A 72,089-nucleotide genomic window follows, 5' to 3' on the forward strand; every position below is an offset into this window, starting at 1 on the left:
AATTAACAAGTTGTAGCTCAGTTTCCCCTGATATGCACTGGGAAAAGGCTAACCCCATCCCCCATAAGCCTACATGTCTAAGGACATGGCACTTTCCCATAGGTTAAACAAAGAAACCACATAGAGATGGGAGTAAAGGGAAAGGGAAACCTTCCCTACCTGCATATTAGAGGGAGGTAAAGAAACCCTTTTATCCCTACAGATGACAGAAACATCTGCTCCTGCAGCATTCTAAGAAACCATAACTCCCTAACCTACTATCCTCTAGTCACTATCAGGGAACATTTTTTCACCTGTAGGGCTTCCTATTAGACCCTGCCCCTCACTTGGACCCTCAACCCCCTCCCATCAACAATCATTTCCCTCTTAGGAAAGTGCTGTATAAATTCAAATCCCCCCCTTCCAGGAGTGGGCTGAAGTCCCCCTCCATTGGGAGAGCTTCTCAATAAATTCTTTCTCTGCCTGTGGTCATATCAGTTTCTGTTTCCCAGTAAATGCTGTTTTTCTCCAACAAGGAGCAAAATCAGAAATTAAAAAAAGAGGCCCTCCTAGTTGATTAGTTTCTTTTTAAGTATCCTTACCAGAAGCTCCACACTACAATTTTAATTACATGTCATTCGTTAAAATTTGGACACATGGACACAACTAATTGCAAATGAGGCCGAGAAATGTAGGCTCTTATTCTAGATGGCCAAGTCCTTACTTAAAATTTGGATTCCTATTACTGGGAAGATAGAGGAATTGGATATTGTAGTAGGCAATTGGCAATCTCTGCCACAGAATATTTCATTTACCCTCTCAGAAAAAAAGGGAGAGTGGAGGAAAGAATTTCTTTAAATGACTAGAGTCTATAGCATAAAGGCATTATAATTACAATACTTGTCAGCATCAGTAACATTATGAAGCAAAAGTTTTCTATTGTGTCTAGTGCATTTCTCAGGTTACACCATCCCGGAGGGGCATAACCAAATTGATTTCCACTCAGTGACACTGATAGGCCCCTACCTCGTAAATCCTGCCCTTCCTATTTGCAGAGCACCAGGAAAGATTTCTTTAAGGAGACTATTGCAAGCTTAATTTTCATTGCCATGTGGATAATTTGTGTTGAAAAGTACAGAAATGGACTTCTTGGTCTCTTGTAGCTCCCATAGTGACAAAATACTTTGAGAATAAAATAGGTTCCTTGTTCTTTCAGTTTATAACAGACCTTATTTCCATAACACCCCCCTCTACCCACCAAATTGTAGCATATCAACACACAGAGGTATTAGCTGGCAGTGAGGTGGAGTCAGTTTGGGGGACAGAACTCTGGTTGCCTCAAAATGCAGTAGTAGTGATAGTCGGAAACCGATCTCTAGTCTCCTGATCCTTGGGATTCCTATCAGTGATTAGCTGCGCCCACGAAGAAAGCATTGTGCACCTTCATGGAACAGAATCAGGGAAGCCTCGGGAAGTCCTGGCTAAGTCTCTGGCTGTGACTTGCAAAGACTTTTGTCACTCGTTTGAGATGGCTTCCTTTCTGGGACCAGGTTCACTAACCTCAGGGGCTGGACAGGCTCAGGAAGAGAAGGGCAAGTTTGCATGGGAAGATAATTCACACTGGACATTTCACTTGGGCATCTCAGAAAGCTGCACCTTTTCTATTCTTCAAAGCTGAAGGTTCTAGGGTTGATTTATGGGGAGTTATTTTGTCCCTAGCATGACATTCAGGTGCTGTATCATTTCTTCATTTACAGGTTGTTAAGTCACCAAACTGGTTGTGGTCCTCAGTTGAAGCAAGAAGAAGCATGAATGAGAGAAGAAATATAAAGGACATATTGTCAAGAAGAGTAGGACGTTAAGAAGTGGAAAGAAGAGCATTAAGAAAGACTCACATGGGCAGTTACATCAGCTTCTGCAACAGTACATGACTTTCATGCAAACCTATACCTATTCTAATTTCAAAAGAAAAAAATTACAATTACAATATTAAAAAAAAATGCAGTGTGTAAAATCCCTGTGAGCAGAGCACTACCACAGATAGATCTGGGGTACCTGTTTGAGATACAGTTAAACAGTGAATCTGTTTGCAACACTTTTTTGGAACAACTCTTGACCAGAGCTAAGAAGATCTCTCTTGAGCCTTTAGCATCCTTAAGATCAGTACCAAATTGATATAAGAATGTTAAACTGAGCAAGATGCCAACTTATGATTACTAAGGATGGGTAAACCCAGTCCAGGAGAGGTTTAGAGACTACATCAAAACCAACTGTAATCTTTATGCTATGTGTGAATCAGGGCAGACATAGCAGCAAGAGAATAGGTCTCATGCAATTTTGGTTGTTGATCCTAAGAATGAGGAGAGGATGATTTGGACATTCTTGGGGAGTTATGACTAAACAAAAAGTCTTCTAAACCAGAAAATCTTTCCACCAAGGTAAAAGAGAAATAAAAGCAATTTGATTACTGAATATACATTAAGCCAGAATATGAGGCATCACAGGCAATCTGCTGAGGGTATTGCACGGAAAGAAAGAAATTTCAACTTTTTATATGCCCATGCAGGTACAACCCTTTTATCTGTGTTCTCAAGATAAATGAAAAGTAGACTTCAAGCAAGAGAACTTGACAGAATTTTCACATATACTTCATCTTTTTTTAAAAGTTCTCCCTGCCTTGTCATTTGCGTTTGCTGTCTGTTCTGCTCTTTGTGTCCATTTGCTGTGTGTTCTGTGTCTGCTTGTCTTCTCTTTAGATAGCACCGGGAACCAATCCCAGGACCTTCCAGAGTGGAAGAGAGGTGCTCAACTGCCTGCGCCGCCTCAGCTCCCTGGTCTTCTGCGTCTCTTATTGTATCTCCTCTGTATCTCTTTTTGTTGCATCATCTTGCTGTGCCAGCTTTCCATGCAGGCCAGCACTCCTGCATGGGCCCCAATTCTTTGCTCAGGTCAGCTTGCTGTGTGGACCAGCCTGCCTTTACCTGGAGGCCCTGGGAACCAAACCCTGGACCTCCCATATGGCAGATGGGAACCCAATTGCTTGAGTCACATCTGTTTCCCTATACTTCATCTTAAAGTGCCCTGGCTACTGGGGTGGTCTTTGTGTTTGCTAATTGCCTCTATCTAAAGGAATAAGAAAACTGATATCTCTATGAGAGGAATAAAGTTACAATGTGGAGCCTATAGAGACGGGGATGCTAACATCCTTGATCTCACATTTCAAAGAGATGGCATCCAGATGTTTGAGAAAGACATTCCTGTGTTGCAAAGCTGGAAAAAGGATTATTTACCTTTTTGTAAGATTTACATACAACTCAAAGGGGCAGAGAAAAATATTATAATTACAGGTTTTCTAAACAATGCTCTAAAAAAGAAGGGAAGGTGGAGGAGTGGGAGTAGGTCTCTTGACCTTTTTGCACCAGGGAAAATTTATATATAATTTGTATTTACCCATAAAAAAGTTATCCACTAGCCTGTGTTCCAAGATGTAGATTCTTAAAAAGAGTATGGTTTCACACTTGAGTGAGAAGGTCTAACTTGGGATGACTTGCTCACACTGGAAGTCCAAGAGTAGATCTGGCCACCATGCCAGAAATTACTCTCTAATTAACAAAGAAACTGTTTTGAAGAAAACAGACACAATCTGTGGGCAATGCTACTTTAGCACCTAGTGAAGAGTGAGATATTGCTTAAGTAACAAGTATAATAATATGAAAAATGCCTTGGGCATTTGAAAATCTAAAGCTTGGAAGCAGATGTGGCTCCAGTGATTGAGCTCCCACCTACTACATGGGAGGTCCCAGGTTAGGTTCCTCATGCCTCCTGGAGAAGACAAGCAAGACACTGAGCTGGAGTGATGGACAGGCACAGAGAGCTGACTCAACAAGATGATGCAACAAGGAAATATAAAGAGGAAAGAGAATGAAAGACACAACAAAGCAGGGAGCTGAAATGGCTCAAGCAATTGAGCACCTTTCTCCCACATGGGAGGTCTTGGGTTCAGTTCCCAGAACCTGCTAAAGAGAAGATGAGCATACAGCAAATGGGCACAGAGAGCAGACAGTGAGTGCAAACAACAAGGGGGTCGGGGTGGGGGAATAAATAAATAAATAAAATAAATCTTTAAAGCTTGGGACTCTTAGATCATGAGTGCCCCTCCAGCAAGGTACCTGTTAGTGACTGGGGCAGGATGTCCAGTTGCCCCATGCAGGCTTTAGGAGAGTGTCTTGGCTGAAAGTGGAGTATGGGGGGTGAGGAAAGCTCTGGTTGGAAAAAGTGCCTACCTGCTTTCAAGTTAGAGACCTTGAAAGAGAAAGCACTGTTTCCAGGGCTCTGAAATTTAGGTGTATTAGTCAGCCAAAGGGGTGCTGATGCAAAATACCAGAAATTGGTTGGTTTTTATAAAGGGTATTTATTTGGGGTAGGAGCTTACAGATACCAGGCCATAAGCATAAGTTACTTCCTTCACCAAAGTCTATTTTCACATGTTGGAGCAAGATGGCTGCTGACATCTGTGAGGGTTCAGGCTTCCTGGGTTCCTCTCTTTTTGGGGCTTGCTTCTGTTTACTCTGTGAGCTTACTTCCTGAGGTTCCAGCTTAAGGCTTCAGCATCAGACTCCAACATCAAAAACCCTTAACTCTGTCTTTGCCATACCTTTTATCTGTGAGTCCCCACCCACCAAAGGTTAGGGACTCTACTCCCTACTGGCACAAAAGGTTGACATAATTACTTAATCAAATAAACCTCAGTATCCAATATAATCTAATATGTTCAGAGGAAAAGGTCAGGTTACAAACATAATCCAATATTTCTTTTTGGAATGCATCAAACTGCTTGCGTAGGCCAATATCTTTTGGATGAAAGCTCAGGATAGCTGTAGTTACTTGAAGTGAATACCTTAAAGCAGAGTTGATATGGGGAATTGCAAACACTGATTGGATCTTTGATGATATTGAGGAATTATTATTTTTTAAGGTATGATAATGGTGTCATAATTACTATTTCTTAAGTCATTTCCTTTTAGATATATTTTCTGAACATTTATGAACCAAATGATATGATTCTGGGATTTGCTTCTAAATAATCCAATAGTGAGGGTTTATTTATTTATTTATATGCCTTTATTTCAAATTCAAAAAATAAAATAGGAAAAGGCAGCTCAACAAGTTATGGAAACATTACTCCTAAAAATTTCTGTCCTGGCATTTTAATCTCATCTCATTCCAACTACTAACTCAATTATTCTTCTACTATTCAGAAAGATACACAGATGAATGCAGATTATATTAATGACATAGTCAATGTCTCCTTATTAATGAAGAAATGAAGAAGAGAAAAAAATGCTTAATCATGTTCATATCTCACAAAGCAAAACCTATATTCTCTTTTTTAACCTTTAGGATTAATAAAGTACCAACCTTGCTACAAAAGCATTACAATGTTGTTGTTAACTATAGTCTATAAATGACATTAGTTATAGTTTCCCCATGGATCACCACATTCTTAACACCTGTAGTAGAATATTCCTGTATTTATATTATTAGCCTTAATTTTCATCTACAGCCAAACTCATAGTTACGCTTTCCCTATATTATCTTCCAGCTGTCTTCCAACTAGCATTAATCTCCCTAGACTACTTGTTTCAGCCACAATGACATCCATAAATCAAAAGTGTTTTTGACATTCATCAAGTCTAATCATTACCACATATTTACAATTGCCTTATTAAACATTCTACATACATCCAGCATTGTTTTCCTCTTTTCTTCTTACATTCCATCTTCCACCAACCTATACTTCATAATCCAACTCTGTAAGTCTGCTCATTGTATTTAGTTCATATCAGTGAAACCATGCAATATTTGTCCTTTTGTGTTTGGCTTATTTCACTCATCATAATATCTTCCCTTTTCCTCCATGTTGTTTTGTGCTTTCTACTTACAATTGATTTCTACTTACAGGTGAATAATAATAATATATGCATATACCACACTTTGTTCATCTATTCATCAGTTGATGGACACTTAAGTTGTTTCATCTTTTAGCAATTGTGAATAATGCTGCTATGAGCATCAGTGTGCAAATGGCTGTTTGCACGCCTTCTGTGTGTATTCCTAGTAGCGGGATTGCTGGATCATATGGCAGTTCTATATTTAGTTTCCTGAGGAACCACCAAATTGTCTTCCACAGAGGTTGTACCATTGTAGTTTTCTGGTTTTTTTTTTTTTTTAATAATGGTCATTCTATACAGTGTGAGATGATATCTCACTGTAGTTTGATCTGCATTTCCCTAGCAGCTAGTGATGTTGAACATCTTTTCATGTGTTTTGGCCATTTGTACTTCCACTTTAGAAAAGTGTCTATTCAATTACTTTCCACATTTTAAAAATTGGGTTGCTTGTCATTTTGTCATTAAGTTGTGTGATCTCTTTATTTAACATGTAGACCTGTCCCTTATCAGATATATGGTTTCTGAAGGTTTTATCCCATTGAGTTGGCTGTTTCTTCACATTCTTAACAAAATTGTTTGAAATATAAAAGTGAGTCGGGAGGTCATTCCAGAGGTAACACTTAATGCGTGTCTCAGGAGGATCTCATTGACTGCTACAGTAAATAGTGTCTCAAACAGTGGGACTCCTGAGGGCTCTAGAGACATCTAGATACTATTAGCAGGGCAGACAGGCACTGGAATTTGGCACCCTGGTCAGTGGGCATTACTTTGGAATTTATGCTCCCCGGTATAACAGTGTTAGACTTGTTTATATTTTCCCTACACATGGCTCCTCTACCCCTTTTATTTGAACTTATAAATAGCAGTATATTTGTTAAATATATGTCCCAGAGACTTAAATCTTTCATCTGTTCAAATTGCAATTGATCCCTGAATCTCAGCAAAGTTGCAACATATATGCTCCAGTTCACTGGACTCACCCAGGACAACTAACAAGGGGATGATGATGGAAAACACGCATCCCAAGGAACATAGAGTGTCTGCAACTGCAAGTAAGATAGTTCCATCCATCTGCCCCATGGGATCTAAATCCCCTTTCAGTTAGAAACAGAGTGGACTTCACCATCTCAAAATCCTCAAGATTGGGAATGAACAATGGACTAAAGTAGACATAATTATTCTATTATAGATTTATTATTATTCTAGCAATGGAAAAGCTTATATAATTGATATAAAGACTGTGTTGACCAGAAGTTCTGAGGGGAGGAAGAAGGAAGAATAGGTGTAACATGGGACATTTTCGAAACATTGGAATTTTCCTGCATGACATTGCAGTGAAGGATACAGACCCTTATACATTTTGTCAAAACCTATAAAATTGTGCAGGGCAGAGTGTAAACTATAAACAATATTCCATAATTAGTGGTAATGCTTCAATATGTACTCATCAATTGTAACTAATGTACCACACTAATGAAAGATGTTGTTAATGTGGGAAAGTGTGGGAGGGGATGGGGATGAAATATATGGGAATCCCCTCTATTTTCAATGTAGCATTTATGTAATCTAAGGCTTTTTCTAAAATAAAAAAAAATATTAAAAAAAAATAAAAAATAGTGTTTAATTTAGAGGCCTTCCCCTTTGTCTATTTTTTCTTTTGTTACTCTTGTTTGGGTATAAGGTCCAAGAAACCATCACCAACCATGAGATCTTGAATATGTTTCCCTACATCTTCTTCCGGCAGTTTTGCAGTTCTAGTTTTATATTTAGGTCCTTGATCCATTTTGAATTAATTTTTGTATGAGGTGTGTGATTAGAGTCCTCTTTCTTTCTTTTATTTTTATTTTTAATTATTTATTTATATTTTAGGGTGTACTGGGGATTGAACATAGGACCTTCTATATGTGAAGCAGGTGCTCAACCACTGAGTTACACTTGCTCTGCCTTTCTTTCTTTTAGATATGGATAGCCAGTTTTCCAAACACCATTTGTTGAATAGGCTGTTGACCCAGCAGAGTGGGCTTGACAACTTTGTCAAAAATCACTTGACAATAGATATGAGGGTCTATTTCTGTATACTTGATTCAATTCCATTAGTTAATCTGTCTATTTTTATGCCAGTACCATGGTGTTTTTACCACTGTAGATAGATAATATATTTTAATGTCTGGAAATGAGAGTTCTTCAACTTCTTTCTTTGTTTTTAAGATATTTTTGGCTATTTGGAGATCTTTACCCTTCTAGATAAATTTGATAATTGGCTTTTCTAGTTCTCAATAAAGGATATTGGAATTTTTATAGGGATTGCATTAAATCTGTAGATCAGTTTGGGTAAAATTGACATCTTTTTTTTTATACTATCTTTTTTTTAAAGATTTATGTATGTGTGTATGTATTTCTCTCCCCTCCCCCCCGCCCCAGTTGTCTCTGTGTCTATTGGCTGCGTGTTCTTCTTTGTCTGCTTCTGTTGTCAGCGGCACGGGAATCTGTGTCTCTTTGTTGTTGCATCATCTTGCTGTGTCAGCTCTCCATGTGTGTGGCACCCTTCTTGGGCAGGCTGCACTTTCTTTCGTGCTGGGCAGCTCTCCTTACGGGGCACACTCCTTGCGTGTAGGGCTCCCCTATGCGAGGGACACCCCTGCGTGGCAGGGCACTCCTTGCGCGCATCAGTACTGCGCATGGGCCAGCTCCACATGGGTCAAGGAGGCCTGGGTTTTGAACTGCGGACCTCCCATGTGGTAGATGGATGCCCTAAACACTGGGCCAAGTCCGCTTCCCAAAAATTGACATCTTAATGATATTTAATGTTCCAATACTTCAGCATGGAATATCCTTCCATTTATTTAGGCCATATTTGGTTTATTTTAGCAATGTTTAATAGTTTTCTGAACAAAGGTCCTTTATGTCCCTGGTTAAATTTGTTCCTAATATTTGATTCTTTTAGTTGCTATTGAAAATGGATTTCTTTCTGACTTCCTTTTCAGTTTCTTCATTACTAGTATATAGAAACGCTAGTGATTTTTGCATAGTAATCTTATATCCTGCCACTTTGCTGAGGTCATATATAAATTCTAATAGTATTGTTGTGGAATTTGGGGGATTTTCTAAGTATAGGATCATATCATCAGAGAAAAATGAAAGTTTTACTTCTTCTTTTCTTATTTAGGTGCCTTTTATTTCTTTTTCTTGCCTAATTGTTCTAGAGAGAACTTTTAGCACCACTTTGAATAATAGTGAGGAGAGTGGGCATCCTTGTCTTATTCCTAATCTCAGTGGAAAAGTTTTCAGTCTTTCTCCATTGAGTGCAATGTTAGCTGTAGTTTTTACATATATGTGCTTTATCATACTGAGAAAGTTTCCTTCCATTTCTATCTTTCAGAGAGTTTTTATCTAGAAAGTGTGCTGTATTTTGTCAAATGCCTTTTCTGCCTCTATTTAAATGATCATGTGACTTTTCTACTTCAATGTATTAATGTGGTGTATTATACTGATTGATTTTCTTATGTTGAGCCTCGCTTGCATACCTGGCAAAAAGGCTATTTCATTGTTATGCATAATTTTTGTAATGTGTTCTTTGATTCATTTGGCAAGTATTTTATTGAGGATTTCTGCATTTATGTTCATTAAAGACATTGGCCTGTAATTTTCTTTTTTCATAATATCTTTATTTGGCTTTGGTATCAAGGCAATGTGAGCTTCATAGAATGAGTTTGCTAGCATTCCTTCCTGTTCAGGTTTTAAAAAAGTTCGAGGAGGATTGATATTAGATCTTCTTTAAATGATTGGTAGATTTCTCCTGTGAAGGCTTCTCGTCCTTGACTTTTCATTTTGAAGAGGTTTTTGATGACTGTCAGTTTATTTAACTGTGATTGGTTTGTTGAAGTCTTCTATTTCTTTTAGGTTCAGTGTGGTTTGTTCATATATTTCCAGAAATTTGTCCATTTAATCAACATTTTCCAGTTTGTGGGCATAGAGCTGTTCATAGTATTCTCTTATGATCTCTTTTATTTCTGCTGGGGTCAGCAGGTAAGTTCACTTTTCTCATTTCTGATTTTATTTATTTGCATTTTTTCTCTTTTTCTCTTTGTTAATCTAGCAAAGGGCTTATCAATTTTGTTTGTCTTCTCGAAGAACCAACACTTAGTTCTACTGGTGCTCTCTATTGTTGTTTTATTCTCCATTTCATTTATTTCTGCTCTACTCTTTATTATTTCTTTCCTTCTGCTTGCTTTGGTATTGGTTTGATGTTCTTTTTCTAGTTCCTCCAGGTATGCAGTTAGGTCTTTGATTTTAGCTCTTTCTTCTTTTCAAATGTAAGCACTGACAGCTAGAAATTTCCCTCTTAGCACTGCCTTTGCTTTATTCCATAGGTTTTATATGTTGTGCTCTAGTTTTCATTCCCCTAGATTTACTGATTTCTCCTGCAATTACTCCTTTTACCCACTGATTATTTATGATTGTGTTGTTTAATTTCCACATGTTTGTGAATTTTCCCTCTTCCCATCCATTATTTTTTTTTTTAAGATTTATTTTTCTCCCCCTCCACCCATTGTCTGCTCTCTGTGTCCATTTGCTGTGTGTTCTTCTGTGTCCACTTGTATTCTCATCAGATGGCACTGGGGAATCTGTGTCTCTTTTTGTTCTGTCATCTTGCTGTGTCAGCTCTCCATATGTGTAGCACCACTCCTGGGCTGGCTGCAGTTTCCTGCAGGGTGGCTTTCCTTACACAGAACCACTCCTTGTGCAGGGGGAACCCTTACTGGGGGTATCCCTGCATGGACTGGCACTCCTTGTGTGCAGCAGCACTGTGTATGGGCCAGCTCACCACATGAGCCAGGATGTCCTGGGTATCAAACTCTTGAACCTCTTATATGGTAGGCAGACACTATTTGTTGAACCACATCCACTTCCCATCCATTATTGATTTACAGCTTCATTTAATTATGATCGGAGAAAGGGCTTTGTATAATTTCAATCTCTTTAAATTTATTGAGACCTGTTTTGTGACCCAACATATGGTCTATCCTGGAAAAGGATCCATGAACACTTGAAAAGAATGTATATCCTGCTGTTTTGGGGTGTAATGCTCTATAAATATCTGTTAGGTCTAGTTCATTTATCATATTATTCAAGCTGTCTGTTTCCTTATTTATTCTCTGTCCAGATGTTCTATCCAATGCTGAGAGTAGCATATTGAAGTTTCCAACTATTATTTTTGCAGAGACATCTATTTTTCCCTCCAGTTTTGCCAGTGCATGTCTCATGTATCTTGTGTCAACTGGATTAGGTGCATAAGTATCTATTATAGTTATTTCTTCTTGATGAAGTTTCCCTTTTATTTATATATAATGACTTTCTTCATCCCTTATAATAGTTTTGCATTTAAAATCTACTTTGTTCAATATTAGTATCACTACTCCAGGTATTTTTTGGTTACTATTGCATGGAATATCTTTTTCAAACCTTTCACTTTGAAGCTGATTTTGTCTTTATTTCTGAAGTGAGTCTCTTCTAGACAGCCTTTAGATAGCTCATAATTTTTTATCCATTCTGTCAGTCTATATCTTTGATGGGGGAGTTCAATCCATTAATGTTCAATGTTATTACTGTAAAGGCATTATTTATTTCATCCATTTTATCCTTTGGCTTTCTGTTGTCATATCTTTTTATGTGTCTGTCGTTTTCCCTTTAAGTTACCTTTACTAATTACCTTCATTTTTACACTCTTCTCCAAGTCTCTCATTGTCTTTTCCTTTTAGGCTTTAGCACTCTCTTTAATATTTCTTGCAAATCCAGTCTTTTGGTAACATACTTTCTCAGGTTTTGCTTATCTATGAAGACTTTAAACTCACTCTCATTTTTGAAGGACAGTTTTTCCAGGTAAAGAATTCTTGGCTAGTAGTGTTTCTCTTTCAATAACTTAAATATCTCATACCACTTTTTCTCTCCTCCATGGTTTCTGGTGAGAGATCAGCACTTAGTTTTATTGAAGTTCCTTTGTAGAATTGCTTTTCTCCTGCTGCCTTAAGAATCCTTTTCATTATCTCTGGTATTTGTCATTCTAATAATAGGTGTCTCAGGGTATATCTATTCATATTTAATCTGTTTGGTGTCAGTTATCCTTGGATACTTATATTTATGTCTTTCATAATGGTTGGGAAGATGTTGGTCATTGTTTCTTCAAATATTCTTTCTGCCCCTTTTCTGTTCTTTTCTTCTTTTGGGACATTGATAACATGTATGTGTGTTTCATATTGTCATTCAGTTCCCTGAGAACCTGTTCCATTTTTTCTATTCTTTTCTCTTTCTGTTCTTCTGTCTTTTCAACTTCACATGTTTGGTCCTTCAATTCTAATTCTGCCCTCTACTAATTCAAATCTGGTCTTACATACCTCTAATGTATTTTTAATCTTATCCATTGTATTTTTCATTCCCATAAGCTCTGTTACTTTTCTTTCAGGCTTTCAAATTGTTCTTTATGCTCACTCAGTGTCTTTTTAATGTCTTTTATCTTTTTAGTCATATTTTCCTTCAAGTATTTGAATTGACTTAGGGAATTTGTGTTTTTTTATTGATTAGTTGGATTAAATCCTGTGTGTCATCAGGGTTTTTGGTTTGTTCCTTTGACTGGGCCATATTTTCCTATTTCTCAGTATGGGTTGTTATCTTTTATTGATACCTAGGCATCTGTTTATGTTGGTGAATTTATTCTGATGATCAATTTCTTTTGTTCCTAGTATATTTGTTTTATGGTTCTTCAGTTACTTTTAGTTTAATTTTTTCTAAAACATTAATATTGCCCTGTTTAAGTAGTCAAAACAGGGGCAGGGAGCTGCTAATAAGGCCTGACCAGGTCTCCCTGTCTGGGAAAGAATTGAGAGAGATCATCCTATTTTCCTTCATTTTCCCAGCTGGTCAGCAAATAGTACTTCTCAGCAAATCCTTCCTCAGAGATGAATCATTAAATATCCACTGGCTCTTCTAATCCAGTGAATTATATAATTATATCCACTAGAGAAAAACCACACTCAGCGCTCGGCGTTTCCCTGCCTCTTCTCAGGGAGGAATTTGTCTTTCCTCTTCTCTGTTGCCTGCTCAGCTACAAATTTTACTAAGGCTGTTCCCCTGGTCGGGGGTAGGAGATGGGCAGCATTCTCACCAACTCACAATTTTCCCTTTTGACTCTCTCTTTCTCTGTCCACAGTCCTTCCCAGATAATGTGTGCAGCAGTCTCCCGGTCTGAAGTCTTCCCCAAAGTGACTACCTTGGATGACTTCTATGCCTTCTTCCCTATTTGCAAGCCAATAGGGAGAATTGACCCTAGTTGATAATTGTTGACGCTAATGTGACATGTACATAAGGATTCATTATCCTATTCTCTATTTGCATCTATGTTTGAAATTTTCTATTAAACAATGGCTGAACTACAGTCTTCTCATCCTATTTCAGTTCTTGAAGCTGGTCATAGAAAGGAAGAAGCAAGCTGACGGTAGGCTTGTGAGAGTGCAAAATCCTGGAAGACACCCATCAAAGTTCTAATGGCCAGAACTGATGAGAGCAAGGCAAAATAAGTGAGAGCATTACATGCTGCTCTAAATGCCTGCAGAAGGGTACAGGTGGAAGGGAATCGTCCACAGAACCCACAAGAATCAATCACCAGGTTGCAGAAATCTTGGTATAACTGAATATGAGTTTGAAATAGATTTGACTACACATAAAACACAAAATCAAAATACAAGTGGCTTAAACTAGAACGCTCTTTACATCTGTATCACATCAGCAATGTTTGAGGTGAGTATTCTAGGCTGGGACTAATGGCTCTTTTGCTCTCAGAAATCCAGGTTCTTTCCAGTGCAATTCTGCCAAGCTCTCATGCTCATGGTCCAAGAGAGTGGGCTCTGAATTCCAGGCAACAGGATGGAGGAGGAGACCACAATGTAGGCAGAGAGGGAGAGCAACTCTTCATTTAGGAAGGATATTAGAAGCCATCACTTGAAAGGCTGTGACGAGACCATATGTGGCAGCACCAAGCTTTTCTCTGCCAATATACACATTATAGAGCCATGACAAAATCTTTCAGCTTTGAAAAACACAGCATTACACCAAACTCTAAGCCAGTATTTATAGGTTGTACAAGGTACAAGAAGCAGAACATTTCAGTTTCATTTCCTAATTGTCTCCCATGAAAAAAATTTGACCTAGCAAGGTCTTTTTCTTACAGAAAATTCTAAAACCCAAAATTAATGAGAAGACACTTGGTTTATTTTCACTAACATCTCTTTTATATACACTTTTGGGTATTATCAGGGTATCATAATGGATAATGCAATCTTGTGACTTCCTGTGCGGTTGGCAGTTAGTAAGCAAGAATGACCTTATCAAGAATTTTGTTGACATGTTGATCTAAGCCCAGCTAACCCCCCCCCCCCATTCCTTCTTCCCTTTTTCTCTTCAATTTGCCAGTTATTTTAAAGGTGGGAATTGGACTAAAAATTGAGCAAGGGCAGGAGAGAAAAAGTTTGTTTAATTGAAATTAAGAAGTGTGTGGTCAGATCTCGCAAGGAAAAGTTGTTTTTATTTTAAACACTCAGTTTTAAGCTTATAATTTTTATAAAATTACTTCTGATGTAAGCCTAAATTCGGCAGTGGGGGTTCATTGTGTCCTCTAGTCCACTGGTTCTCAAAGGGTAGACCTTCCTATCCCCCAGCAGCCCTTGGAACTTGTTATGCAAACAAATCATTTGGCCCAAACCCAGACCTACAGAATTCATCCAGGAGATTCTTAACCGTCCCTGGGATTCTGATGATACAATTTGAGGATCTCTGCTCTAGGATAAGAATTCTCTATCTGGGCCACTCACTGGAATCATCTAGGAAATTTTGGAAACTACCAAAGACTCTTGATTTGTTTGGTCTGATGTGTGGTTCTGGGCATGGGAGTTGTGATTCTAATGCTCAGCCAAGTTTGGGAAGCATTACTTTGGCCTGTAAGTCATGTTGGACTTTGTGGGCAAGTAAAGACACTCAAACTACCTTCCAGGAGCTGATAGAAACTAGTACGTATGCTTTCCAAAATCTGTACAGATTCTGGAAAGTAGTGTTAGAAGAACATTGTGTACAGAAGATTCATGGGAGGGATATTTGAGAAGAGGTAGAAGCAGATGCAGCAAAGTGTTTGTGAGGAAGTGTTTGATCAAGGAATCCCAAATGAGGCAATGGGTTAAAGCCCAGAAAGCTGAAATTTGAGGAACACTTTTGGAGGGGAGATGGGGAATGCTGTAATAGCAGAAATGTAATTTATTCCTACACTACTATTGCTTTTTTAAACTATTTTTTTTGTTCTTTATTACATATACATATGAATTCATAATAAACACATAGTATCAGAATTTGTTAGTGTTTTATTGGAACTTTCAAAATGTACCATAATATATGCATCATTCCATTTCTTTATTTTTTATTCAAATGTTTGCAATAATTTCTTGTTAAAAAATATGTATTTGTTTTGTCATATTTAATTGTTCTATAGTATTCTGTTGTGTAAATATAGTGCCCACTATACACTCACTCCCATACTGGTGGCTTCTATATTCTTTTCCTACATGTCTTACTAAAAATTGTCATGTAATATATAGTTCCTTGTACACTTCAGTTATTCTATAGTATATTCTTTGAGGTGGAACTTTCAGAAATGCTCCCCTCCCCTTTACATAATAAAAGCCTTCTCCTGTTTTACCTTTTAATCATTTGAGAGTTTTGTTTTCTGCATTTTAGTTTTTGATCTCCTTGGAATTTATTTTTAAGTATAATGTAAAGCAGGAATCTAATTATGTTTCCTCATATGGGGCACCAATCTTACTCTGAACTCATTTTTTGAATAGGCCATCACCAACTTCCTTACTTGTGATGTCACTTCTATCATATAAAATGTTCCCACAAATTTATGGGCATTTTTCTTGATAACATATTCCACCAAACTACTAATGCATCAATATCAAAGAATTTTAATAACTATAGCTTCATATAGGGTATGATATTACCTAAACATGGTAATATTTTCCCTCCTTTTTAAATTTTTATACCACTTTTTTTTTTCTTTTACTCCATTAATTAGAACCTCCATTCAGGACCATGATTAGCAGCAGAGGTATAGCAGGATCCATACTTGTTCCTGCTTTAAATGAGAAGGCTTCTAAAAGTCCAACAATAATAATGTATGCTATGAGTTTGTGTAGAACATATGTTTCCATTTTATTAACCTCTTTCTCCTCATGAAAATTCTTAGGTATAGGTCTTGCGCTTCTTTTAAGGATTTCCACATTCATAGTTTTTTGTTTTAGAGTTAATTTTCTAGTGTGCTATGAATCTGGAGGACTTTTTTATTATAGGAATTCATAGCATTTTAATGAGTACAAATTATTTCACATCTAATGTGGTGTGACCTCTGACAAAAGCTTTTCCATATTCGCGACACTGATAAGACTTCTCACCTATATGGATTTTCACACATAAAGCAAGAGTTGAGAACTGAAAAAAGGTTTTTCCATAATCTTCACAACCCTAAGTTTTCTTACCTGTATGCCTTCTTACATGCACAGTAAGAGTTGACTTTGAGAGAAAGCTTGCTCACATTCCTTATATTCTTAAGGTTTTTCACCTGTATGAGTCCTCACATGTACAATAAGTGATGTGATTTGAGAAAAAGCTTTTCCACATTTATTACATTGGTAAGGTTTTGCTCAGGGTGAATGTTGCAATGTTTAATGAGATCCTGCCTCTGGCTGAGGCTGTTACCCATTCATTACATTTAAGTGGTTTCTCTCCAATATGAATTTTCTCATATTTGAAGAGATTTGATTTGCCACTGAAGGCTTTCTTGCTTTCTTTTCATATAAGAATTTCTCTCCAGTATGTCTTCTCGGGTGTGAAAAGAATCTTGATTCCTGAGTGAAAGCTTTCCCACATCTGTCACATTTCTAAGGTTTCTCTCCAGTATGGATTCTCTGATGGGTAATAGATTTTCCTTTGGGTGAAGGCTTTTCCATATTCATTTCATATATAGGGTTTTCCTTCAGTATGAATGCTCTGACTAAAGTTTAGTGAGATATCATTTTTTGTTGTTGTCGTTGAAGGCTTTTCCACGTCATTTACATTCATTTTGTTTCTGTCCAGTGTGAGATTTCTCATGTTTTGTGAGATATGATTTGTGACTAAAGGCTTTCTCACATTCCTTACATTTATTGGGTTTCTTTACAATATGCAATCTCTTGTGCTTGTGATTTCACATTTAAATTAAAGTTTTCCCACTTTCATATGTTTTCTATCCAGAATGACTTTTTTTCTGATGAATATAAAGCTTTCTCACATTTATTACACTTTCATGCTTGTTTCCCTATATGACTCTTCAAATACTGAGTAAAAGATGAATGTAAAGTGCAGATTTACTACATTCAGGACACACATATGGTTTCTCTCTACTATAATTTTTCTCATAATTCATGAGGTTTTGCTTCAAATGAATGCATTCCCTCATTCATTGTAATACTAATTTATAAATGAATAGTTTCATACTCAATGAGACTTAATGCCTCACTGAATGATTTCCAATATTCCTTACATAGATAAGGTTTTACTCCTGCCTGATTTCTTTGATTTGCAAATAAATCTCACACATTCATTAAATACAAATGGTTTCTTTCAATTATTAATTCTCAGGTGTTGCATGAGGTTGATTTACCAACAGAAGACTCTCACACTCATTACACTTAAAGGGTCTGAAAACCATGTGGGAAAGACTAGGAAAACTCACATTGTATTTATTCTCTTTTCCAAACACAGGTTAATTTGAAGCAAATTCTTTCAAAGTTAAGACACATTCACAGAGGTGTGATTTTAAGGAAACAAGGTCTGAGGTCACAGCAAATATTTTCCCAAATTTCTTATATTCTCTGTTTTGATCTTAAATCTATACTGTTGTGGAAATGAATGCAACTTCATATACAAAATGTTCATTATGTTGTTCTCCTGCTTCTTAATGGCTCCCTCTTCTTGACGATATCTCCTTTACATTTGTTCTATTTGTACTTCAACTGAGGATCATATCTAGTTTGGAGACTTTACATCCAGTAAATGGGGAAATGATACAGCATCTGACTGTTATACAGGGGACAAAACAACGCCCCATAAAAAACTCTGGAACGTTCCAGCTTCTGAAGGATAAACAGTGCATCGTCTAGAGATATCTGAGTAAAGTGGCTGGCATGAATTATCTTCCCTGCAAACATGCCCTCCTCTTCTTGAGGTTGAGCAGCTCTTAGGGTTAGTAGGTGATCTGGAAAGATAGCCATCTTAAGGGTGTCAGAGTAGCCTCCCTTGAGAGTCACAGTCCGAGGATGAGCCGGAACTTTGTGAGGTTTCCTGGACTCTGTTCAGTAAGAGGGGGCAATCCTTTCCTCATGGCTTCAGTTAATCGCTGATAAGAATTCTAACTATCAGGAGTCATTTTTTCTGCTATGGATCTGTCTCTGACTACACTACTATTGCTTTTTAAGACAATCAGAGTTCTGTCCCCAAAATTGACCCCACCTGCACTGCCAATTAATAGTTCTGTGTTTATCCACTATACTTTGGCAGGTGGGAGAGAGAAGGGAGAAGAGGCTTTAATTAGCATTGGCTGGATGGAGCATGGGAGCACAGTGATGCTTAATTCTACCAATCCATAAGTAAGAGCAAGCAATCATTTTGCTATATACAAAAAACCTAGTCAAAATGCAGTATCTTCTCATAAATATGTGCACATCATTTTAAAGACTGGGACTAAAACATGTTTCTCATGATAAAGTGTATGTTAAAATAATAGCCAACACCACACATCCAAAAAATCCATAACAATAATAGATGTTAATAAAATAATTCATAGCAAATATTTAGCACATTCTATGAGCATGACTTAGAGCTAAACAATCAATGTGATTATCTCATTTAATACTCACAACAACATTAAAGGTAGGGCTTATTATTAATCCTATTAATCTCTCTTTACTGATTAGGAAACTGGAGAACAGAAGTTAGAAGCTTGCCCATGGTCAAATAACAAAAGGTGAGAGAAACATAACAAAAGGTGAGAGAAATCAGATTTGAGCCTGAGGAAGGTGGTTCCCTAGTCTGACAGAAATAAAGTTGGTGCGTCTGGGTAGGAGCAATCGGGAGAGCGGGAGAGGTGTACAGGAGCTGCTGTCTGAGAGGATTTACCCTAATTGGCCTGTTTAGTATTTGCAAGACTTAAGACAGGGAAAACCTGTTTTATCTGAATAATGGTTTGAAAAGATCATTCTGGTTGCTGGGTGGACATTGAGCTGCTGGAATTTAGAGTGGAGCAGGATAGATGTAGGAGGCTGCTGCACTTGTCCAGATGGGCATGGGCGTGGCCGGGATAAGGTTTGCAGAATGGAGATGTTAAGGAGATGGATGTGTGAATTATTTTGCTAAGGGTAACTACCATGGGTAAGAATGTGGTCAGGGCTCCTGTCCTGTCACCATTTCCCATTCTTTTGGACACAGAGGCGTATCAGACAGCAGAAAGGAACTGACTAGTCACTGGCTCCTGCAAATTCCCCTAGTGTATGAGGACAGAAACCTCGGGTCCCTCAGTGGGAGAAAGGAAGTTTGGGATTTAAATTCCCTTAAAGAAGAGATAGAAAGTTCCTTTAAACAAAGAGAACTTGGAGGAAGGATTTAAAGATGCAAATGAGGGCAAACAATTACTTTTTCTTCCAGGGAAACAGGAGCTGCCTCTACCTTTAGAATTCAAAGCTCTGAGAAGGGATATGGAAGCTTAGGGGGCTTTTCCCAGTTTTTCAAACTACAGTTCTCATCCTTTTCAAGAGCAATCTATTGGTGAGTTGTGAAATCAAATTACTGAATAAGACCAGCTTACTGTTCTAATGAAATGTCATAAAAGAAGAGATTATTGTATTTCATTCATCACAAGCATGAGTACTGTTTTGGTAAAGTTTTGTTTCATATGCATACTTTATATACTTGATGGCAATGTAAGATATATTTCTTAACTGAGTTCAGGATAAAAACTTAAGTAACCATTTCAGGATAAAAGAGATTAATACTGCAGACAACTCTTAATGATATTAGACATTACAAAGAGCTGCTGAGGTGGATCAGACTGGATCTAACCCAGGCCTAGTGTTAAGGAATGATAGAGGCCCCTAAAGTAGGATCATCTTGGGGCTCAAATGAAAAAAAGGAAAAAAAGAAGGCTGACCCTCATTTTCTTCAGAAAGAAAGCCAGAAGCAGATATCAGAATATGACCCAATCCACCTCTGGAGAAGCAGAGGTCAAGCCAAAAGTGGCTGAAAAGCAAATCAGAAGAAATGTAATCTAATGGGCCCTTAACAGTTTGAATGGGAGCCATCTTGACTTGGGTATGGGAAATTGCAGTCTGGGCCAAAGGGAATGGATTGATGGGGAAGTGACTGGGCTGTGAGGCAGTGGCAGAATGCTGGGGGAGAAGAAATGTACTTCAGATTGGATGCCATCAAACCGAATAAATGACACATGAAAACAGTGAACACTTTATTTATTTAATTACAAGACAATGTATCATTGTATTGACAAAAAATAAAAAATTCAAAAGCAACCTTGAAAACGATTTTATCTGGACATACATTGAAGAGTTACTATGTTGATAAGTCTTATAAATCAAAACTCCACAGTAGTTTGAAACCTGAGTTTGCTATCCTTATGCCTTACAGATAGAATGTGCAGGAGTTTTGTACCCCCCCCAAAAATGCATCTAGTGGGCATGTGAGTTTCCTTGAGTACAGTCACTTCCTTCTTTATGTAAATAACCTCAGAACATTGAGAATTTTTTGCTATTTTGGAAACACGGCATCCTCTATATCTATTGACACTTTGTTGCCAAGCATATTTCTATACAAAATGGGCACAGAAAAACTCTCACTTATCAAAGCATCATACTTTATCAAGGGTATACAATAATGAAAAAGACATTGTATCTATCCATAAAATCTAAGAATCTAATAAATTTACAATCTAATAATCCTTATGTTAATTACTAAGAGAGAAATGTGCAGTCTTGTCTTAATAATCAGTTACCTGATTATCTCTCCTTATTTATAGGTAAGGAGAGAGAGCTTAAAACTGTTTCCTAAGACTCTAGAATTATTTAGCTACCAAGTAACTACGAAGACTCAAAAATCTATCAAAATTTCTGCTATAGCACATTGTGTCACCCTCAGTCATTCCAATGTTTCTCAGCATCCAAAGTCTCATTCATCTGTTGGAAAGCTTCTATGAAGAGCTGAATTTCTCATGAGCAGACGCTTAAGGGGGCACTGCTGTCACCATCTCCAGGCTGCTCAGGAGAGAAGAATGCATGTAAAAGCTCCAAAGAGGAGAGGACACTCTGTGTATAGATGAGGGTATCATTTCTTACATTAAAAAACTTGATTTTTTCCATGTCAACTTCTAGGAAAATTCCTACACAGTGAAGGTCAGGGCTTGTAGAAATTCTAATCTGTGGGAGGGAGCTAGGGTAGATTGCATTTCTTTTCATGCTGATGACCCAGAAGCCAAGCTCAGAGGATAGAATATTCTTCTTCTTTCTGTTTACAGACTACTTGCAGATACCTAAAGCCCACTCCTTCCCCTCCCCCACTTCTACTTCCCAGTAAAGGCGGTCAAAGAGGAAGGGAGGGAGCCCAAGGCACAGGCCATGTGGGTGAATCTTTCAGGACCTGTAGGGTGGCACCGTGTGGGAGCGCAGCGACAGCAAGGGTCGGCTCGTCTCCAGGCGCCAGTGCGAGTCGGACCCGGGTAGCGGGAACGGGCGTTAAGGCCCTCCGCTTGGGGTTCGGGCATACTGCCCGCCCCTCTGCCCAGCTGCACCCGCTTCCCCCTCCGTGGCCTAACCCCGCCTCTCCCCCGCCACCGGGGCACCATGACAGCCCCGCCTCGCTGCCGCCGAGAACCCTGGCTACCCCGTCTTCTACCCGCAACCAGTGATGCACCCCTGCACGAACCTATCAGCCGTCTGCCGCCCCCCGGCCACGCCCCCTGCCCCTCCCCCGCCTTCGCCCTATATTAACCGCTGTACTTCCTGAATAAATCAGACTTGCGCACAGATCCTGGTCTCCTCGGTAGTCTTCTTCCTACCGCGCGTCCTCTGCACCTTGCCGGCCCCAGAGCGCCTTCTCGGAAGGCCCCTCCGTGTGTTGCAGCCCTCCGCCCGAGCCCACACCGCCCCTGCAGCGGCCCTCCGGGCGAGCCCACACTGCGACAAGGACCTTCCAGTGGGTTGTGGGAGAATTTCCCACACTGGACACTCCTTAGATCATTGGAGAGGACAAGAAAGGAGTTGGCGGTGGCAGCATCCAGGGTCATCTTCTCTTTGAAACTCAGGATTGGGTCATGTGTATGCAGACTTTGTTGCAATAGACGGCCATGTTGCTTGATGAGAAGTGTTAATGCTCGGATTTGCCATTCTTCCTTAGGACTTTTCTCATTTAAGTCTCAACACAGGGGCAGGTCATTGCTGACCTCTCCCTTTCTAGCATCCATTTTACAATGCAATTAGAACAGAAGGTGTATGCATAGGAAAGAGAAATGGCAAAAAACTCCAGAAAAACGGGGCATCTTGCCTCCTCTTGCAGACTTTTAGCCATTGTTCCTGACGGTCAGTCTTCAGCAGTAGAGAGAACTAAATGGAAATTGCTTTTTAGTAGCTTCTGCATTTATTTGGAGCCTTTTGCTCTTCAATAATTAGAATGTGCCTAAATCCAATACAAAATAAAATAACTTAAATCTTTCTGTAACTTATCCATGAAAGTCATACCAAGTAACCAATGATTCACAGAGAATTTACCATCTGTGAGAAAATCATCAAAATCCTATGTGAAATAACAGATTTCCTTATTATAGAACCCAACTCTATAGACAAAGCATCTTCCATATTAGATGAAGTACAACATTCTTAGAAGATGCATTAAGACTTGAAGTGTGACTGAAACTATAATATAATCATTGGTGTCACCTATAAACTTATTTTGGAGCATAATCCTGACTCTGTATAGTAACCTAACAACAGAAAAATGTTACACATATGAAGAATTTTGTTCCTTTCATGATTATCCCTGGTTAAAAATAGAGGAGAAAAAAATCTATACACAAAATAAGAATATGACTAATGAATATAATATATCAATACAATGCAGTATTAAGCAGGTGTTAAGTGTGAAAACTAGTAGAGAGGCAGACTAGTAAATTAGGGAATCAATAGACTGATCAGGAACTTGGCAGGAAGCCCATGTGGCCACGAATACCACACAAGATGGCTGCTGGAAGAACCTGTGAGAATCTCCATTTGGGACTAGATTTCCTTCAAATAAAGGAGAATTCCCAGATATTCTCCAGGGGCCTTATCATTGGGCTCCCCTGGGGATTGAGGAGTGGGATAATCAATCAAAACAGCAAACAACTGGGATTCTTTCCCCTACATTAGCAAAGGGGGGCAATAATTAGTGGTTTAAAGAGGAAGCACAAAAGCCTTGTTCTTGCCTTCTTCCCCCCTGCCTGGATCAGCACACAAGCAAACCTGGGCATTTTGTAATCTGTAATGGGGAATTGTAGTCTGAAAATCAGCCCTCTTTATCCCTTTTCAGCTTCTTCCTCTCTACCTGGGACCCATGCTCTGTTATTTTCTCCCATTTCTTTTCTCTCCATTCCTTAATACCTAAACTGGCTTGCACTTAAAATTCATTTTTTGTAGCTTAGCCAAGAACCTAGGGAGAATCTGGCAACAGAAGGGTGCTTTACAAGTAATGTTAGACAATCAAAATAATCATATTGAGATATCCTGGACTTGTAAATGGATAGAATTTAAAATATGTATATATCTACCAAAAGACCTAAAGTTAATATGAAAACTCAAATAGTTGCATTCAAGAGGATTCATTAAGTTCCCTGACGCAAGAGTGCTAGGACAGTGGAAACAGTCTTCTTCAGATAGTAGAGCTTTCCTGGTCTGGAGATTTTCAGGTGAGTTCTTGTCTGTGCTGACCACAGCTTCTCTCTGTGGAAACTGAGCAGGGACTTTAATAGGATCCAGGAGCACAGTCTCTGTATCCTCTTTTGTAGGTCATCTACTGCTCAGGGATCAAAGATTTTCCAGGTCAAAATTCAATCATAAAAGTTTAGTCAATCATATCCTAGTCATCCCGTAAAGGTAACCCTAAGGAACCCTCAGATTTTCAAAGGAAATTACAATATGTGAATAAAATTAGGAAAATCCACAGCAAAATGAATTACCCATTAGAATATCATTCAGAGTAAATACTTTAAAGCACTCTTAAAAAATGAATCAAGGGTTGAGTGAGTGTGATAGAACATATATTAGTTATTGGTTTCAGCTTCTCTGAAATCATCCTAAACAGAAGCCAAAAATGTGTTCATGGCAAGGAAGTCATCCTCCAGCTACCCCAATGGCTCAAAAGCTTAGAACCCCTGAGGTACTGACAAACCTTGTTCTGGGCTTTCTTAAAGAGGTTGTCTTACTTTGAGTGAGCAACCCTTGACATGCTGGGCACATCTGATTAGACCAGGCTGGGTCCATGACCAAGATCCTCAACAATATTCTAGTCAATGGGGTCTGGTTGGGTGACAACAGAGATTAAGTTTATTCTTAATTCAAAATGTGGAGGCATGGGAAAAGAAGTTGTGACCAAAGAGAAAGAAATGGGACTGTGGAAATATGCCAGACTGAAGGGCCAGCTTACCTTGAACTGGAGACTTTCAGTTGAGTTGCTGAAGGTCTGATGTCTCCACTTCTACATCTTCAGGGTCTCTGCTCCTCTCAGCAAAGATCTTGAGCTGATGCACTACCCTTTAAATCTTCTGGGCACAGACCATGCCCCCAGTCAATGTCAAAGTCTTCACCTAAAGAAATGTGCTAATTAAATGTAATCAAACAAATAAATCAATACTATTCTTTATAGCACATGATGGTGGCATTAAGCCACACCCAAATTTTATAATAGAGGAAGCTAATGCTGAATATATGTGAAATTTTTAATAAGCACAATTGTAAATATGTGGTAATGAATGGATTTGATGGTAGCACATTATAGTGAGTATAACAAGCACTGCTAATTTATAAATGTAATTGTGGCTGAAAGGGTAGTTTAGGGAGGTTAATTGCAAGTGAAAAACAGAAGACAATCAAGGTATTGTGTAACAGTGATTTTGGTTGTAGATGAGGATTGTGTTTAATGATATAAATATAAGAATGTTCTGTGCTCATCTGTGATTCTTTATGAACACTGGAGGAACAACTGAGTTTGTTTTTAGAATTACAAGAAATAAATATGCCTAGATAGAAGTTTTTGGAGTGATGTTTCCATAACTTTTTAAGCAACCTTTTGTCTCTTAATTTATTTTTTGAATTTAAAATGAAGTTTACTTTAAAAAACCCATAGTACTGTTTTCCTCTTTGACGTAGGCTGACAGATTTGAATACAAATGGGATTCTTTAATTTCACAACTCAATTTTTAAAAATTTATTACTTTATTTTCACAACTCAATTTTAAAAAACAAAATGTTTTCCATGGAAATTCAGAAAATCACTGTTGAAACCTAATCAAATCTTGGCTAATGTAATCATTGTTGTCAGATGTCACTGATATAATTATGCATAAACAGAATCTAGACCAGCTTTTATATTCTCTACTCAGTATTTCTTCTTTGTATGTAGTTACTGGACAAGATAAAGGAAGATCAAAAAAGAGGATTGGCAAACCCAAGAATTCCTGTTGCTAAGGGAGCTGAGAATAAACCCTTCCCCCTGAGACACACTCCATTGTGAACATCCTCCTAGTTCTCATCTTCCCAGGGCTTAGGCCTGGGCTCCTGTTCCAACCACACAACTTTTATTGTGTTTTTACCTGGTGGCTGTCTCCATTTCCATGACTTTAATCCCTAGAGCAGCAGATCTCAAGGCTTTTAATTTTAATCTCAGGACACTTTGCACTCTTAAAAATGAGGACACCAAATCTTCTTTTTTATATGAATGATTGCTCCCCATATTAAAAATGAAAACAAAGTTTTGAAATATTTATTTAATCATTTATTTAATAAAGTCTTTGCATGTTAACATAAATATGGTTTTAATGAAAAAATCACTTTATTCATACAGGTGCTTCTGCTCAATCTCTTGCAATCTGTTGTTCTGGTTGAAGTATGTGAAAAAAACATGGCTTCCCATAGATATTTAGTTGGGAAAACAAAGACCTTGCAGATGCCCTAAAAGGACTGGGAAAACCACCAGGGGCCCTATCTGAGCTCCATTGCTCCACCACACATATCATACTCCATGTGGAAACAGTGAATCCTAGTTCTTTGGCCACAAAAACCCTAATTACAATGGATGATTTCTTTTCTATTTAATCTCAATATTCAGTTAAGTTAACTTCTTCAAGGCAAGGAGCGAATCTAATAGATGATTATATTCCAGCTTCTGGTACACTATCTCATGCAAAAATGTCAAAATGAAATAATTTGTTAAATGGCAAGACCACCCCTGGCAAATGAAAGCTTGACTTAAAGTCCTGCTAGTGGTGATGTGACAATGACTTATCTTCAAGGAGCTTGCAATTTAGTTGGAGAGATGATAATTCACCTGAATAAAATCATGTACTTGACTTCAATTATGTCACCAATTCTTGGTCCCCTGAGGACAAAGCTCTTTGAAAACAAAACAGGGCCCTTGACTCTTTCAGTTTGTAACAATCTCTATTTTCATAACAATTTACTTCCTGTACTTTCAAGGCTTGAGTTAGATGATACTGAAAAGCAACTCAACTTGGCTTTCCAATTCCTAGCCTGAGCAGACCCACCCCTAGTTTATTCCAGATGTGGATGATAAGGGGAGATTCTTTCCTTTCTACTGTGGGCTAATGCAGAGGCAGAAGAACATTGAGACACTTCATTGACAGATCACTGTTCTACAGTACCTGCCTGGTCAGACCCATGACTGGAAACCAATCTCCAATGGCCACTCATTCTCATCCCACATAGTGAAAGAAGGGTAGCCTAAAAGAATGCCTAAGCACTCTTTCTTTCCTTCCTAGTGGCCGAAGGTCATTGAAATTTACTTGGAGATGCAAATTATTTCTTGTTATTTTTACAGATAATTTGTTTCAGAAAAGGAACTGTATGGCCAGTTTTGTACAACTCACAAGCATTGGGAAGTGGACTTGGCTCAACGGATAGAGTATCTGCCTACCACATGGGAGGTCCACGGTTCAAACCCAGGGCCTTGTTGACCCGTGTGGAGCTGGCCCACATGCAGTGCTGATGTGTGCAAGGAGTGCCATGCCATGCAGGGGTGTCCCCCGCATAGGGGCGCCCCATGTGCAAGGAGTGTGCCCCATAAGGAGAGCCGCCCAGTGCGAAGGAAAGTTCAGCATGCCCAGGAGTGGCGGCTGCACATACAGAGAGCTGATGCAGCAAGATGACGCAACAAAAAGAAACACAGATTCCTGGTGCCACTGACAAGAATAGAAGCAGACACAGAAGAACACATATCAAATGGACACAGAGAACAGACAACAGGGGCAGGTGAGAGGAAGGGGAGAGAAAGAAATAAAAATAAATCTTAAAAAAAAACAAAAAACAAAAAAAACCCACAAGCATTATTCAATGTTTATTTGTCCCCCAATAATTTTGACAAAAATACAATTCATAAGAATAAGGAAGGGGATTCATTAGGAGTGACCGTAGTATTACATTGGGATTACTGATGATCTATGGTGACTAATCACCGGGATTTTTTTTTGTAAAGACAGCCCTATAAAATAAGTGTATAACAGAGGAACATTCTACAAGTTCTAAATCCAAAAAATATTCTTTTCATGGACTTTCCAGGTCTTCATAACACAGCTACTTTTTTAAATTAAAAATATTTTTCTTTATTTTTAGGGGAGTTAAAAAATTATTGAAGAGTATCATACATACATGCACTTACATAAACAATAAGTGACTGGGAGCTCCTTTAGCAGCTTTGATAGTGATAATTGAGAGAAGTGCTCTTTGTTTTCTCCCCTTGATATATAAATAACAGGGCAGAAGAAAGGATAAGATGATACCTGATGGAGAGAAGAGGTTGCCAACCAGCACAGGATATCGAAGCTAACTGTGAAAAGCTGCCCCACTACAGCTGCTGCCTTCTAAAAAATGCAAAATGTGCTTTGAGCAAACACATTATCCCCTTGTAGGGAACTTACATGTCTGACAGTGTTCATTATAAAATTCCTCCATCCCCTACCTTCTTACTAACTAGCATGTGTGAAAGTGGATTCTTTTCTTAGTCAGGAAGCTATGGAAACAAACATAATCCCTGATTTAATCTTAAATTGTGAAAGCTCTGATAATTAAACATTATTCTAAAAATTAAATAAAAATTAATACGTGTATGTTCTCATTGTGATATTAAGATATTATAGATAAGGGATTATGAGTGGTTCTGGCTCTTTTTTTAAAAAAAATACATTTTCCCCTAAATTCAGCTTTACCAACAGGAATAGAGAATCTGGCTATGAGGTTTTCTGAGACAGAAACATTTCTCCTGGCAGAGAAAAGCTCAGCAGCAGAGAGTCAGTGTATTTCAAGCTGCAAGCAAATCAGAGCTAGGTAAAAAATGTAAAACCACTGATAAAATGATGGTTTTCATCATTGTAAAGCATCCACTGAGAGTCTTTTATGTTCTAAACAAAGGAAGGGCAATGTTCCACATTTAGTCCCAAAGTATGAGATGGATCTGAGATGGCAGAGACCATGTAAAAAGTTGGCAAGAAGTGTCACTAGGGTCCTTTTGTTGTCAAGAAACTAAGATTCACTGTTTCTGTGTGGAGTGTGGCATGTTTGGGAGAGGAATGGTGATCAGATAGCTGCCCTGCAGGTCACGCCAACCCTTCTAGAACCATCTGCAAGGTCCTCTTTTTCCCAACGCAGCATCTATGGGCTTCCATATTTTCTCCTTATACTTCAACCAAACCAAAGGTTGCAACAGATTGAAAAGAAATACATGTGAGAATCCAGCAGTGCTCTTTTAAGCCAGGAATTAGGGGTTTACAAATATATAAAACAATGGAACTCTTCTCATTGACTGCTTTTGTTTTGGAAAATAAAGTGATTTTTCTTTAAAAACTATGTTATTTACGTTAACACCACAATTAATTTATTATCTAAAAGTTTTATTAAATATTCAATATTTTGTTTTAATTCTTAATATGGAGAGGGAGCATTTATGTAAAGAAGATGCTTAGGGCTCCTTATTTTTAAGAGTGCAAAGGGTTCTGAGATTAGAATTAAAATCTTGAGACCTGCTGCACTAGGGATTAATTCGTGGAAGTAGAGTCAGCCACGCAGTAAGAGCTGTGTGGTTGGAGCAGGAGCCCTGGTCCAAGACCCAAGAAGATGAGAAGTAGGAGGTTGTCCACAATGAGGTGCATCTCAGGAGGAGGGGTTTATTCTCAGCTCCATCAGCAACAGGAATTCTTGGGCCTGTCAATCTCCTTTTTTGGTCATTGTAGTTTAGCCCTTTTCCTTTATGGCATTTACTATTCGTTATACTTCCAATACAGACACTATAAAATTTATTGTCCAAACTGGGACACTTTTGAGAAAAAAGAAGGTTATTAGCAATCACACTAGGACAGCAGGTTATAACTGGCTGACATTTTCCTTATTCTGTCCATAACTACCTGTGAGAGTAGAACTGCTGGGTCAAAGGATATGAAAGCTGGTTTAGATTCTGTTTATGCATAATTATATCAGAGATACCAATGATTATATTAGCCAAGATTTGATTAGGTTTCAACAGCTTGTTGAAAGAGAAATCATTATTATGGAATATTGAGTATGCTTTACCTTGTCATCTCGTGATAAAAGATTAGGAATGATTAAGTTTCTTTGATTACATTTAGTTAGCACATTACTTGGGCGGAGCCTGTGACATTGATTGGGGGCGTGGTTTTCCTGCCAGGCACTTAAAAAGGCCAGCATATCAGCTCAAGCTCATTGCTCAGACTAGCAGAGATCTGCAGAAGTTGAGGAGGAGACACCAGACATTTAGTGACTCATCTAAAGTTCTCCAGCTTAAGGTAAGCTGGCCCTTCTGTTTGGAATATTTCCACTGCCCCATTTCTTTCTCTAAGGTGGGAAATTATTTTTTGAATGCTTTCACTTCTGGATTTAAGGAACAAAGTTTTCTGTGTTGTCACCCAACCCAACCCCATCAGACTGGAATATTCTTTTTTTTTTTTTTAAAGATTTATTTATTTATTTATTTCTCTCCCCTCCCCCTACCCCGGTTGTCAGTTCTCTGTGTCTATTTGCTGCATCTTACTTCTTTGTCCACTTCTGTTGTTGTTAGCGGCACGGGAATCTGTGTCTCTTTTTGTTACGTCATCTTGTTGTGTCAGCTCTCCGTGTGGGTGGCGCCATTCTTAGCAGGCTGCACTTCCTTTCGCGCTGGGCGGCTCTCCTTACGGGGTGCACTCCTTGCGTGTGAGGTTTCCCTAAGGGGGGGACACCCCTGTGTGGCATGGCACTCCTTGCGCTCATCAGCACTGTACGTGGGCCAGCTCCGCACGGGTCAAGGAGGCCCGGGGTTTGAACCTTGGACCTCCCATGTGGTAAACGGTCGCCCTAACTACTGGGCCAAGTCTGTTTCCCAGACTGGAATATTCTTGAGGATCTGGATCAGGGACCCAGCATGTCAGGGTTTCTTACCCAAAGTAAGAGGGACTAGATTTAGGAAGACCCAGATGGAGTGTCAGTGTAGCTGATGTTCTGAAGGTTTTGAAGAGTTGGGGAGCTGGAGGAAATCTTCTTTATCATGAACATGATTTTGGCTTGTGTTTAGATATGATCATTTCAGAGAGGCTGAAACTAAAACTAATGTATTTCTTTAAAATCTCACTCACTCAAGGCTTGATTGGTTGTTAGAGAGTAATTTTGCGTATTCACTCTGAATGATGTTTGCCCTTAAAATTGAGTCTACAATGGGCATCTCATTTTGCTGTGGATTTTGCAAGTTTTACTCACAAATTGTAATTTTCTTTGAAATTCTGAGTGTTCCTTTAAGTCACCTTTATTCGATGACTAGAGTAAGACTGACTTTTTTTTTGGATTGAAATTAGATGTGAAAATTGTTTCATCTCTGAATGGTAGATGGGCAAACGAAGAGGTGGAGAGTAATCCAGGATCCAATTAAAGACCCAGCTCTCTCATTGTGCTGTAATCTAGGGGCTTCCCCTTCCTCTGACTCTCCTGGCAGCCCTCACACGTGCAGACGGGTTAGGAAGTGCCTGCTTACGTGCTCCTGGAAGTTTGAAAACGTCCTCACCTCTCCGACTGCGGGGTAGTGGAAAAATGATTAAAGCAGATAGTCCAGGAAAGCTCTTCATTGGTGGACTCAATACAGAAACAAATGAAAAAGATCTTGAAGCAGTATTTGGCAAATATGGACGAATAGTGGAATTACTCTTAATGAAAGACCATGAAACCAACAGATCCAGAGGTTTTGCTTTTGTCACCTTCGAATGCCCAGCAGATGCTAACGATGCAGCTCAAGACATGAATGGAAAGTCATTAGATGGAAAAGCCATCAAGGTGGAGCAAGCCTCTAAATCCTCATTTGATAGTGGTAGACATGGACCACCTCCACTTCCAAGAAGCAGAGGCCCTCCTAGAGGTCTTAGAGGTGGAAGAGGAGGAAGGGGAGGAACCTGGAGACATCCCTCAGGTGGAGGGCACATGGAAGATGGTGACTATTCCTTTAATTTTAACAGAAGTTCTTTCAGGGGACCACTTCCAACTAAAAGAGGACTACTGCCAGGAATTGGGTGTCCTCCTCCTAAAAAATCTGCCTCCTCAGGTCCAGTAAGCAGCGGTGGAATGGGAGGCAGAGCTCCTATATCACATGGAAGAGATGGTTATGGAGACCCACCACGAAGGGGAGCCCTGCCCTCTCATAGAGATGTTTATTTAGCTGCAAGAAATGATGGATATTTTACTAAACACAGCTATTCAAGCAGAGATTACCCAAGTTTCTATAATAAAAGAGATTATGCACCATCAGCAAGAGATTACACATACAGTGATTATGGTCACTCCAGGTCACGAGATGATTATCCATCAAGAGGCTATAGTGATAGAGATGGCTACAGTTGTGATCGAGACTATTCAGATCATCTGAGTGGAAGGCTCTTCAGAGGTTCATATGAGAGTTATTGTAATTCATGTAGTGCTCAACCTACACAAAGGCCTCCAGCATCTTATGGTGGAAGCCCTCGCTATAAGGATTACAGCGGCTCATGTGCAAGATATGGAGGAAGTCGAAACAGTTACACAAACAGCCGAAGGGATGTCCGCTCAAGTCGTCGTGACAGGGTTGGCAAACAAGGAAGAGGGCGTTCCCCTTCTATGGAAAGGGGGTACCCTCCTCGTGATTCCTATAGCCATTCAAGACTCACCGCACCAAGACGTGATGGCCTTGGAGGAAGCCGATCTAGTAAAGGCGGAGAGAGAAGCATATCCTAAAAGCAAACCAAACTATGAACCAAAACCCCTGGTTCAAAGAAACAAACAAAAAATGGAATCTGTTGTCACAATTTTAAGTCTATGGACTACTAAGAGGAAAAATTGTGCCACCTTTAAAAAATTTCCTGTTAAGTTCCCCTCTGTAAGTTTTATGTTCTTGTGAGGAAAATGAAAAACATGTTTAATTTTATTTCATTTATGACATTGCTTTCAACACGCAGTTGTTAAATATGTAAGACTTGACTTATGTACTAGTGTTGTAATTTTACAAGTTACGGCATCACTAAAAGCCACTTCCTATCTGATTTTTCCCAGTAAATGTGGCAAGCACTCCTCTAAGAACCTCCACAAAAGTCTATAATTCTGAAATGGAGAGATGGATCTTTCTGCCTATAGAATCTAGATATTAGAGGGTGGTCAGGATAATGTTACTCTTAGGATTTAAGGATATCTTCAAACTGAAATTGCAATGTTCTCAATTGGGAAAACTGAGATCAGATGCTTATGGAAGTAAAGTGATATTCATCCAGTAAACACAAAAAAGCAAATGAATAATGCTGGTCATAATTTTCTTTCTAACATTTCTTTAAAAATCTGCAAGAACCTCTCCTTTCTCCTTCCCCCAGTAAGACCATTAAATGTGTGTTAAACAACTACAGAATACTAAATAAAAAGTTTGGTCAAAAACTTAAAAAAAAAAAAGCTCCATGTCATCTCAGCTTCCACATGGAGAAGCTGTGTTCAGCACAGACTAGATCTCTTTTAAGTCAGGAATTAGAGGTTCACCAACAAGTAAAACAGGGAAACTCTTCTCACTGACTGTTTTAGTTTTGGAACATAAGGTGATTTTTCTTTAAAAAATATTGTATTTACATTAATATGAAAAAATTTATTGGTTAAACTTTTTATTATATATTCAACATTTTCTTTTAATATTTAACCTGGAGAGGGAGTATTTATATAAAGAAAAAGCCCAAGGTTCCTCATTTTTAAGAGTTCAAATGGTCCTGAGTTTAAAATTATAAAGCTTGAGACCTGCTGCTCTCGGGATGTAATTCATGGAAATGGAGACAGCCACCAGTAAAAACACAGTACAAGCTGTGTGGTTGGAGCAGGAGCCCTGGTCCAAGCCCATGAAGATGAAAACTAGGAGATTGTTCACATTGGAGTGTATCTCAGGGGGAAGAGTTTATTCTTGTCTTCCTCAGTAAAATGAATTCTTGGACCTGCAAACTCCCTTTTTGATCCTTGTGGTTTAGCCCTCCTCCCTTATGACATTTACTTTTTCTTCTACTTACAATGCAGATACTATATAGTTTATTGTCCAAACCAGAATAATTTTAAGAAAAAAAGCAGGGGGTTATTAATAATTACACCAGGACTATAGGTTATAATTGGCTGACATTTCCCTTATCTTGTACATAGCTACCTGTAAGCGTAGAATTGCTGGATCAAAGGATATGAAAGCTGGTTTAGATTCTGTTTATGCTTAATTATATCAAAGACATCAAGATTACATTAGACACGATTTGATTAAGCCTCAACAGTGTTTTTGCAAGGTGAAAGGTTTTGTTTTTAAAGTTGAGTTCTGAAATTAGAGACATCATTCATTTTCAGGTTTGCTAGCTTAACTCAAAGAGAAATATACTATGAAATACTGTGTGTGCTTTAATGCTTCCATCATGTGATAAAAGAATAGGGATGATTTCAATATTTGATTACATTTAGTTACCAAATTACTTGGGGCAGAGCCTATGACACTGACTGGGGACTGCTTCCTGGGCACTTACAAAAACAAGTGTGTATCAGCTCAAGCTCATTGCTCAGACTAGGAGAGACCTGAAGTAAAGGTGGAGACAACTGACCTTCAGGGACTCATCTGAAGTTCCCCAACATTTGCTGGCAGCCCCTTCTCTTCTCCTGAGTAGGAAATATGTCCACTCCCCTCTTGGTCCTTAACAACTCAGTAGGTCACTAGGGAGGGAGTTGAGAGAGTCAGATCTCTTTATTCCTTTGCTGGCTCCCAAGGCAAACAATGGCACAGCCCTTTCAGATCTGGAAGGGCTCATGGAACAAAGTAGACCAAATTTGTGGGTCAAAAGCTGAATCAGCCTTAGAAGCTTAGAGAGAGGCTGTGTCCCTCTCTCTTCCATTTATAGTGAAAGTGGATCCCTGCAACCCCCTTTGTCTATAGCCACAGGCCTTAGGCTGGAGAATTTGTAGAAGGGGGAGGGGTGCCAGCAGCTACAGGGGCAGTCTACTCAAGATTCTTTCCTGTGCCTCTTTCATCTGGGTGGTGTCCAGTCTTCCTCCGTGTCCCACACCCCAGCACTTTTTTTCCCCAGGCCATTTCTGCCTGTCCTCTAGCTATTTTTCTGTGAGAGGGGAGAGTCCTGTTTTTCTAATCTGCCACAATCCTCGAAGTCTCAGTGTTCAGAGAGATGATTGACTTATGACATTGCTTTTGACAAGCAAATGTTAAATATGTAAGACCAGACGTGTACTAGTATTGTAATTTTTCAAGTAGCATGGTCCTTAAAGGCCACTTCCTATCTGATTTTTCCCAGTAAATGTGACAAGCACTCCTTTTAAGAGCTTCTACAAACATCTATCCTTCTGAAATAGAGAGATGAATCTTTCTGCCTATACACACTAGATATTAGTGGGTGGTCAGGATAATGCTACTCTTAGGATTTAAGGATATCTTCAAACTCAAATGGCAGTGCTCTCGGTTTGAAAAACTGAGATCAGCTGCTTATGGAAGTAAAGTGTTAGTCTTCCAGTAAACACAAAAAAGCAAATGGATAATGCTGGCCATATTTTTCCCATCTGATATTTCTTTAGGAATCTATAAGAACCTCTCCTTTCCCCTTCCTCCAGTAAGAACATTTAAGTGTGTATTAATCACAACTACAGAATACTAAATAAAATGTTTGGCCAAAACCTAAAAAAACAACCATGGCTCAGTTCAGCTTCCACAGAGAGAAACTACGGTCACCACAAACTAGACTTCTCTTAAGCCAGGACTTAGAGGTTTACAAACAAGTGAAACAATGGACCTCTTCTCACTGACAGTTTTAGTTTTGCAAAATAAGTGATTTTCCATTAAAAACTATGTTATTTGCAATAATATGCTGTTATGGTTAGGCTAGTGTGTCAACTTGTTCAGGTAAGTGTGACCAGTTGTCTAGTCATATAATCACTGGGCTGATTGTTATATAAGAGCATTTCATGGACTTTAATCATTAGTGAGTTGATTGCATAGATGGCTGATTCCACCACAACCAACTAAGGAGATTGCCTTCAGCAATCCAATTAGTTCAAGACCTTAAAAGGGGAAGTGACTTCAGCATTTGGAGAGAGAATTCCCAGCTCTATATCAGACAGCCAAATCAAGGTAAGCTGGGCCCTTGGCTAGGGAAATTTCTACTGTTTCGTTTCTCTCTCTTTGGTAAGAACAACTGTTCTGAATGCTTTCACTTCTGGATTAAGTAATCTGTGTTATCACCCAATGAGACCCCATCAGACTGGGATGTTCTTGAGGATCTGGATCAGGGCCAGCCTAGTTCAATCAGACATGCCCAGCATAGCAGGGATTGCTCACCCAAATAAGGGATTCATTTTAAGATAGTCCAGATGGAGGCTGTCAGTACAGCAGAGGTTCTGAAGGTTTCAAGGAGTTGGGGAACTGGAGGATATCTTCCTTGTCATGAACTCAATTTTGGCAATTGGTCAGGTATGATTATTTCAGAGAAGCTGGCACCAAAATTAATATATTTTTAATCTCACTCACAAGGCTTGATTGGTTGTTAGAATGCATTTAAGTGTTCACTCTGAATGATATTTGCCCTTAAAACTGAGTCTACAAAGGGCATCTTATTTTGCTGTGGATTTTGCTAGTTTTACTCATAAATTGTACTTTTTTTGAAATTCTGGGGGTTCCTTTGAGTCACCTTCATATGATGACTAGAGTAAGATTGACTTTATTTTTTTTATTGAATTTAGATATGGAAATTTTTTCATCCCTGGATGGTAGATGATGAACAAATGAAGGTGCCAAGACTAATCTTGGATCTTAAAGAAGACCCAGTTCTAGTTGTGCAGTAGTCTAATGACTCCTGCCCCCACCCCCTTCCATTTTCTGACTAGTCTCGGCAGCCCTCACATGTGCAGAACGGCTAGGAAGTGCCTGCCCACATGCTCCTGGGAGCTTGAAAACGTTCTCACCTCTCGGACTGTGGGAAAAAACATGGTTGAAGTAGATCTTCCAGGAAAGCTTGTCATTGGTGGGCTTAATACAGAAACAAATGAGAAAATCCTTGAAGCAGTATTTGGCATTTATGGATGAATAGTGGAATTGCTCTTGATGAAAGACCATGAAACTAACAAATTGAGAGGTTTGCTTTTGTCACCTTTGAAAGCATGGAACATGATTATGATGCAGCCCAAAACATGAATGGAAAGTTGTTAGTTGGAAAAGTCATCAAGGTGGAGGAAGCCATTAAACCATCATTTGACAGTGGTATATGTGGACCACCTCCACCTCCAAGATGCAGAGGCCTTCCTTGAGTTCTTAGAGGTAGAAGAGGAGGAAGAGGGGGAACCTGGGGATGTCCCTCAAGTGTGGGGCACATGGGAAATGGTGACTATTCCATTAAGTTTAACATGAGTTCTTCCAGGGGACCACTTCCAATAAAAAGAGGACCACTGCCACAAAGTAGAGGTACTCCTCCCAAAAGATCTGCCCTTTAGGACTAGTTTTCAGCAGTGGAATGGCAGGGAGAGCTCCTGTATCATATGGAAGAAATGGTTATGGAGACCTACCATGAAAGGGAGCCCTGCCCTCTCATAGAGATGGTTATTCATCTGCAAGAGATGATGGATATTCTAAAGACAGCTATTCTAGCAGAGATTGCCCAGATTTTCATGATACAAGAGCTGGTGCACCACCACCAAGTGAGTATACAATCTGTGATTATGGCTATTCCATGTCACATGGTGACTATCCATCAAGAGGCTATAGTGATAGAGATGGCTACAGTCATGATTGAGACTATTCAGATAATCTGATGGAGGGTTCTACAGAGATTCCTATGAGAGTTATGGTAACTCATGTAGTGCTCCACCTACATGAGGGCCCCTGGCATCTTATGGTGGAGGCAGTTGCTGTGAGGATTATAGCAGTCATGTGACAGATATGGTGGAAATCAAGACAGCCAAAATCATCTCTACTCAAGTGGTCATGATCAGGTTGGCAGACAGGAAAGTGGGTACCCTCCTCCACATGATTCCTGCCACCACTCAAGCTGCAGAGCACCAGGAGATGATGGCCATGGAGGAAGTTGATGTGATAGAGGGGCAGTGTATTAGTCAGCGAAGGGGTCTTGATGCAAAGTACCAGAAATCTATTGGCTTTTATAAAGCGTATTTATTTGGGGGTAGAATCTAACAGTTATCAAACCCTAAGGAGTCCAACTCAAGTTACCCTAAGAGGTACTTTCTCACCCAAGGTTTGTTGCCATGTATTGACACAAGATGGCTGGCAATGTCTGTTAAGGTTCAGCCTTCCTCCTTCTTCTTAAAGCTCCATGGTCCCAGGTTCTTCTGATCTCAGCTATAGGCTGGCTTCAGGCTCATCACTCTCCCCAGGGCTCATTTCTTTCTGGGCTTAGCTGCTCTGTTCTCTTCACTAAGTCAGCCACAGACTCTCAGGCTCATTTCTCCTAGCAGGGCCATGTGTATCTCTTGCTGAATATCTGCTTCTGTGTGAGAAGTCTGTTTTATCAACCAAGGGAACTGGGACTCTACACTGAGTCACACTCTAATAATGTGGTTGGATGAGAGCCCTAATCTTAACATAATTTAATCAGATGTCTCAGCTGAATCTAATATAATCAAAGCATTATCATGCCAGAGGAACTGATCAGTTTATAAACAATCTATATTTCTTTTTGGAGTTCATATATAATATCAAACTGCTATAGGGAGACAAAAGCAAATCCTAAAACACATGAAACTGTGGACAAAAACCCTGTTCAAAGAAACAAACAAAAAGTGGAGTCTGTTGTCATAACTACAAACCCAAGGACTACTAAGAGGAAAAATTGTGTCACCTTTTAAAAATTTCCCATTAAGTTTCCTTCCATAAATTTTATGTTCTTGTGAGGAAAAAGTAAAACATGTTTAATTTTATTTGATTTATGACATTGCTTTCAACAAGTAGATATTAAATATATAAGACTTAACTTGTATGTTTGTGTTGTTACTTTCCAAGTAAAAGTGTTCCTAAAGGCAACTTCCTATCTGACTTTTCCCAGTACATGCAACAAGCACTCCTTTATGAATTTCCACAAATATCTACCTTTCTGAAATGGAGAGATGGATCTTTCTGACTGTACAAGCTATATATTAGAAAGAGGTCAGGGTAATGCTACTCTTAGGATTTCAGGATGTCTTCAAATTGAAATCTCAGTTTTCTCAGTATAAAAAACTAAGATCAAATGCTTATGTAGGGAAGTGGACTTGGCCCAGTGGTTAGGGCGTCCGTCTACCACATGGGAGGTCCCTGGTTCAAACCCCGGGCCTCCTTGACCTGTGTGGAGATGGCCCACGCACAGTGCTGATGCGCGCAAGCAGTGCCGTGCCACACAGGGGTGTCCCCCGCATAGGGGAGCCCCAAGCGCAAGGAGTGCTCCCCGGAAGGAGAGCCACCCAGTGTGAAAGAAAGTGCAGCCTGCCCAGGAATGGTGCTGCACACACGGATAGCTGACACAGCAACATGACGCAACAAAAAGAAACACAGATTCCCATGCCACTGACAACAACAGAAGCAGACAAAGAAGATGCAGCGAATAGACACAGAGAACAGACAACCGGGGTGGGGTGGGGGGAAGGGGAGATAAATAAATAAATCTAAAAAAAAAAGAAAAACAAACAAAAAAACACAAATGCTTATGTAAGGAAAGTTCTATTCACCCAGTAAACCCAAAAATGCAAATGAGTAATGCTGGCCATATTTAATCTTTCTGATATTTCTTTAGGAATCTGTAAGAACCTCTCCTTTCTCCTTCCCCCAGTAAGACTATCTAAGTGTGTGCTTAAAAACTACAGAATACTAGCTAGAAAGTTTGGCCAAAACTGGAAAAAAAAAAAAAAAAAAAAAAGCCCCTGCTCGGTTCCCACAGAGAGAAGCTGTGGTTAGCCCAGACTAAACCTCTCTTAAGCCAGGAATGAGAGGTTTTCAAATAAGTAAAACAATGGACCTCTTCTCACTGAATGTTTTTGTTTTGGAAAATAGAGTGAATGATCATTAAAAACTATGTTATGCATAATTATATATTATTTTTACAACCTAGCTTCTGAAGGGCATGGGCTGGTGAGGCCATGAGACCAAAGAGCATACTTGGCATTTAGTCAGGCTTAAGCTTTATTGGGATTTATGGACAGGAGAAACTTCTTTGATGATGGCTGGTCAAATAATGAATGTAGTTAGCTCTCTATAAAGTGATGAGATAATGAGAGGTGATATTCAAGGGGTTTCAGAACAAGGACATTCCATAGGGAATGAGAACAGAGTTCCTGCTAGGGTCATGTGAAGCATACACATGGTGATGTTTTCACTATGCTTGTAGGAAGGACGTTTACCAAGGATGTTTACTGCTTTGAGAATATTATAGTTTATGATAATATCTATCCATTCTCTCTCCTCCAGGGAGGGTTGTTAACTTTTAACTTATGTCTAGGTCATGTAGGCATATGCTAAGGACTTGGGGTGTGCCCTGGGCCCCACAATTCACCCCCACATAGTGGCCTATGTTGACCATAGGACAAGCATTGCATCCATATTCCCTTGCAATAGTATAAAAGCTGTTATGTAAAAAAAAACAGCTAAAGCTGTTATGAGTTTTTCAGTGACAAATGCAGTTTGGGTAGTGACAAATGCCAATGGGTAGGATCACCAGGGGGTATGCTTCACTTATATCTAAACTTGATAGTAAAATTACACAACTCAGGGGGTAGCCACCCCACATCATGGATTACCTCTTATTCCATGTAGACAGGAGTGATGAGATCTAGGGTGACACACTCAGCCATTAACCACCCTAAACCATTATATACAGCATATCCTAATAAAGACATGGGCTTTCTCACATGTTCCCTTACAAAGGAAAGAATATGAGTCTCATTGAAAGACAGCAGCTGAATCTCAGTTTTAAATGAGAAGGTCTTCTTTTAAACTTGTCAATGGATCATGTTCTGCTATGCCAACAAGATGTTCCACACTGTCCAATTTGTAGTAGTGAAGGAAGGCCAGTAGCACCTGAGATGGCAGGCTTGTGCAAACCCAACATTAGGTTCACTTGTGGGTATGGATTACTGCTGAGCCCACTGTAGAAAGGGCACTATGGGTGAAAAGAAAGATGTTTATGGGGAACAATAAAAGGCAGATTGTGCTGGTCTGACAGTATACAAGAAACATTTCCATTAGTAGATTACAAAGTAGTCTGGGACTTTCATACTGGACCTCATGACCAGGGTTTTGTGGACTTCATTCTAACCAGATACTTTCCTTACTTCCTATACTAACCTGTCTCAACTTCCCCCTCAGAGAGTTCACATCCTTATTCTTAAGGAGGAGTTGAACAGTGAAGGTCATTCTTTTGTAGCTTCTCCTGCTGGCTAGGGGCAAAAGTCCTCTGCCTAACCAGGTGTGAAACTCTCTGGCTAATCTATTGAGGTTGAGCAAAGGTGGGTCTGGCACCATGGTTGGGACTGGATGAAATCCCCACATGACTAATACCTTGTTCTGGAAGAAATAAATTTAAGTTAGAAATTTGAAGATACACGTTCTTATTAAAAGAATAAAGAAAATAGTGGTAAGTGGCAACATAAAGGGAGACAGCCATGACATACTGGACCATGGGAAAGAGAAAGCCAGGTGCCTCCAGAGGCTACATCCTCCCAAAGCTGATGGGAAGTGCTGTCTAGGAAATTGCCACCCCTAGTTCCCACAGTGGTTGTTATGCCTAGGACTGCTAGGAGAGGTATGGAGAGAGGTACTGCCCTAGACATAAACTCACAAAGACAATATAGGGAACAGCAAGATAAGCATATGGTAAGCAAAAAAAGATAATACTTAAGAGAGTCACTCTTTTATCTTATACGCACATTCATTGATACTTAGAAAATGAATCAAGTTTGTAAAGACTTTTAACATGTTTATTTCTGTACATGATCTAGAATAGAAGGGATATATATTCATTATATATATAGGTACAGCACTTAATATTAATCAATGCACTAATCAATGCATAACTTACTCTTTGACCTGCAGTTAATAGATCTAAGCTCCAGGTTTGCAATACCATACATGTTTCCCCATGGGAGCAGGCCTTAATGCCAATTGTGTCTGTTTAGGTTCTACCCACATTACCCTGGTAATTATTGCTCCACTTTCTATATCCTTCACACAGCCAGCATGCTGCAGCACCATTGGTCCTTGGAGGGAAGCTCCAATGTTTCACTGGCCTGGTGCATAGCACCCTTTGGCACTATGAAACAGAGATAGTTTGGAGGCAATGTCCATTGTAAATCTGGCCATAATGAGCCATCACCAGCTGCTGCAGGAGTCCAAAACTCCAATGCACTTTCCATCCATTTCAGGAGCCATGTCTGGAGAGGTGCCTACTATTTTAGGGGTCAGTGACCAGCCTAATAACTCAAATGGAGAGGCACCATGCAGGATACTGGGGACCTGGTTTCAAAGCACAAGAGATTTTGACAGTATGAAGTCTATCTCTTAATTTTTATACACTTTCTAAATAGTTACAATGCAATTTAGAACATATTAAATGAACTTAACTTATTTTTAGTACTTTACTTTTTACTTCTATACCTTTACCATGATGACATAATTTAACAGGTATTTTACTTTAACAATATAGGAAAAACTACTTTCTCCATTATTTTATAAAAACCTAAGATTCCCAATAGAATAAAGATTATCTTCCCCCTACCACCACTTTAATATGTAGATTGAGGTGTCCTCTGACAGGTTTCCCTGTTAAGAAGGTACATTTTTATTATCAACATCAGTTCAGGTTCCTGGAATTAGCCATTTAAATATTTCAGTTTAGAAAATGTGTTTGTAAACTTCCATAATCACGTAGACTATAGTTACTTCATCTCAAGACAAATTTCACCTTTACAAAACACATTCCCTTAATAATGCTACCTTTTACAACTTTCTATATTCTTTCAAGCCTTGTCTTATGTATTTCCACCTAGATTATATGAAAAATGAGACATCTTATCTTGTAGAGAAGTGGGGTGTGCGTGGTATTGAAGGCCAGGACACGAGAACTCTGAGAAGGAAGTTGGTTTATTTCGACTGGCGGGACTTGGCGGACTCTTGTCCTAATAATAACCGAGCCCCGAATAGCATTTTTCAGTCCCTTTTATACAAAGGTTTAAGATTAGGGAGACAAAGGGTGATGGTATGCAAACAGACCTTTGGTTAGTTTCTTCAGTGTTTGATCTGAGTATCAGATAGGTTATTTCCTCCAGGTGAATTGCATATTCCCCACATTCCAAGCCAGCTTGGATTTAGAGTAGCTTCCACATTCCATCTGGATGCAGCCTTGAATACACCTTCAGCCTTACATCCTTTCTGAACATTCAAAGACTGTAGGGCCTATATTACTTATTTGGATTTTTAGGGACTAGGTACACTTGGAAACAATTTTGAATTTATGCACAGGCTGTATCGGTCTTAGGACAAAACATATTACCTCAAACAAACTTATCAAATTTTAATCAGCAAAGACTATGAACTCACTTCCATAAACATTTTTTAGGTCTCATATTCCTCATTCTATTCTGTGAAGAAAAATAAAACTATTCATTTCAATTTAGGCAAAAGCAATTTTTTAAAAAAAGGTTTGCAATAATTTCATTAGCCAAAAACTTACAATTTTCATCATCTTAAAGATTTAACACATATAATGCTAATTTATTTTATTAGTATCCTTTAACCCTAGGGATCAAGCTAAATTAAACTGAAACCATTATAGTTTATGCAAGAAATGTTCTTTCTCCTTCCTTCCTCCATGGAAGCTAAAACCTTTTTTTCCGTAATAAAATTCTAAAATTGTGAATAACTTTAAAAGCATACTGACTGCCAGGTTCTGGAATATATTATAATTGCTTAATTTGTTTAACCATAATTTAGAAAAATCTTTCCATAGCTTTCAAGGACTTTTCCTTACTTACTGAAATTTGACCATTGGATTATTACTGTCATCTCAAAAACTGTTAAAATTTAATTGGGGAATTACACACAGACTATACAAAACAAGGTGTATTCTGTAATATCCCCTCTGTTCCTATCATTTTAATTTCCATGTCTGGCAGACAGAATTCTAGACTAAACTCACATCTCTCTTCTCTTTCCACACCCAGCCCATCCTCTTTGTTCAATCAAGTTTAGGAGAAGAGCCTGGGAGCAGGAAAGCTTATGGGATAATTAAGAATAAACTTCCTAGTTTCTTTCCTTTAGATAGTTCCTTTATTCAGATTTTATGTGACTTTTTATCTTGTTTGTCTTCTCCAATTTGAGCTTCAGGAGTTCATTTACCTATATAAGCACCCATTTAATTTTTAGCATTTAATAGAGGTCTTTTAAGAATTTTCATTTGTTAATTTAATACTACCATCTGGAGATATGGAAATATATACTGAACAAACACACAAACACAAAAAGAGCTAAGACAATGAGGAGCCAGACTTCCGGCAAGATGGTGGCTGAGTGAGCTTGCCTTGCCGTCTCTCCTGGGAAGAGGCAGCTGGGCACCGCTGGAGGTTCTCCGGGACCAGGCTTTTTCAGGATTTTTTCAGGGCAGGAAGTGTCTGGACATCGATTTGGTGGGAAGGTAACGGAAAGGACTGGTCTATAAGATATAAATTGGGACTTTTCAGGAGGGGGAGGCAAGATGGCGGCTGAGTGAACTTCCCGGTTACTAGCTCCTGGGGGGAATTGGCTGGGAGGCGTCGGAGACTCTTTGGGACCGGCTGTTTCGGGATTTTTCCTGGTCCGGAGGTGTCTGGACATCGATTTGGAGGGAAGGTAACAGAGAGGATCCATCTGTGAAATATACACGGAGATCCCAGCTATGTGTGGAGGATTCCCTCCTTGGGTAGGTGGAGCCGAGGCAGCTAGCACCGCGTGGAGCCCCGGTGGGTGGCGGCCAGGGTAGCCGGGTCCGGCCGAGCCCGGCTGAGCCGCGGCGGGCGGGGGGGTGGAGCCCGGCTGAGCTCGGCCGAGCCCAGTCGCGCTGCGCCGGGCGGCGAGCGGGAGAGCCGAGCCGCGCTGCGCCGCGCCGGGCGGCGGGCGGGAAAGCCGGGCCCAGCCGAACCCAGCCGAGCCCAGCCGAGCCGCGGCGGGCGGCGGGCGGGGGACCGGAGCCCAGCTGAGCCCAGCCGAGCCTGGCGGCGGGGTTTCTGTTCTTTGGTTTTTTTATTTTTTATTTTTTATTTTTTGTTGTTGTTGTTGTTCTTTTTTTTTTTTTTCAATCCTCTCTTTCTTGTCCCCAATATTCTTCTTATACTATTTTACCTTAACAATACAATAGGTCCTACAGGAAATACCTCACATTTGCTGGGTTTCCTCACCCTCCACTGCCTCATTTCTCTGTGAATAGATTTAGCCTATCTACACTATCCCCTTTCCCCTACAACTTGATATCCTCGACCATCTGCTATCTCTCCTATATTCCATCTCCCTTTCTTTGATCCACAAAATGTCTAACTCTTAATTTCTAATACCTTTGTTTAGTTTTCCATCTGGTATTCGTCCCTGAAACTATTACCTTTCTTTTCTCTTTCCCTCTCTCACGAAAACAATAGCCTCTTAGTACATACCACATTCCTCCCATATTCAGTCGTCTACCTCATTATAGGTACTTTCCTACTACTATAACTCTACACAATTTACATGATCCAACCTCCATCCTCCCAGAACTCATATTGTTGCTTTGTAAACATATATCACCAATACTACTTCACACTTTTTCCTTCCTTACACAATTGACTTTCCCCAGCACTAATACTTTCCTTTAAAGTGAGCTTAACTAGCAATAAGAAATTGGAATAAGAAGAACAAAGTGACAAAGAGAAGATATAACACTTACGCAAAAACAACAGCTAATTAATCTCCAAGACTAGACAAAGAAGCTAAGGAACTGATTAAACCCGTCAAGAAAAAATGTTGACAAGACAGCAACAAAAATCTACAAACCAAACCAGTAATCAGGAAAACATGGCTGAATCCAATCAACAAACTGAAAATCAGGAAGGGGGGCAGGACTTCGCACAAGCAATGAAAGATCTCAGAACATTTATCAACTGACAAATTTGATGAAGTAATGAAAGAGGTTAACAGCGTGAAGACAACACTTGGAGGGGAAATTGCAGACATGCGCAAAAAAATAACAGATATGATGGAAATGAACACCACAATTCAAGAAATCAAAAATACACTTGCAGCAAATATCAGCAGACTAGAAGAGGCAGAGCAGAGAATTAGTGATGTGGAAGACAGTGCATTGGAAATCAAACAGATAGTAGAAGTGGTCAATAAAAAGGTAGAAAAAATCCAGATAGGACTTAGGGACCTGAATGATAACGCAAAACGCTCAAACATACGTATTATAGGCATTCCAGAAGGAGAAGAGAAGGGAAAGGGGTCAGAAGGAGTGTTGCAGGAAATAATGAATGAAAACTTCCCAAATCTACTGAAAGAGACAGATGTACATATCCAAGAAGCACAGCGCACTCCACTGGTCATAAACCCCAACAGGCCCACCCCAAGACATATACTTGTCAAATTATCCAATGCTCAAGACAAAGAAAAAATTCTAAAAGCAGCAAGAGAAAAGAAAACCATCACATACAAGGGAAACTCCATAAGATTAAGTGCTGATTTCTCATCTGAAACGATGGAGGCAAGAAGGCAGTGGTATGATATAGTCAAGGTACTAAAGGAAAAAAATTTCCAACCAAGAATACTCTATCCAGCTAAACTAGCATTCAAAAATGATGGAGAGTTCAAAATATTCACAGATAAACAGAAACTGAAAGAGTATATCAACAAGAAACCTCCCCTTCAAGAAATTCTTAAGGGAATTCTGCAGGAAGAAAGGAAAAAACAGGACAGTCAGAGATGGAGGAGAGTGTAAAAGCAACAAGAAAGACAAAAATAGAAGGGGAAAATAAAATAATACAAACAAAATATAACAAACACAAATCCAACCAAAATATGGCTACCATAAATAACTCTCTAAACGTAATAACACTGAATGTCAACGGATTAAACTCACCTATCAAAAGATTCAGACTGGGACACTGGATAAGGAAATACGACCCATCTATATGCTGCCTACAAGAGACACATCTTAGACCCAGAGACTCATGGGGGTTGAAAGTGAATGGCTGGAAAACAATCATACAAGCAAACAACAACCAAAAAAAGGCAGGAGTAGCTATATTAATATCAGACAAAATAGACTTTAAATGCGAAACAATTGTGAGAGACAAAGAAGGATACTATATTTTAGTGAAAGGGACAATTTGTCAAGAAGATCGAACAATCATAAATATTTATGCTCCTAACAAGGGCGCCTCTAAATATGTGAGGCAAACTCTGGAAAAACTAAGTGAAAGAATAGATGCATCTACAATTATAGTGGGGGATTTTAATACACCACTATCAACTCTGGACAGAACATCTCAAAAGAGAATCACTAAAGAAACAAAACATTTGAACAGTATATTAGAAGAGCTGGATCTAATAGACATATATAGATCATTACACCCAAACACAGCAGGATATACATTTTTCTCAAGCGCACATGGAACATTCTCCAAGATTGACCATATGCTAGGCCACAAAGAAAGGCTTAATGAATTCAGAAAGATCGAAATCATACAAAACAATATCTCTGACCACAGTGGAGTCAAGCTGGAAATTTGCAAGGGACAGAGACCCAGACTTCACACGACAATTTGGAAATTAAACAGCACACTCTTAGAAAAACAGTGGGTCAAAGAGGAAATCTCAAAAGAAATCAATGACTACCTTGAAACAAATGATAATGATAACACAACATACCAAAATTTATGGGATGCAGCAAAAGCGGTACTGAGAGGGAAATTTATAGCCATAAATTCATATATCAAAAAAGAAGAAAGAGCAGAAATTGAAGAATTAACTGCACATTTGAAGGAATTAGAAAAACAACAACAAAGTAACCCAACAGGAAGAAGAAGGAAGGAAATAACAAAGATAAGAGCAGAACTAAATGAAATAGAAAATAAGAAAGCACTTGGAAAAATAAACAAGACCAAGAGCTGGTTTTTTGAGAAGATCAACAAAATTGACAAACCTTTAGTGAGACTAACAAAGAAAAAAAGAGAAAAGATGCAAATACACAAAATAAGAAATGAGAAAGGTGATATCACCACTGACCCCACAGAAATAAAGACTATCATAAGAGGATACTTTGAAAAACTATATTCCAACAAAAATGACAATTTAGAGGAAATGGACAAATTCCTAGAAATACATAAGCAGCCCATACTGACGAAAGAAGAAATTGATGATCTTAACAAACCAATCACAAGCAAAGAGATAGAATCAGTCATTAAAAATCTCCCAACTAAGAAGAGCCCAGGGCCAGACGGCTTCACAGGGGAATTCTACAAAACATTCCAGAAAGAACTAACACCAATCCTGTTGAAACTATTCCAAAAAATCGAAACAGAAGGAGCACTGCCTAATTCCTTCTATGATGCCAACATTACCCTAGTACCAAAGCCAAACAAAGACACCACAAGAAAGGAAAATTACAGACCAATTTCTCTAATGAACCTAGACGCAAAAATACTTAACAAAATACTTGCTAATCGTATTCAACAACACATTAAACGAATTATACACCATGACCAAGTGGGATTTATCCCAGGTATGCAAGGATGGTTCAACATAAGAAAATCAATCAATGTAATACACCATATAAACAGATTGAGAGAAAAAAACCACATGATTATATCTATAGATGCAGAAAAGGCATTTGACAAAATATAGCACCCCTTCCTGATAAAAACACTCCAAAAGATCGGAATACAAGGAAACTTTTTGAACATGATAAAGAGTATATATGAAAAACCTAAAGCCAACATTGTTTACAATGGCGAAATCCTGAAAGCCTTCCCTCTAAAATCAGGAACAAGACAAGGATGCCCATTGTCTCCGCTCCTATTTAACATTGTCTTGGAAGTACTGGCTCGAGCACTGAGACAAGAACCAGATATAAAAGGCATTCAAATTGGAAGGGAAGAAGTCAAAATTTCATTATTTGCAGATGACATGATCCTATATATAGAAAACCCTGAGAGATCTACAACAAAGCTCCTAGAACTCATAAATGAGTTTAGCAAAGTCGCAGGTTATAAGATCAATGCGCAAAAATCAGTAGCATTTCTATACACCAATAATGAGCAAGATCAGGAGGAAATCAAGAAACAAATACCATTCACAATAGTAAATAAAAAAATCAAATACTTAGGAATAAATTTAACTAAAGAGGTAAAAAACTTATACATCGAGAACTATACAAGATTGTTCAAGGAAATCAAAGAAGACCTAAATAAATGGAAGAATATTCCCTGTTCATGGATAGGAAGACTGAATATTATTAAGATGTCTATCCTACCAAAACTGATCTACACATTCAATGCAATCCCAATAAAAATCAACACAGCCTTCTTTAAGGAACTAGAAAAACTAACTATGAAATTTATTTGGAATAAAAAGAGGCCCCGAATAGCCAAAGACATATTGAAAAAGAAAAACGAAATAGGAGGAATCACACTTCCTGACTTCAAAACATACTACAAAGCTACAGTAGTGAAAACAGCATGGTACTGGCATAAGGAGAGACACACAGACCAATGGAATCGAATTGAAAGTTCAGATATAGAACCTCATGTATATAGCCATATAATATTCGATAAAGCCACCAAACCCTCACAACTGGGAGAGAATGGCCTATTCAACAAATGGTGCCTGGAGAACTGGATAGCTATATGTAGAAGAATGAAAGAGGATTACCATCTCACACCTTATACAAAGATCAACTCAAGATGGATCAAAGACCTAAATATAAGAGCCAAGACCATAAAGACCTTAGAAAGCAGTGTAGGGAAACATCTACAGGACCTTGTAATAGGAAATGGCTTCATGAATATCACACCAAAAGCACGAGCAGCAAAAGAACAAATAGATAAATGGGACTACCTCAAAATTACAGCCTTCTGCACCTCAAAGGAGTTTGTCAAGAAAGTAAAAAGGGAACCCACACAATGGGAGAAAATATTTGGCAACCATATATCTGATAAGAGACTTATAACTTGCATATATAAAGAACTCATAGATCTCGAAAACAAAAAGATAAACAACCCATTTAAAAAATGGGAAAAAGATTTAAATAGACACTTCTCCAAAGAAGAAATACAAATGGCTAAAAAGCACATGAAAAAATGCTCCAAATCCCTAGCTATCAGGGAAATGCAAATCAAAACTACAATGAGATACCATCTTACTCCCATAGATTGGCAGCCATGAAAAAAAACAGTAGAATACAAATGCTGGAGAGGATGTGAAGAAAGGGGAACACTCATCCATTGCTGGTGGGAATGCAGAAGGATCCAACCATTCTGGAGGACAGTTTGTCAGTTTCTCAAAAAATTATCCATAGATTTGCCATATGACCCAGCAATACCACTGCTGGGTATATACCCATCAGATCTGAAAACAAGGACACAAACCGATATATGTACAGCAATGTTCATAGCAGCATTGTTCACCATCGCCAAAAGTTGGAATCAATCCAAAAGTCCATCAACAGATGAGTGGATCAATAAAATGTGGTATATACACACAATGGAATACTACTCAGCTGTAAGAACCAATACACTACAATCGCACGTGATAACATGGATGAACCTTGAGAATCTTATGTTGAGTGAAGCAACCCAGGCATTGAAGGACAAATACTATATGACCTCAATGATATGAAATAAGTTAACTGCCTCAGAGAGCTAGAGTCTGGAAAAGTGGCTTACTGGAAATCGGGGGGTGGAGGAAGGCTGTGAGTTAATGTCTGTAGGGGTGGAATCTGTGATGAGCTGGGGGTAAGTATGAGCACAAAGAAGGGACAAAATGGGGGCAAGGGGTTACCTTCGGGTGGGGTTTTCTGGGTTTGAGGGGGGTTGGGGATGGGAAGAGGGGTAATATGGTCCAAGAAATAGGTAGGAGGGAGGGGAAACATACAAACATGGGAGAGTGCCAGAAGTTCATTGAGAACTAAATGTTGAGTAAAACGTATCAAAGTATAAGTAGGAGGGTTACCTGGTTAGGACGCTCAGGGGGTATGGTCTGATGCGGGACGGACTCCGGAGGGAATAGCTGAAGGCTCATTTTGCCAAGGTGGGTTCTACCATTGGGTGGGGTGGACCCATATCCTGGGGAAGACTAATGCCGTTGAATAGAGAGAACTGTATCTCTCGTGAGAAAGGACGGCTCCCAGGGCATTAGATTGGCAGGCGTTGTGGGCCCTAAGGGGAGGGGAAAATGGACGTGCAATGGATGGAACAAAGGTAAATAAGGGGGCAAAAGAGGAGTAATGTGAGAGTACACGAGGATGAATATAAAACAGCTAATATTACACCAAAAACATATAGAGGACGACAGACTAATAATGAAAACCATAAGACAAAACATAGGATAACTAAAAAATTTAGAAAACTGTACAACCTAAAGTATGGACCACATAGTAAGCACAAATGTTACCTTGTTTGAAAACTATAGTTTCGGAATCTGTACATCAGTTTCAGGAAATATGATATGAATAAGTTAAAAGATTATTGCTGTGGAAGGGAAAAGGTTTTATGGTGGATCTGGGGAAATACTGTATATTGTATATATGAATTTTGGTGATCTAAGACTCTTCTGAAGCTGACATTATGTTGGGATTCACTTTACGGGAAGTTTTGGATCACAGAGTGGTTCAACAATGGCAGCGGAGGAATACTGATATGGGATGTTATTGACAGGATATATATGGTTGACAGGGAGTTATACAGGGCATATGCCCAGGGTATATGGTAATGTCTATATATACTCATAGTGGGAACAATTAAAAACAACAGCTGGGGGGGTACTGGGCTCCTGGCCGGGGGGTCACTGTTGTGGGCCCTGGGAGAGCAGCGGCAATCCTCCAGGTGCAACGGCAAGAACCAGGAAGGAAGGAGGGCCCAACAGTGGGCTCTTGATACTAATGGCTACACTTTTGAGCCTATGCACCTGCAATAAGAACAAGGCCTAGAGTAGCATTGTGCCTGGGGGTTTCCTCCTGACAGCCTTCATGTTACTCAAATGTGGCCACTCTCACAGCCAAACTCAGCGTGTAGATATGATGCATTCCCCCCAGCGTGGGACACGACACCCGGGGATGAGCCTCCCTGGCACCGAGGGATCACTACCACATACCAGCTGAAGAAGCAACTAGAAAATGACCTTGAATTAAAGATTCAATGTGGAACAGCAGAATATACCTGTCTACATATAATAACATGACTTCGGGAAGCGGTTTGACCTAATGTAAGGGGGAAATGGAAAGGAGAAATGAGATTATAAGGCTGTGAGTCTCTAAAAAAGAGTCTGGAGGTTGTCAGAAGGAATACCCCTATGTACAACTGAACAGAGTCTAAGAGACAGATAAGGTAGATACAACCCCAGGTATTGGTTCTTTTGAGGGATAAAGAGACCCACGGGTTCTATGGTCATGGCAGAAGGGGTTCACTGCCATGACAGATGGCCCTTCTTTGGAGCTGGTGTTTCTGCGTGATGGAAATGGACTCAGAGGGGATCTCTTTTCACAAGACTTGCATGCTACTTTATTGGAATTGTAGTTGGTGCTGGGTTTAGGATATATGTAGGGGATTTGAATCTCTGGACTGATAATATGACACCCAGGCCCAGAGCCTCAACAGACTTCAGCTCCTACACTTTGACTTATTGGACTTACTCCACTCAGCTAACATGGAGTTGAAGAAGGTCAACCACCACAACATGGAGCCTAGAGTGTCTACAACTAGAAGCGGGAAGAGTGCATCCAGTACCCATGTGGAATCTAAGCCCTCACTTGACATAGGTGTGCAATGGACACAACCAATCCAATGTCCACAGAGAAAATGTGGAATGGGTGTGGGAACAGTAGCCATGGGGGCTGCTGGGTGTGGGGAACGGGAGGAAGAGATGAGATGTGGAGGCGTTTTCGGGACGTGGAGTTGTCCTGGATAGTGCTTCACGGACAATTACGGGACACTGCAGATCCCCCCAGGGCCCACTGGATGGAACGTGAGAGAGTCTGGGCTATGATGTGGACCATTGACTATGGGGTGCAGTGATGCTCAGAGATGAACTTACCAGGTGCAATGGATGTATCACGATGATGGGAGAGAGTGTTGCTGTGGGGGGAGTGGGGGGCGGGGGCGGTGGGGTTGAATGGGACCTCATATATTTTTTTTAATGTAATTAAAAATAATAATAATAAATAAATATTAAAAAAAAAGAGCTAAGACACACCAACAGAAATATAAAACTGACTAATTTGACTCATAATTCTCACTTCTTTGGTATGGCTGTGTCCAAGCTCTCCATCATTTCCCATCTCTGATTTTTACTGCTTTTAAGATCTCCTCTGGAATATGTGTTGCTGGTAATATGCAAGCTTGTTCTTGAAAACACTTTTATCAGTAACTAGCAACCACTTAGTGAAGCAGGCTAGTAAGATAGGGAATCAAGAGATGGATCTGGAACCTGGTAAGAAGTCCATGTGGACACCAATAAACCCAAAATGGCTGCTGGAAGACCCTCCCCAAGATTCTGCCACTCAGAAGAATAATTTCTCCAGAAGTCAGGAGAAGCCCCAGATATTCCCCAAGGACTTTATCATTGGGCCCTCTGGGGAGATTGATGGGAGAAATAAGCAATCAAAATGGTAAACAACTGGAACTCCTCCCCTGCCATTAGCAAAGGGGTGGGATAATCAATAGTTCAAAAACCAGGCACAAGGCCTGAGGTTGCTCTCTCTCTCCTGTGCTATCTCCCGTGTGGAGCCTGTTTCTGCCTTCTGCGCACTGCTCTCATTGTTTTTCCTCTGCCATGTGGCCATGCAAGTAAAACCTGGGCATTTACAACCTATGATGGAGAACTGAAGTCTGTAAATCAGCCTTCTATCACTTTTCAACCCTTTCTACCTGGGATCCTTAATCTGTTATTTTTTCCCATTTCTCATCCTTCGCTACCTGAATAAATTACTGGCCTAACTCACCCGATGTGCTCTTGAAATTCATTTCTGTAGCATAGTCAAGAACCTAAACAAAATCTGGTACCTCGAGCAGTATAAATGCAGTTAAGCACTAATTTAGCAGTTTAGAGAGACATATAATGCTTATATATTCTGGATTACTCTTCCTGGGTACACTCAGACTTGAAGATCAGAAGTAAACTCTTTATTCAAAACAAAGTTCTTTTTAACACCTTTATAAAAATTCTGATCGAAGTAAAATGTGAATAAACATTGTCAAAATAACAACCCATTAAACTCTTCCTTTTTTCTTATTTAAGTGCAGCTGTTCTGCTACTTGCTGAAGTACAGCCAGCATACCTGCCAGAGGTTTTCGTGTGATCTTGTATTCTCTTGGTGGTCCCCACTCATCCTGAAGGGCCCATCCTTCCCCACATGATGTTATAGGCCAACCCTGGATTTCCCCCATAGATTCTCCTTTCCCTGAGCTTGTGCCCACTACTGCCTCTGGTCCTTCAGTTTCCTGGCTGGGGTTTGCTAATTGTTTCAATCCAGCTCCTGAAGGACATGAGTTGTTGAGGCTGCAAGGCCAAAGAACAAACAAGGCATTTAGCCAGGCATAAGCTTTATTAGGACTTATGGACGGGAAAAGACTTCTTTGATGGTGGTTGGTCAAAGAATGAAGTTAGTGCTGCAAAGAGATGAGAAAATGAGGGTTGATATATAAGGGGTTTCAAAACAAGGACATTCCATAGAGTATGAAAACAGAGTTCCTGCTAGGGTCACATGAAGCATACACATGGGTTCAGGTGATGTTTTCACTAAGTTTGTAGGAAGAGCATTTATGAAGGATCTTTACTGCTTTGGGAAGATTATAGTTTATGATAACATCTATCCATTCTCTCCCCTCCAGGGAGGGTTGTTAACCTTTAAGTTATGTCTAGGTCATGCAGGCAGCTAAGTGATGAGGACTTGGGTGGGCTGAGTTCCCACAATTATTTAAACGATTTATTATATAATCAATATTTTATTTTAATTCTTAATATAGAGAAGGAGCTTTAATATAAAAAAAGAAGCTTTGGGGTCCTTATTTTTAAGAGTGAAAAGGGTCCTGAGATTAAAACTTTAAAGTCTGAGACCTGTTGCTCTAGGGATTGAAAACATGGAAATGGAAACAACCACCAGGTATGAATACAGCAAAAGCTGTGTGGTTAGAGCAGGAGCCCTGGTCCAAGCCACATGAAGATGAGAATTAGGAGATTATATAGAGTGAGTATATCTCTAGTGTAAGGGTTTATCCTCAGCTCCCAGGAATTCTTGGACCTGCCAACTCCTTTTTTTTTTTTTAAAGATTTACTTTATTTAACCCATTCTCCCAGCCCTTGTTTTGAGCTCGCTGTCTGCTCTCCATGGCTGTTCATTGTGTGCTTATCTTCTTTTTAGGAGGCACTGGGAACTGAATCTGGGAACTCCAGGTTGTGCCCACTACTTCTGGGCACACGTGGGAGGGAGGCACCCAATGGCTTGAGCCACCTCCACTCCATCCTTTTTTAAAAAATATATTTTTAATTGAAGTATATCATTCAAACATGAACATGCATAAACAATAAGTGTATAGTAAAGGTTGTGAACTTACAAAATAAACATACATAACATCATACAGGGGTCCCATACATCAAGCCTCCACCAACATGCTGTATGTTGTGAAACATTTGTTACAAACTAGTCAAGAGCATCATCAAAATATTACTACTAACTGTAGTCCCTAACTTATGTTTGGTGGATTTTCCCCCCAATATACCCCATTTAAAAAAAATATATATATATTTTTATTACAGAGGTTGTGAACTTAAAAAAAAAATCATGCATATGTGCAGAATTCCCATGCAACACCCCTTGGTGTTACATACCAACATACCACACCATGGTGGAATAATTGTCACAGATTATTAAACAATATCATCAGACTCTTACCACAAGCCATGGTCCATAGCATACATTTGGCACACTTTTTCCATACCCCCCACTATCAACATAGTACATCCTTGGCATTGATTTAAGAATATTGTAGTATTGCTGTTATCCACAGTCCATAGGTCACATCAACTGTATTTTTCCCATGTTTTTCCACATTCCCACCGCCCTGCAATAGTGATGTACATCCGTTCTAGCTCACAGAAGGACATTCTTGCATCTTTGCCATTAACTACAATTCTTATCTCTCTCTGGGTTCCCCATGTTATTCAGTCCCTAGATTATTCTCTAGCTTTCTTTCTATTGATATTTACTTCCGCAGACTACCTTTTTCAGCCGCAATCCCATTTATAAACCAGCTTCTACTCACTATAATGTGTTATCGTCAACTCTATCCATTTCCACACTTTTACAGTCAAGTTAATTAAAACTTCTGCATACATTAAGCACCAGTAGTTCTTCTCAACCCTCCTCTTATCTCCTAATAACCTATACTCTAGATTTTAACTCCAAACATTTGTTCTTTGTATTTAGTTCATATTAATGAGACCATGCAATATTTGTCCTTTTGTGTGTGGCTTACTTCACTTAGGATAATGTTTTTACGGTTCATCCATGTTATCATATGTGTGCCAATTTCTTACTTCGGCATAGTATTCTATCCTATGTATATACCACATTTGTTTATCCATTCATTGATTGATGGACACTTGGGTTGTTTCCATCTTTTGGCTATTGTGAATAATGCTGCTATGAACACTGGTGTACAGATGTCTATTCATGTCATAGTTTTTAGTTCTTCTAGATATATTCCTAGTAGAAGAATTGCTGGATCACATGGCAATTCTATATTTAGATTCCTGAGGAGCAGCCAAACTGTCTTCCACAGAGGCTGCACCATTTTACAATCCCATCAAGAGTGCAGGAGTGTTTCTATTTTTCCACATCCTCTCTGGCACTTATTGTCGTCTTTCTAAAAAAATAATGGCCATTTTATAAGGTGTTAGATGATATCTCATTGTTGTTTTGATTTGCATTTCCCTAATAGCTAGTGATACGGAACATTTTTTCTTGTGCTTTTTGGCTATTTGTATTTCTTCTTTGGAGAAATGTCTATTTAAATTTTTTGCCCATTTTTAAATTGGATTGCTTGCTCTTTTATTGTTGAGTTGTATGAGCTCTTTATATAGAATGGAAATCAAACCCTTATCAGATATGGATGGTGGTTTCCAAATATTTTCTCCTGTTAAGTGGGCTGTTTTTTCATCTTCTTGATGAAGTCCTTTGAATCACAGAAGTGTTTAAGTTTGAGGAGGTCCCATTTATCCATGCTTTTTTTCATTGCTCATGCTTTTGGTGTAAAGTTTAAGAATCCACCAGCTAACACCAGGTCTTGAAGATGTTTCCCTACATTTTCTTCTAGGATCTTTATGGTTCTTGCTTTATATTTTGGTCTTTAACCCGTTTTGAGTTAGTTTTTGTAAAAGGTGTAAGACGGGGTCTTTTTTCTTTCTTTTGGCTATGGATATCCTGTTCTCCCAACACCATTTAGTGAATAGACTGTTCTGCCCCAGCTGGATAAGTTTGATAGGATTATCAAAAATCACTTGGCCACAGGTGTAAGGAACCATTGATTTGGTTGAATTGGTGTATGTATCTATCTTTATATCAATCCCATCATGTTTTTATTTTATTTTATTATTATTTTTTTACCACTGTAGCTAGGTAATATATTTAAAGTCCGGAAGTGAGAGTCTCCAACTTCAGTTTCCTTTTTAAAGATGTTTCTGGCTATTTGGGGCCTCTTACCCTTCCAGATAAATTTGATAATTGTGTTTTGCATTTGTTTAAACAATGCTGGCAGAATTTGTGTTATGATTGCTTTGAATCTGTGTATCAATTTGGGTAGAATTGAAATCTTAATGATAGTTAGTCTTCCAATCCATGAGCATGGAATATTCTTCCAATTATTTAGGTCTTTTTTGATTTGTTTTAGCAATACATTGTAGTTTTCTGAATATAAGTGCTTTACATCCTTTGTTAATTTTTTTTCCTAAATATTTTATTCTTTTAGTTGCTATTGTAAAGAGAATTTTTTCCCTGACTTCCTCCTCAGACTCACCTGTGAATCCTGGGCTTTTCGTTTTTGGGAGCTGTTTGATAACTGTTTCAATTTCTTTACTGTGATTGGTTTGTTGAGGTCTTCTATTTCTTCTAGGGTCAATATAGGTTATTTGTATGTTCCTAGGAATTTTTCCATTTCATTACATTGTCTAGTTTTTTGGCATAAAGTTGTTCATAGTATCCTCTTATGCTCTCTTATTTCTGTGGGGTCAGTAGTAATGTTCCTGTTTTCATTTTTTATTTCATTTATTTTCATCTTCTCTATTTTTTTCTTAGTCAGTCTTGCTTAGGGTTTGTCAATTTTGTTAATCTCAAAGAACCAACTTTTGGTTTTGTTAATTCTTTGGATTTTTTTTTCTTCTCAATTTCACTTACTTCTGTTTTTGATCTTTGTTATTTCAGTCTTTCTATTTGCTTTGGGATTAGTTTGCTGTTGTTTCTCTAGTTCATCCAGCTGTGTAGTTAGATCATTGATTTTATCTCTTTCTTCTTTTTTAATGTAAGCATGGAGGGCTATAAATTTCCCTTTCAGCACTGCCTTCGCTGCATCCCACAGGTTCTGATATGTTGTGTTTTCATTGTCATTCATTTTGAGATTTTTATGGATTTCTTTTGAAATTTCTTTTTTGACCCACTGATTATTTAAGAGTGTGTTGTTTAATCTTAATATATGTGTGAATTTTCCACTTTTCTGCCTCTTTCTGGTTTCTAACTTTATTCCATCATGGTCAGAGAAAGTGCTTTGTACAATTTAGATTTTGCTGAATTTGTTGAGATCTGCTTTGTGACCCAACATATGGTCAATCCTGGAGGAAGATCCTTAAGCACTTGAAAAGAGTGCATATCCTACTATTTTGGGGTACAATATTCTGTATATGTCTCTTAGATTTAGTCCATTTATAATATTATTCAAGTTCTCTTTTTCTTTACTGATCTTCTGCACAGATGTTCTATCCAATGATGAGAGTGGTAAGTCTCCAACTATTTTTGTAGAGATGTTTATTTCTCCCTTCAGTTTTGCCAATGTTTGTCTCATGTATCTTGGGGCCTCTTGGTTAGGTGCATAAACATTTATGATTGTTATTTTTTCATGGTGGATCATACCTTTTATTAGTATGTAATGTCATTCCTTGTCTCTAATAAGAGTTTTGCTTTTAAAGTCTATTTTATCCAATATAAGTATAGCTACCCCTGTTTTTTGGTTACTGCATATGTAGTGTATTTTTCCCAACCTTTTGCTTTCAATATATTGATATCCTTGGGTCTAAGGTGAGTCTCTTGCAGACAGCATATAGATGGTTCATATTTTCTTATCCAATCCACCAGTCTGTGTCTTTTGATTGGGAAGTTTAATCCATTAACATTCAATGTTAATACTGTAAAGGCAGTTCTTATTTCCTTCCTTTTGACCTGTGGGTTTATCTGTCATTTTATTTTCACTCCTCTTTTGACACTTTTAGTCACTGTTACTAATATAATCACTATTTCTAGACTCTTTTCTAACCCTCTCTCTCCTGTCTTTTCTTTACAGGCTGTAACAGTCCCTTTAGTATTTCTTTCAGAGCCAGTCTTTTTGTTATAAACTCTTTCAGTTTCTGTTTATCTGTGAATATTCTAAACTTGCCCTCATTTTTGAAAGATAATCTTGCTGGATATAAAATTCTTGGCTGGCAGTTTTTCTCTTGCAATATCTTAAACATATCATACCACTGCCTTCTTGCTTCCATGGTTTCTGATGAGAAATAGGCACTTAATATTATTGGGTATTCCTTATTTGTTATGCATTGCTTTTCTCTTGCTGCTCTCAGAATTGTCTCTTTGTCTTTGGCATTTGAATTCTTATTAGTATGTGTCTTGGAGTTGGTCCATTCAGATTTTTCTTTTTTTTTTTTTTTAAAGAATAAAGTCTTCCACCACCAGATTTATTCTGATTGGAATATAATGCACTTCATGGACACAAATATCTATGTCCTTCATTAGGCTTGGGAAATTTCCTACAATTATTTCTTCAAATATTCCTTCTGCCTCTCTTCCTTTCTCTTCTCTCTCTGGGACACCCATGACACATATGTTTGCATGTCCTTTGCTGTCATTTATTTCCCTGAGATCCTGTTCCTTGTGGGGTACACTCCTTGCACATGGGGCACCCCTATGTGGGGGGTACCCCTGTGGCATGGCACTCCTTGTCCACGGCAGCACTGTGCATAGGCCAGTTCACCACATGGGCCAGAAGGCCCTGGGTAACAAACCCTGGACCTTGCATGTGGTAGGCAGATGCTTTATCAGTTGAGCCACATTCACTTCCCTCCAATGTATTTTTAATTTCATTTACTGTACCTTTCATTCCCATAAGATCTGCTATTTTTTAATGTATGCTTCAAATTTTTCTTTGTGCTCACCCAGTGTCTTCTTAATATCCTTAATCTCTTTAGCCATCTCATTAAATTTATTAAGTAGATTTGTTTGAACATTTATTATTAGTTGTCTCAACTTCTTTATATCATCTGCAAACTTATCTGGTTCCTTTAACTGGGCCAATTTTCCTGTTTCTTGGTATGGGTTGTAATTTTTTGTTGGTGTCTTCACATCTGGCTTGCTAGATATATTTATTCTAGATGCAGTTTCTCCCTTTAGTTTAGGTCTTTCTTGTCTTTGTTTCCACACAGGTTACGTAGCAGGAGCCAAGACTTTAGCTGGTGCTGTATGGAGGCTGAAGCTGCCCACATTGCCTCAGGAATTGATGAGGCTTTTCCCACCTTTCTCCTCTGCCAGGGTTTGCCCACTTAAACTGATTTAGCACTGCCCCCCTCCCTGCCAGGGTGAGGATGGACCCCCTGGGGTGCCCAACAATCTAATCTGTGTGGGCCAAATACACCTGCAGTTGCCCTGAGAGGGTGAGGGAGAACTGTCCCTTCTGCCCTTTAGGAGGTGGGAATGGAACCACTGACACCCAACAGTTCAGTCCCTGTGGGCTGAAAGTACCTCTGTTGCCTGGAGAGGATGAGGAAACACCAGACCCCTCCTATCCTATTGGGGGTGGGGATGGACCCATAGGTATCTAACAGTCCAGTCTGTGCAGGTTGAAATTGCCTGCCGTTGTTTAACTTAGACAGGTGCAAACCCTAGCTGTTATTGGGATTATACTTTAGCCAGCCAAGTCCCCAAGTCAGTAGCTGAAGTTGGTGGATAACTACCTCTTCCTCCACCATTTATGGGAAATGGAACTTCTAACTCCTGCCATGAATAGTTTGAAGTGACTTGGGCTGCTAGAGTAGGATGGGCACCAACCTCTTTGGCATGGCTAGCAGTTTCCCAGAGAGGTGGTGCAGGTCACCCCAGCTTCCCCCCTGCCGGAGGTGGGGCTGGGGTTTAGGCTAGAGCTGCAACCCAATCTGGGTAGAAAGAAGCCAATTCCTATTAGCACTGTGGTTTTCAATCAGCCCCACTTCCCCTCATGCTGTGGCAAAATTAAAATGGTGGCTATCAGCCATCCTGGACAGGTTTAAACTTTAGCTAATTTTAGGATTATACTTTAGCAGCCTGGATTTACTAATCAGTAGCTGAAGTCAGTGCCACACCATGTCTTCTTTTCCCATTTTAGGGAAATGAAGTTTCCAACTCCAGCCATGGAATAGCTCCTGAGGTGGCTTGCACCATGAGTTCCAGCCTCCACAGTGTGGAGGGCTCTACTCATGAATCTTCTTGGCAGATGGATAGTTTCTTCCTTTCATACTTTGAAGAATGTTGCACGGTACTCTTCTGGTCTCCTGGGGCCCCCAAACAGGTGCTTTAGATAGCTCTGAGTGATTATACACTGCCTGTTGACCCTTGGAGCTCCTTACTCTTCCGCCATCTTGGCTCCCACCCCATTCCCTTCTTTTTTGATAATTGTGTTTTAGCCCTTCTCCCATATGACTTTTTCTGTTCCTTTTACATCCAGTACAAATACTATATAATTTATTTTCCAAACTGAGACACTTTTGAGGAAAAAAGGGGGATTATTAATAATTACACCAGGACTACAGGCTATAACTGGCCTATATCTTCCTTATACTTTCCAATAACTACCTCCATGAGTAGAACTGCTGAATCAAAGGATATGAAAGCTGGTTTAGATTCTGTTTATGCATAATTATATCAGAGACACCAATGATTATATTAGCCAAGATTTGGTTAGGCTTCACCAGTGAGTTTCTGTATTTGCAAGATTAAAAAAAAATTATTTTTTAAATTAAGTTATGAAATTAGAGAATTTAATTCATTTTCAGGTTTGCTAGCTGAACTTAAAGAGAAAAATTTTACCATAAAATATTGAGTATACTTTAATGCCACTCTTATGCCTCAAAGATTGAGAATGATTACATTTTTTAAATTGACATTTAGTTACCATATTACTTCAGGTAGAGACTGTGATATTGACTGGGACCATGGTCTGTCTCCCAGGCACATAAAAAGTCCAGTGTATCAACTCGAGCTTATTGCTCAGACTAGCATAGACCTGGATAGGTAGAAGTGGAGACAGTGGACTTTGAAGACTACCTGAAGGTCTCCAGCTCAAGGTAAGTTAGCCCTTTGGTCTGGGATATTTCCACAGTCCCATGTCTTTCCCTTTGGTAATGACTTCTTTTTTGAATGCCTTACTTTTGAATTTAAGGAAGTAAGCTATCTATGTTTTCAGCCAACCACATCCCATCAGACTGCAATGTAGTTTAATCTAGATCAGAGGTCTGCCTGGCCTAATCAGACATGCCCAGCATATCAGGGGTAGCTCACCCAAAGTAAGGCAATCTTTTTAGAAGGGCACAGAAGGAGGCTGTCAGTGTACCTGAAGTTTTAAAGCTTTTGATCAGTTGGAGTAACTGGAGGATACTTTTCTTGTCATGAACACTAGTTTGACTTGTGTTCAGATAGGATAATTTCAGAGATGCTGACACCAAAACTAATATATTTTTAATCAGACTCACTCAAGCCTTGATTGTTTTTTAAAGAGTGCTTTAAAGTATTTACTCTAAAAGGTATTTTACCCTTAAAATTGAGTCTACAATGGGCATCTCATTCTGCAGTGGCTTTTGCTGGTTTTATTCACACACTGAAATTTTCTTTGAAAATCTGGGTGTTCCTTACAGTCACCTTTATATGATGACTGGAGTGAAATCGACTTTATTTTTATGATTGAAGGTGATGTACAAAGGAAGTGGCAGAGGCTGCTCTGGGATCCTCTTAAAGATCCAGCTTAGCTCAGCTTCTACAGAGAGAAGCTGAGGTCAGCACCAGACAAGACCTTACCTGAAAATCTCCAGACAAGGTAAACTGTGCTGTCTGAAAAAGACAGTTTCCCCTGCTCTATTTGTCTTGTGTCAGGGAACTTAATGAATCCTCTTGAATGTAACTATTTTTGAGTTTTCCTATTAACTTTAGGTCTTTTGACAGATGTATACATATTTTTAAATACTATGCATTTACAAGCCCAGGATATCTTAATATGACAATTTTCAATGTCTAATATCACTTGTAAAGCATGCTTCTACTTTTTACATTTAACACTTACTTAATACTGCTTGTGTTAATGTATTATATTAATTAATAATACTCCTATTTTGGTATCAATTTTTCTCTCTATTTTTTGACCATGGATAATTATGAAAGAAACAAATTTCTTCATATGTATAACATTTTTCTGTCATCAAATGATTGTACTGAGACAAGATTATGCTCCATCATAATATGTTAATAGTACTCTTAGATAGGTGACACCAATGTTCACATTATAGATTCACTCACATCTCTCATGGCTTAATGAGTCTTCTAAGAATGTACTTCATTTAATCTGGCGGACATTTTGTTTTATAGTTAACTTTTACAACTAGGAAATCTTTGTCATTTTATACAGAATTTTCATAAGTTTCTCACAGATGGTGACTTTACTATTAGTCTCTGGTGGCTTTCATGCGCTAAGGCACAGAAATATTTATATTATTTGATTTTTTGTATTGGATTTAGACACATTCTCATTATTGAAGAGCAGAAGGCTCCTGATCACTTCCAGAGACTAATAAAGGACAATTTCAGCTCATTTCTCTCTGTTGCTGAAGAGTGACCTTATGGATGAATAGCTAAAAGTCTTCTCCAAGAAGAGGTAACATGTCATGTTGGTCCGATCTTTAATACAATCACATTTCTTTCTATGTGTGCACATCTTCTGTTTGAAATGCACTGAAAATTGGTATCTAAATAGTGAGGGACCAACATTGACTTGTCCTCTATGTTGAAGGTTACATAAGGCATGTTCTATGTCAGAAGAGGTAACTGCTACTTAACTCGTCTCATCAGACAACATAGCTCCCTACTGGAGCATAGCTTACTCATTTTACATTTTGGGGTGCAAAACTCCTGCACATTCTAACTGCAAGCCCTAAGGACAACAAACTCACACTTCGGACTATAGTAGAGTTTTGATTTGTAAGAATTATCAACCACATTATCTCTTCAAAGTGCATCCAGTAAAAATTATTTTCAAAGTTGCTTTTGAATTTGGCATTTTTTTATCCAGAGAATGTTACACTATCTTTCAACAAAACTTTTGCTGTTTTTATGCTTAATTTATTCTGCTTGGTGGATCTAATCTATTTCTCCTTTGCCAGAAGTCTGCCACGCCACAACAGTCTGCCCATTCCCTGCCCCCTGCCAACATGTTCCCATTGTCACAGACTGCAATTTCCCACACCCAAGTCTTATACTCTGTCATGAGGGCTTTCTTTTGAACTGTTCGGTGTCCTTGAGATTGCATTTTTTTCTTATTTACTGAGTCAGCCACTTCTGGGATGATACTTGCCCATTAGGGCTGGGTTGGGATATGTTCTGAAATATGCCTACGACTTCCTTTCCAAAGAGACCCAGAATTGTGGTCTCCTTTCTCTTTCCCATGACGTTGAGGAAGGGGCATGATCTCACTTTTTTTCCCTATTATTTTCCTTTGATCCCTGATATGATTTTACATTAGGGGCCTCTGCCTTCCCCTAACACTAAGACTGTGTTGGTTCATACAGATCCACTTCAACATGTCTTTGAAATCTCAAATATCATTGTGAAATTTGCAGTCTTAGTCCTTCTCATCCTGAAATGGTTACTTAATTTTTTGATATTGAACTCAAGCAAGAAATTTATCTTTTATCACTATCCAGTATATAATGTATACCTATGAAATGAAAATTTCCTCAAAACTAGTTATACTTATGTTGAGTGAAAGTACTGTAATATTTTCATTTATTAAATTTCATTAGAAAAAAACCTGGCCTCACACACTAATTTGATTTCACAAGTCACCAATATGTTGTTCACCAAAATATTGAAAACTCCAGTTTGAAAAAGTGGGACGGTCCCTAGGCTTCCATATCCCTTCCCAGATCTTTGAATTCTAAAGGAGAGGCAGCTCCAGTTTACCTGAAAAGAAAAGTAAGAGCTTGCATTTGTTTGCATATTTAAATCTTTCTACCAAGGGCATTTCTAAGTTATGCCTCTAGAAATTTAAATCCCAAGCTTTCTTTCACTCACTGATGGAACTGAGGTTTCCTTCTTCATTTTGACTCTTGTGAAGTTTTATGAATCCCAGAAAAGTTCAAGTTCTAGGAATGAATCCTTTCCTTGGCTGTGGGACCTTTTGATTGCATTGGACTCAGTTGTGGGCCTTCGAGTGGAGCACTTCAGTGTGGCATAACCCAGGGTTGATCTCTGGCCCTCTTGCTGGAGTCCTTTATGAACACGAGAAACATGTAGAGAGACACAGAGAAAGTCAGCTGCCATTTTGCCTGCATTGTGACAGAGGACTCTAGGATTGCCTACAGCTTCAGAAAGGCAGAGAAACCCTAAGAGGCTGAGAGAGCGGCCTGGGGCTGGACTCAGCAGAGAAGCTGAAGCATTGAGGTCTAGCCTCCTGGGAGGCGAGGCCCACGGAGCAGCTCAAAGCTGAAAGAGAAAGTGAACCTGGAGGAGAAATCAGAGAGAGACTGGCAGACCTGCCATTTGCCTTGGAACTCGGTGAGGCAGCATCATGATGATGCCTGGATTTGGACATTTTATCAGCCTTGGAACTGAAAGATTTTCCCTAATAATTACCTATTGTAAAAGCTATCCTATTTCTTGTACTTTGCTCTTAGCAGCTGGAGCAAATGAAAACTCTCCTACCCTAGGGGGAAGTGCCAATGGCCAGTGATTGACCTGTTCCTCTCTGCTGCCTGACTCAGTCTCTGGACCAAAGTGACCAGAAATGGTGGTGGGACAGGAGCACAGGTCACATGCTCAATTGTTGATATTAATATTAATCCTTGGTAAAATAATTCACACTACAAATCCTTAACATCTCCATTGCTGCAGACCTAATCCAAGCCACTCATCTGAGTAGATGGAACAGCCTCCTAACTCTACCCTGCTGCCCTCCGACCTCTCTACAGTTCCTTTGTCATCCAGCAAACAGAATGATCCTTTTAAACTATCAGTCAGATCAATCAGGCTATTCCTGTCTTAAATCTTACAAAGACTAAACAGGCCAGTTACAGTAAATTCTTCCTAACACCGTTTCTACACTCTTTCTCCACTCTCCCCATTTCTCCTACCCAGACATGCCAGTTTTCTTTCTATCAGACTATGAAGCCAGCTTCTAGAAGCTCATATGTAATTTCTGTTACTTATAGATGTGTGACCATGGGAAAGTTATCTAACTTCCTTGGTCCAGTTTCCTAATCAGTGAAGAAGGATGAATAGGATTACTAACAAGCCCTACCTTTAGGATTGTTTTGAGCATTTAATGAAATCATTCACATTGATTGTTTTGCTCTCTAAGTTTTGCTCATAGAACTTGCTAAATATTTGCTGTCAACCATTAACAACATCTCTTATTGTTATTGCTTTTTAGTTACGTTGAGGATTGCTATTAACTTATACTCTTTATCAAACAGTTTTTTTTAGTCTTTTTAAAAATGGTTTATACATATTTATGAGAAGATATTGCAATTTGATTATTTTTTATAACGAAATTGTCTGGCATTACATGTGGATTGATAGGAGAAAGCACCACTGTGTTCCCATCCTTCATCCAGCCATGCTAATTACATCCTGTTCTGTCTCCTTCCACCTACCAAATTGCAGTAGATGAACACATAAAGGTATTAGTTGGCAGTGGGGCAGTCAGTTTGGGGGACAGAACTCTGGTTGCCTTAAAACGCAATAGTAGTTGTAATCGGAAACAGATCCGTGGTGGACAAAATGTGTCCTGATCCTTGGGATTTGTATAAACATTAGCTGTGCCCATGAGGGAAAGATTGTGTTCATGAAACAGTCTCTAGGAAGCCTCATGAAAGTGTGGCTCAGCCTTGGTCTGAGACTCTCAGAGAAGGCTCTTCTGGCAGGTTGAGATGGCTTTTTTTCCTGGACCTGACCTACTAACCTCTGGGGCTGGACAGGCTCAGGTAGAGGACAGCAAGTTTGCATGGGAAGATAATTCGCACTGGACATTTTACTTGGGCATCTCTGGAAGATGCACCTTCTTTATCTTTCAAAGCTGAAGATTCCCCAGTTGATTTATGGCCTGTTATTTTGACCTCAAGAGAACATTCTGGTGCTGTGTCATTTACCCGTTAACTGGTTGCAAAGTCACTAAACTGGATGTAATCTTCAGCAGAAGTAAGGCGAGTCATGGATGAAAAAAGAAATAAAAGGTGATATTGTCAAGAAGGATAGACCATTAAAAAACAAAGTACAGCATTGGGAAAGGCTTGTACATGCAGTTACCCCCACTTCTGCAACAGTACCTGACTTTTCTGTAAATCTATACCTATTCTACTTTCAAAAGTTAAATAAAAAATTACAAAAATTTAAAAAAACAAACATTGTATAAAGTCTTTGTGACCAGAGCAGTAGTAGAGTAGACAAGCAGCCACTGATTGGGGGAACCTATATGAGATACAATTAAGCAGTGAATCTGTTTACAACACAGTTTTGAAAAACATTACAGTTAAAAGGATCTCTCTTGATCCTTCAGATGATTCTAAGATCAGTACCATATTTCTGTAAGAATGTTAAATGGGGCTAGATATCAACCTATGTCATGATTGCTAATGTTGGAGAAACCCACTCTACCCCAGGAGAGGCTTTGCGATGTCACCAAAATGAACTCCAGCCTTCAAGCTATGTATAGATTAAGGCAGACATAGCAGCAAGTCTCATGCAATTCAAGTTGATGATCCTAAGGACTTGAGGAGAAGTTAGATTGGAAAATGCAGGGGAAATGTAACTAAAAACAGAATCTTCTCCCAAACCAGAAAACCTCTCCACCAAGGTAGGAGAAAAATAAAAACAATTTTATTATTGGATATGTGTTAAGCCAGAATGTGAGGCATCACAGGCAATCTGATGATGGGATTGCACAGAAGGAAAGAAATCTCATCTTTTCATATAGCCAAACAGATACAAAGCATTACATCCATGTTCTCAAGATAAATGACAGTCTTCAAGAAAGAGGATTCGACAGCATTTTCACACATATTTCTCTTAAATGCCCAAGGTTACCGGGGTGGTCTTTGTGTTTGCTAATTGCCTCTATCTAAAGGAATAAGAAAACTTCTCATACCTCTAAGAAAGGAATATAGTTACAAATTGGAGCCAGACATCTAAGTTAAGCTCCTTTGGAGATGGGGAAATGAAGGGGTGCTAACTTCCTTGAGCTCACATTTCAAAGAGATGGCACCCAGATTCTTGAAAAAGACATTCCTGGGTTGCAAAGCTGACAAAAGGATTATTTCACTTTTCAAAAGATTTACATATATCTCAAAGGGGCAGAGAAAAATATTGCAATTACAGGTTTTCTAAAGAATGCTCTTAAAAATGAAAGGAAGGTAAGGAGGTGGGCAGAGTTAGTCTCTTTACCTTTTAAAAAATGTTTTTTTTTTTTTGTTTTTTAGAAAGATACTTAGATTATACAAAATGTTACACACAAAAATTAAGGGGTTCCCATATGCCCCACTCCCCACACCTCCTACCCTTCCCCTTATTAACAACTTCTTTCATTAGTGTCGTACAATCATTGCAATTGATGAGCACATTTGGAGCATTGCCACTAAGCAAGGATTACAGCTTACATTGTAGTTTACATTCTCTCACACTCAATTCTGTAGGTTATGGCAGGATATATAATGGCTTGTATCTGTCATTGCAATGTCATTCAGAACAATTCCAAGTCCTGAAAATGCCTTGTAATACACCCCTTTTTCCCTCTCCTTGTCTTCATCACCTCTAGTGGCCACTGTCTCCAATCAATGATATAATTTCTTCCATTGCTAGAATCACAGTAAGTCTATAGTATAACACCAGTAAGTCCACTCTGGTCCATATTTTATTACCCAATCCTGAGGATTCTGAGATGGTGATGCCCACTCCACTTCTAATTGAGAGGGGGTCTCGATTCATATGACTGATGGATGGGACTCTCTTGTTTGCAGTTGTAGACTCTCAGTTCCCTGGTAAGGTGGTTGTCCATCCTTACTTCCTTGTTAGCTGTCCTGGGTGAGTCCAATGAACGGGAGAGTAGGTGCTGCAATTCCACTAGGCTCAGGGCCCATCTGGCACATGGACAGCCCAAAGATTCAAGTCTCTTGGATGTATACCTTCCAACTCTAGCACCAGGTATAGGTTCAAATAGAAGGGACAGAAGAGGCATGTGTAGAGATGTCATAACCGAGTCCAACTCTGTTACACTTGGGAGCACAAACTCCAAAGTAGGGCCCATTGGCAAGGCACCAAACTCTGGAGCTCTCTGCCATGACTGTAGGACCTGGGTGTCTCCAGAGCCCTCAGGAGCCCCACTATTTGGGGTAGTATCTACTTTGGCAGTCTATGAGATTCTGCTGAGATGTCCATAAGCGTTACCTCTGGGATGACTTCCTTGCTCACTTTGAAGTCTCTTAGCCATATAAACTAATTTGTCTTTACCTTTTGCCCCTTTTATTTAAGGTCTTTATGCAGTTGCATTGCTAGTTGGTGCTTGGTAGTAATCCGTTGGTGCGAGGGAGGCTCATTCCCAGGAGTCATGACCCACACTGGGGAGAAGGTAATGAGTTTATATGCTGAGTTTGGCTTAGAGAGGAGACACATTTGAGGAACATGAAGGCTGTCAAGGGTTAACTCTTAGGCACCCCACAGCACTAGGCTAAATTGCAGTTTCAAGAGCAAAGGCTCATAAGCATAGTCATCAATATCAAGGACCCGTCAATGGACTATCCTTCTTCACTAGTCATTGCCCTGCACTTGGGGAATTGTTACTGTTCCATTACAGAATGTGGAAGAGCTACACAGGATGGGAATTCAATATTCTTTCAGATATTGTGTGAATCTCTACCCACTGTGATAATGCCCCATGAACATTTGAACACATTTATATACCTTATATGTTCACCCAGGTGAACTTCCCGCTATGTATTCCCCATCACTGACACTCCACATCAATGATCCCCTGCCACAGTTGTAACCCTGTTGTGATCCAAAACTTGTTCAAAAATGAAGCCAAGAATATCACCAAATACAGTAAAAGGAAAATGAAATAATTATAAGCTTAAACATAAGAAATAAAATATATAATAATCCAGAAAAACTAAAACTCAAATTTTTAAAAATTGGGATATTAAAATTTTTTTTTGACATTTTGCCTTTAGTCACTGTAATATCCATTGTCCTGTATGTGCAATTTCTTCCATTTCTTCCCCAGCATCTTACTTTTTTTCATTTTGTCTTCAAAGAAGGTTTAGGTCACAGTAAAATCACATACAGAACACAGGGGACTCCCATATACCCAACATCCTTCTCCCTTTCCCCCTTCAGGTATCAATAACATTTTTATATGTGGATGATATATTTGCTACAACTGATGTACAAATATTGAAACATAGTCACTAACCATGGTAAATGGTTTACATTATGATCTACACTCTAGACCATACACTTTTATCATTTTGGTGAAATTCAACATGGCCTGTATCCATCATTGCAAGATCATGCAGAACACTAAATACCCCCTAAATACCCCCTCTTCCATCTATCTATTCCTTCCTCCCCCTCCCCTCGGGCGCCACGGTAACCACCAGGCTTCAATCCTTGAAGGACAAGATTCATAGTTACTTGCAACAACACTTAGGGCACTACATACTAGTCAGTCCTCCCCTATTAGGAAGTGCTCATGCTCTGAAGAGACACCCACCCCTTTGTTTGAGAACATATTGGACCTCCCCAGGATAGGAGTCCAACTCCTTCCTGCTTATGTGTGCCTCCACCCACTGATATAATACACTATGACAGAATGAGCACTCATACATTCTCTAGAAGACTGCCCCAGGTGCATCCTGTCCCAAATGTCCCCCCCCATCCAACTCCCTAAACCAGTATCCCCTCCTTGTCATATTGTCAAGAGTTTTCCCAACATTGTAGTTTCAACTGCAACCCGCCAATCTCCCGTGTTTACCCACCAATTTCCCGTGTTCACCTGCTCCCTACCCCAACCCTCCCCCCAGTTCCATGGACTGTCCAAACCACCCTCCCCACCCTACCCCCTGTCAAACTTGCACCACCCAACCCAATAGTGTCACTACACTCCTGTCATATCCCTTCATTGTACAACTACTCACTTCCACCTTATCATAGATTTTGCCCATATGGGCATTAGTTCACAGTCTTCTTCTTCCTTTCTATTTCCTGTAAACCTATCTTCCAGACTATAGCTCTCTGAGTCTGCTTGATTTCCTTAATTCATATCAGTGAGATCATGCAATATTTGCCCTTCAATGCCTAGCTAGCTTCACTCAACATAAGGTCCTCAAGATTCATCTATGTTATCCTGTGTGCTAGCATTGTATTCCTTTTTATAGCTGAGTAATATTCCATTGTATGTATATACCACATTTAGTTTATCTGTTCATCTGTTGATGGGCATTTGAGTTGATTCCAACTTTTGGGAATAG

At 39.2% G+C, this 72,089-nt stretch overlaps 1 protein-coding gene and 1 pseudogene across 1 annotated transcript; both read left to right on the top strand.

The window, feature by feature from the left end:
* Positions 1–31,396: 31,396 nt before the first annotated feature.
* On the top strand, positions 31,397–32,566 carry LOC101445734 (RNA-binding motif protein, X chromosome-like). The gene is made up of 2 exons (XM_071218384.1): positions 31,397–31,739; positions 31,815–32,566. The coding sequence occupies exons 1-2, from the start codon at positions 31,397–31,399 to the stop codon at positions 32,564–32,566; spliced, it is 1,095 nt and encodes a 364-aa protein (XP_071074485.1).
* Positions 32,567–36,815: 4,249 nt separating this feature from the next.
* On the top strand, positions 36,816–37,758 carry LOC101446198 (uncharacterized; annotated as a pseudogene).
* The last annotated feature ends 34,331 nt before the right edge of the window (positions 37,759–72,089 follow it).

Source organism: Dasypus novemcinctus, chromosome 11 (genome assembly GCF_030445035.2).
Source record: "Dasypus novemcinctus isolate mDasNov1 chromosome 11, mDasNov1.1.hap2, whole genome shotgun sequence".
In the NCBI taxonomy this organism is placed as follows: domain Eukaryota; kingdom Metazoa; phylum Chordata; class Mammalia; order Cingulata; family Dasypodidae; genus Dasypus; species Dasypus novemcinctus.

Excerpts from the sequence above, each read along its gene's own strand:
- LOC101445734 (XM_071218384.1), top strand. The coding sequence starts at position 31,397 with ATGATTAAAGCAGATAGTCCAGGAAAGCTCTTCATTGGTGGACTCAAT. Across the intron at positions 31,740-31,814 it reads TCTTAGAGGTGGAAGAGGAG|GAAGTTCTTTCAGGGGACCA; the intron begins GAAGGGGAGGAA and ends TTAATTTTAACA.